This window comes from Podarcis gaigeae (assembly GCF_964106915.1).
Source record: "Podarcis gaigeae genome assembly, chromosome: Z".
Classification (NCBI taxonomy): domain Eukaryota; kingdom Metazoa; phylum Chordata; class Lepidosauria; order Squamata; family Lacertidae; genus Podarcis; species Podarcis gaigeae.
In genome coordinates this window covers 22,998,247-23,070,335 of record NC_139691.1, presented here as the reverse complement: position 1 = coordinate 23,070,335, position 72,089 = coordinate 22,998,247, and the positions used below count along the sequence as shown (strand labels likewise).

The 72,089-nt window shown below is 42.9% G+C and overlaps 2 protein-coding genes across 5 annotated transcripts in view; one reads left to right on the top strand and one right to left on the bottom strand.

Moving 5' to 3' along the window:
* The window catches only part of LOC310836727 (ras-like protein family member 11A-like), a 16,669-nt gene extending 10,372 nt beyond the window's left edge, over positions 1-6,297 (bottom strand). Inside the window, exons 1-2 of the mRNA XM_083722483.1 lie at positions 5,863-6,297; positions 7-63 (exon numbers count right to left, since the gene is read on the bottom strand). Coding sequence (XP_083578609.1) covers positions 7-63; positions 5,863-6,259 — 454 coding nt within the window. The 5' untranslated portion in view covers positions 6,260-6,297. The remainder of the gene's footprint in view (positions 1-6; positions 64-5,862) is intronic.
* A 6,928-nt stretch (positions 6,298-13,225) lies between these two features.
* On the top strand, positions 13,226-65,832 carry LOC310836711 (ubiquitin carboxyl-terminal hydrolase 12-like). 4 transcript variants are annotated; one of them, XM_083722436.1, is made up of 9 exons: positions 13,226-13,538; positions 29,539-29,619; positions 41,579-41,792; positions 43,401-43,615; positions 48,089-48,165; positions 50,904-50,987; positions 52,515-52,712; positions 56,338-56,416; positions 63,471-65,832. In XM_083722436.1, the coding sequence occupies exons 1-9, from the start codon at positions 13,536-13,538 to the stop codon at positions 63,570-63,572; spliced, it is 1,053 nt and encodes a 350-aa protein (XP_083578562.1). In that variant the 5' UTR covers positions 13,226-13,535; the 3' UTR covers positions 63,573-65,832. The 4 variants fall into 4 exon arrangements, with proteins under 4 accessions (XP_083578562.1, XP_083578565.1, XP_083578563.1 ...); XM_083722439.1 differs by lacking the exon at positions 41,579-41,792; XM_083722437.1 differs by lacking the exon at positions 56,338-56,416.
* Positions 65,833-72,089: the final 6,257 nt, after the last annotated feature.

Genomic DNA, 72,089 nt, shown 5'->3' with positions numbered 1-72,089 from the left:
ACGTACCGGTATTGGCCTCATAGTCTCCAATAAATCTCTTGGTGAGGAAGCGTACAATTAGGGCTGCAAAACAAGGGGAAAAATGCCGCTTTTTAGTCAGAGTTAGAAAATGTCAGAAACTGCAGCCGCAGGCTCAGAGTGGTAATTAAACACCTGCTTTCATTCCATGTGCTACACACATTTCATTGACAATAGTGCTAGATGGGAACATGTTTAGCAACGAAAGACCATTGCTCCAGACATGTGCAATGCAGACAAGAACCACTCCTCAGTATGCACCAAGGTTTTGTGACCACAACAGGCATCACATTTGTATTTATTTATTTATTAAGATTACTGCAATGTGTTATACGTAGGGCTACCTCTGAAGCTAGAGCAAAATTCAGCAGCCAGATTGCTCACCTGGGCAAGATGGTTTGAAAATATTACACTGATCCTAATCCAATTCCACCGGCTACCAATTAATTTCTGGGCCCAATTCAAAGTACTGGTTTTGACCTATAAAGCCTTAAATGGCTCAGTACCTCAAGGACTGCCTGCAAACATCATCATCATCATCACCAGTGCTTTCTTCCCCTGGTGCTACAAAAGGGTATGCATACCCCTAAACATTTTGTGAATCTTTGTACTTTTGTCCATTTACTGTATTTATTTTTTCCAATATGAACTATTAAATGGTGGTTTTCTTGAGTCAAATTGAGAGTACCCCTAAACGTTTTTTAAAGAAAAAGGCAATAATAATAATAATAATAATAATAATAATAATAATAATAATACCCCGCCCATCTGGCTGGGTTTCCCCAGCCACTCTGGGCGGCTCACACAGGAATATTAAACAGAACAAAACTTCAAACATTAACAGCTTCCCTAAACAGGGCTGCCTTCAGATGTCATCTAAAAGTCAGAAAGTTGTTTATTTCCTTGACATCTGGTGGGAGGGCGTTACACAGGGTGCGTGCCACCACCAAGAAGGCCCTCTGAGTCTCTTCTTCATGTGCCACCTTCACAAGAGGTCTGGAGAATGGCAACATGAGAATGGGCCTTTTCAGTAGTGGCTCCTCATTTGTAGAAGGCTCTCCCCAGGGAGGTTCAGCTGTGGTTTCAATACACACTTTTAGGTGCCAGGCAAAAAAGCATTCCTCTTCATCCAGGGCTTTGGCTGATTGACATCCGATGCTGTGGTGGTGGTGTGATTATTGGGTTGTTTTTTTGGTTTTTATTACTTAATATTGTGTTTTTTATATTGTGATTTTATGTTGTGAACTGCTCTGAGATCTACCAGTATAGGGTGGTATACAAATTTAATAAATAATTTTGTTGTTGTTTAGTCGTTTAGTCGTGTCCGACTCTTCGTGACCCCATGGACCAGAGAACGCCAGGCACCTCTGTCCTCCACTGCCTCCCGCAATTTGGTCAAACTCATGCTGGTAACCTCGAAAACACTATCCAACCATCTCGTCCTCTGCCGTCCCCTTCTCCTTGTGCCCTCCATCTTTCCCAACATCAGGGTCTTCTCCAGGGAGTCTTCTCTTCTCATGAGGTGGCCAAAGTACTGGAGCCTCAGCTTCACAATCTGTCCTTCCAGTGAGCACTCAGGGTTGATTTCCTTCAGTATGGAGAGGTTTGATCTTCTTGCAGTCCATGGGACTCTCAAGAGTCTCCTCCAGCACCATAATTCAAAAGCATCAATTCTTCGGCGATCAGCCTTCTTTATGGTCCAGCTCTCACTTCCATACATCACTACTGGGAAAACCATAGCTTTAACTATACGAACCTTTGTTGGCAAGGTGATGTCTCTACTTCTCAAGATGCTGTCTAGGCCTGTCATTGCCCTTCTCCCAAGAAGCAGGCGTCTTTTAATTTCGTGGCTGCTGTCACCATCTGCAGTGATCATTGAGCCCAAGAAAGTAAAATCTCTCACTACCTCTACTAATAAATAATTTAATAGTCTCATTCTCAAAGTGTCTGCCCCAAAACAAAACTGCATTGGGTCTCCCAGGGCCATTTCATGCATTACACAGCAGCAAACCTTGGTTTCCCAACAGGTTTGCAATCAAATGGGAATACCACTCAGACACACCTATGTATGTTTTTGAGTAACATTTGCATTTGCGAATGTCTTGGTCATGTTCAGGGAAGAGATGTAGTTCTGCTTCCCATGCAAAAGGTTCAAACTCTAGCATCTCCAGGTAGGAAAGACGCCTGCCTGAAACCTTAGAGGCAATTTAGACAGTACTGAGCTAGATAAGCCAATATTCTGACCTAGTATAAGAAAAGCTTCCTTTGTTGGGAAGGCCATAGTTTAACGGTAGAGCACATGTTTTGCACGCAAAAGGTCCCAGAAAGAGCATGCTGGCAACTCTCTGTTTGTGTAGAGGGTGACTTCCAGGTCATTAAGCGCATCAGCGGTTGCATATAAGCCTGCCCTGCCCTGCCCTGCCCTGCCCCTGAAACCCAAAGCAACCCACGTGTTGGCAGCCATGCATCAATCGAACGTACACAAAATGGTCACTGCCTATATTCAGGAACTGCTGTGAGAGGCCCCCGAGACTTTCTGAAACCTTGGAGAATCACCGCCAGCCAGTGTAGGTGATATTGAGCTTGATGGTCTCACTCAGGATAACAATTATGCTTTCAAGGGTAACCCCTAAAAATGCTTAATGTGTGAAGTGGCCTTCAAAAATATTTGACATGACTCTTTAAAAATCGCAGTATTTGTCTATGGTTTTCTTATCACTTGCTGCAAACACATTTTCTAAGATGCTGCCAATATCATGAGAGCTAGAAACTTGAAAAGTAATACTCCAAACTCTTCAGGGTTCCATATATTGTCACAGAAAAATGACTCTTAGGCCATCATCTCCTGCCCCCATTAGTACAATTTCCATGTAGCACATGTAATAAATTATTTGTGGCTAACAATTTGGCTTGGCCTGGTGACTGCACTACAGGTATGCAGCAGATTAAGCCATTCACGACTGAGGGGAATTGTTCATGTAGTATTAGTCCCTCTTTCTGATTCCCCCCTCTCCCCCGTGAAGTTCTTCTAGAGAGACAGCCTAAGTCCCTAAGTGTATTTACAGAGTGTAGCATGGAAATGGATATATTAACCCAGACGAAAAGTCACAAAATTAATCTACAAAGGAAGCAGCAATCACAGCGTGAACTTTCAGATTTAAGCTTAACTGTATTCAAAACAGAGCACATTCTTACAAAACTAACCCATATGCATTGTAATGCAAACCCACTCATAAGTTCAACGGGAGTTACTTTCATAGACATGTAAACAGGCTGGCAGCCAAGGACATCATTCTGCTAGCTGCTTTTAAGGCTATATGTCTGCTATAAAACTCCCATCTATTTGTTTTCACATTCACATTTATCATCTTTTTCATGGCTTTCTCACGTTCCTGCATTTGGGAATCTGGGACACTAAGTTTTCCACCACTGTCTCCCTTATGTTAAGTGGAATTCCCATAGCGCCTTTCAACCCAACTTATTATTATGAGGAAATGAACCATGTGACATGCACACACACTTCACATCTATTGCTTACCACAGGACGGAAAAGCAACAGCAGATACCCACTGTTTTTATGCAAACTTTTTTGATGCAATGAGCTAGCTAAAGGTGGAACTACTCAATGCTGCCACCCAAACACAGCGCTCCCTAACACTGTCTTTTGTTTTGTACACCAATTCCGTATCAGCCAGAATTGGAAAGCAAACCTCAAGAAGGAACCAGGCTGGTGAAGACGGAATTTTGCAAACAACAGGCATGCTCCGTAGGGTGAATGGGAGTTGCAGCCCAAAACTTCTGAAGGACACCAAGTTGGCAATGTCATGGTCAATGTAGGTTTGGGAGCTCACCTTTGCTAGGGTAAAGTGTAATTCCATCTTCAGTGGTTTTCAGGCAGAAGATGAGGCCCAATGACCTGTGCAGCAACAACCTAGGGTGTCTCCCTGAATTGTCTGCAATGAGTAAGGGTCCTGTGGCAGACCTGAAGAGCATCCCTCCACCACATGGGAGAATCCATGGATATGAAATATTATTGTAATATGACTGCTATACCATAAGGACATAAGAGCCCTGCAGAATTGCTCCAGCCATAATAATTTTTGTTTGCTCTTTTCATGCCTCCCCTACTGTCTTCCCTGGCAACCCACTCTCTGAAAAGTGTTTCATGCATCTCCTGTTGGATTTGAGAGCAGATTCCCAATAGCTCCTTGTCTTCCACCAACAGAACATCATTCCCCAATGCCCGGCTCATGAGCCTCTGGAGGGTGTCCATCCTGCACTCTCTTTCCTGTTTTGCGGGGCAGGGTCCAAAGCACAGTTTAATAACGGAGGCACTTGGCACCCAGTTCTGCTTTCAGATAGCCAATCAGATAGCATTCCAAATTCATGGGAGCAGCGGGGTAGAGGGGGGGGGGGGGCTTTTCCTGCTTTCACTTCTCTGTACAGAAATCCCAGCGTATTGCAGAGCATTTCAGGGCCTATTCAAGGGTGGGTGGCTTATTGGTGGTAGGTAGGGATGGTCAGGTAAGTCCATTTCAGATTTTCTCATTTTTCCCATTCTTACAGTTCCACACCATGTTCTGGTTTTAAGTCACATTTGTTTGTTGCTTTTTAATGTGAATCTCTCCTAACAGACACACTTGTATCTGTCTATTACACATTTCCCCAATAAATTTTCCTTAATATATTTTTGTATGATTTTTTTTTACTAATAAATGCATTTTTATGCATGCTTTACCCAACTATATGCATTTTTGTACCCACTGCTTGGATGGAGAACCGCACTGTAAAATTTAGAGAAGAGCGAATTTTGAAGGGGTGGCTGTGTTTAAGGTCTCTTGTTCCAGAAAGCGCAAATTAGGTAGGTTCACCTTTAAATGTGAAGTGAATCCAATTTCTGCCGATCCCCAGCGGTGGGTAAGTGCCTTTACTTGTGGAGCAAAAGATCGCTAATTCTCACTCTGAGCAAGGGGGCCATATATTCAACTAGGAATGCAGTGCAACAGTAGAGCACATGCTAAAGGGTCACAGGTTCAAGTCCTGACATCTCCTCTTTAAAGCAGGTGATGGAGAAAACCTTCCACCAGGTGACACCCTTGAGAGCTGCTGACAGTACTGGGCTAGATGGGCAACTAGTCTGACCCAGTATAAGACAGCTTCCTCTCCCTCTTCCATACATTCATTTCATGCAAAACACTGGAAGAGCCAGACCAGCTGCATCTGACTTGGGGCTGGTATCACAAGTCAGCACAGTTGGGCATCTGCACTCTGCAGGAAGGGGGCCCTCTAACACTGCTACAGTGAAGGAATGGTGTCATGAAGGAGAGGGGCCCCTGGAAGAGGTCTTGCCCAAGGACCCTCGCAGCTGACCCTAGGCTCACCATGTGAACTGACAGAGTAATCTAGAACACCCCAAACTCCATGCTGCAGGGAAAGCCTGGCAGCAGTAGCCCAGCCCTCTTTCAAGAAAGTTTCTCTACCATGGTGGATCCTCTCATTGATGAAACCTTGATAAGCTTCCGGTGAAACCCCGTGCAACATAATACAAAATTTGCTAGTGTAGGCCAGTGCCAACGAACCTTGACCTCCACCCCTCCCTCAATTCATCTGCTTGAAAATCTCCAGGCATTATATTTCATAGCGGCATGGGGGTGGGGGTGGGAATCTGATCTGGTTAACCTTTACATTTTGCAAGATAAACATGGGCTCAGATCATTATTTCCATCAAATATTAACATAAAATCAGATGGCAGATGTGGAGAGAGGAGAGGGAGGGAGGGAGGGGGAGGAGGGGGGGAGAAAGAAAAGACAAGGCTGCCTCCGCAGCAACTTCTGAAGACTTACCCGTTTTGCCAACGCCGCTGCCACCCAACACAACGAGCTTGATGACTTTGTTGGCCCCGCAGTCCTGGACAGGATGTTCAGGGATGGGAAGTAATAGGAAATTTGTGGAGTAATGTGACATAGTATTCCTAGGTAGGAAGGGCATGCCAGTGGAGGAGACCTGATGAGCTCTGCTGATGGGGTAGGAAGAGAACGGAGCAAAAAAGCACAATTCCCCCTTGCCTCTCTCTTCTCTTGTGCCACCCTGACAATGGAATCTCCCGGCAGTTTCATTGAAGCAGCATTTTGGAGGAAGAAAAATAGAGCAGCCGCCAGTCCCCTCTCCCCGCAAAAGATTGTGCTCCGACAGGCAGAGGGGAACGTTTTGATCATCCCCAGTGAAAACTGACTCCTGCATTCCTCAGCCAATCAGAAGTCAAAACATGACATTCCATTACTTGGGACATAAAGTCCGGGCCTCACAGTAAACTGCACTCATTTTCTGCCATTTTCACTCATTCTTTTTCTTCGCTGACCATTTTACGGGTTTAAACTTGGAACTAAGCAGGAGGAGATTATATCAGGAATAACATTTTGGGTGGGGTGGGGATAGGGAGAAGAAAATAAAATTCGCTTTGATGTCTTGCCACTGGGTTCTGAGGGGCTTCGTTTTGTGCTGCAGAAACTTTTGTTAAATAAGCAAAACCACAAACACTGAGGGAGGGAGCTCTGGAACAATGCTTCCAAGTTGGATGGAGGCACCTACTGAAGCTACAAATTTTAATGGGTTCATCAGCACGATTAGTAATCGGAAATAGATATTGGCCATGAGTGGACTCTGAAATAGGTCTGGTCCCCTTAAGGGACTGTAGGTAGCAAGGGATGGGTGAATTTGTCATTTTAAATTTCTTATTTTTCCCAATCTTGAGTTCAGTTTTGCACATTTACACATCATTTTAAAAATAAATACAAAACCCCCTCATGAAAATTCATAGCTTTTTAGTACAATTTTCTCCAAAAAGATATACAATTTCGTATGCAGTTTTGTCGCAGCGCGATTTCTGACAGGAGTGAGACCTTGTCAGTATGTAACAGCTGTGTTGAGAGACCTGCGATGCTTGCCAATCTGCCACCAGACCAAGTTCAAGGTGTTACTATTAGTAGAGAAAAAGTGTAACAACTTGGGACCAGTTTACTATGAGATCGCCTTACCCCATATGTGCCCACTTGACTGCTTCAATCTGCATAATTGGCACTACTACAGGTGCCACATAATACCTGCGCAGCATTTTAAAAACTCAATTTTTTACTGTGGCAGCAACGGCACTTTGTGACTTCCTGCCTATGGATAGCAGGCAGTCACTGTTATTATATTCTTTTCCATGCCTGCTGAAGTCATTCTTATTTAGACAAGCCTGTACAGGTGGTTAGAAGGTTTGTATAATTTATTTTAGTCTGTTCTATTGTGGTAGTAGCTTTCTGTATGTTTTAAGTTATGGTTGTAAACAATTTTTCAGCAATGATTTTATTATTTTATCTGTTTTGTAAACCAGGCTGGCACTGCAAATAAATCAATAAATCAATAAAAAATATACACATTTTTGCAAAGCTATTTTGTTTAACATGCTACATTTTTTATATGTTATTTTGAACGATGCATGTATTTCTATATATTCTCTGACCTAATACGTGTGTTGTTCTACACATTACTGGGCTGGAGCATTGCATTTCAAAATACAGTGTGCATTATTGAAGGACAGCTGCACATGGGTTTGTATTTTGTTTCAGCAAGTGTGAATTAGACAGGTTCAGTTTAAATGTGAACTGAGATTCTCTCCTGTGCTTAGCTGTATCGAGTGTTAGTCATAACCAGAGTCAAGCCACTGAAATTAATGAACACAACTGACTTAATTTTCTTAGATCTACTCTCAGTTAAGACTCAGTTGGCTACAATTTTGCTTCCCCAGTTACCAACCCAGAAGCTAGAGCAGGGGTAGGCAATGAGGTGCCCTCTAGATGTTATTTGGCTGCATCTCCTATCATCCCTGACCATTGGGCATGCTGGCTAGGACTGATAGGAGTTGGAATCAAACAATATTTGGGGGGAATGTACTACATTGACTATCCCTGGGCAGTAGGAAAGTATAGCGGGAGTTGCACTTGTAGCAAAAAGGTCTGCAAGTAGCCTCTTTTGAGAAGAGCTAGTGAATGCTTGGTTCATGAGCCTTCACACATACACACCCCAAGGGCAGAGTGCAGCTTCAGTAACACAGCTGCTGGCCGAGGAGGGATAAAGTATCAGTACTGATCCCATTGCCCCATATAATTTTTGATATCTGTGATATTCAGGGGTTTTGTTTGTTTGTTTATAAACTGGACTTGTTTTTATGTATTTTAATTCTCATATCTGTAAACAGCTTTGAGATTACGTTGCTAATGGCAAGTGATACATAAATATTATTAAATACAAAGTAAATCAAATTGAATCGAATTGTCTAAGGCTTCAGCCACAGAGTGAAAACCAAAAAAAGAACATTCCCTGATTAAGTGGTAGGATTGTAAACAAGTAACAAGTTTGGAATGTTTGAAAGAACATAGGAAATACCCTGATGGAAGGGAGTTTTTTAGTCATTAGTATTAGCACTAGATTTCAATTCAATTCAATTATGAATTGCTTCTCATAAAACACCCTGAAGTGATTTTTACAATAAAATCACACGTTAAACAATTTCTAGTAGCAACACATTGGGATAAAAATATTCCCTTAAAAGTCTTTTTGGAAAATTGAAGGTTCAAAGGTTATTTAACCAAAGGTTATTAAACTTGTGAGACTGGTAGCCTCTGTGCTTGCAGAAAACTCAAAAACACAACGAAGAGTCTTGTGGCACATTAAGAACTAGCACATTTTATTATGGCTGTGGACTAAAACTCGTGTTGCGCTATGATCTGCAGTTTTCTGATATATTATGCCCACATGAATGTAGGGTTAGGGGGGATGTAGACAATGGAGTTAAATGGCAATAAAATTGGAAATATCACAGTCTCACAATTCAGTTAGAGCTTAGATGAACTTTCCTCAACCCAGTACCATTCAAATGCTGTTGGATTGCAACTCCTATCACCTCCGATTGTTGCATGCTGGCTAGGGCTGATGGGAGTTAGAGTCCAACAGCATAAACTAGAGGGCATCAGGCTGGAGTAGGCTGGCTTAAATGTATGGTGCCACTTTTATTCAGCAATGCTAAAACGATTGCGATATCATGAATTATTGCCACTGTGGTCATTTTGCGTGCATCTAATAAAATTTCCACAGAAGTGACCTGCTTCACTGCAGCAGGTCAAGGGACTTATTGTTAGTGGGCCCCCTGCTGAGGAGCAACCATCCACAGATGCCCAACTATGCTCGCTTGTGGTACCAACTCCAATTTCCATTTAATTCCAGTCTTATATCCCCCACCTTCAAATGTATTTGCTCAGTGGGCAGGACCTACACATGCATGAATGGTGGGGGTGGTGTCTGCCTCCATTTCCCTGACACACATTATTTAAGCAGAGTTATAATGCCCAGATAGGGCTACAATATAGAACTGAAGGGTGTCCCAAGTGTTAATGAGTAGAAGAAACCAGAAGCCTTTCTCCTGGGTGTGGTAAGCCACATGGTGTCAAAGAAGGATAGAACTTTTTTTATGTATGCCACTACAGCAGCAAGGATCCTCATCGCAAAGTGTTGGAAGACACCAGATCAACCCACTCTGGAAGAATGGCAGATGAAGATGACAGAATATATGGGACTGGCAGAGATGACGGGCAGAATCCGAGATCAGGACAAAGAGACAGTGGAAGAAGATTGGAAGAAGTTTAAAGACTATCTTAATAAATATTATAAAATTAACGAAGGCTAAAAAGATATGGGTTTAAAAATTAGTGGTTTACAGGGGAATTGATTTAAGGAAAAAGAAGAGAATTAATAAAAACTATGGGAAATGTGGGAATGGATTTGCTGATAAGATAAATGAGATTAGAATACAGAAGGGGGAGGTGTGAGGAGGTCGATGAAATTAGGATTAGAAATTATGGTTTGAACTTATACCTGTTTTTGATTTGTTTGTTTGTTTGTTTATGTTTTTACTGTTTTTTTTGTGTCTATGTGTGTTTTTTTTAAAAACTTCAATAAATATCATTAAAAAAAAACAAGTGTTAATGAGTAGAAAAGCAGATTGCCTGTGGCTGGAATACGAAGACGAACTTATCCACATTTACCTTTTGCCTCACTCTTACCACACTTTAATCCTCTGTGCTCAAATGTGGGTTCCTCTCCAACTTTCCCTGTGGAAATATACACTTTAAACTGAAGTGAAACCAAACAGCAATTTGGGTTTTCCATGGACTGCTGTTTGCTCCAATTGAGCTTTTAAGAGCAGCTTTTTGTGGGGAAAGCTGTGGGGTAAACAAAACAATACAAAAACAAAAGCACTCAGACATGGAGCTTTTAAATGTGGACCATGCCTAGAAAGAGCAGAGGAAAGGTAAGTGTGGATAGGCCTGAGAGATTAACATTTCCGCTCCTAGTTCTTGCTGACATGATTAACAGAAATCCCTTTAGCCTCTCTGTTCTCCTGCTTGTGCCTCTGTGCAGCTCTGTTCTGCAAATACAATAGTCTTGTTCCAGTGCAATTTAATTGCAATTGTTAAAAATACACTGAGAGCCTCAAGTGTAAAGCAGTATAAAATGTTATTTTTGGAGTTCTATTGTTGCTTGAGGCTGCCTGGGTGCCAAGCAAAATATAACTAAAAACACATTTTTAAATCCACAGCCAAAAGCAACACAGACTCTAATGATGATGAAATGCTCTGCAAACACAACTAGAAAAACTTCTCCCACAGCTGCCACCCCCTTCCACCAATGCAGATATTTAAAGAAAGGCTGCAATTCTATTAGGAACCCTGGCCCACTGCAATCAATGAGACTCTCTGAAGAACATGAGCAGCCCCCTGTTGGATCATGTCCATGTCCCATCTAGTCCAGCAACCTGTTCTCATAGTGGCCAACCAGGTGCCCATGGGAAACACTCAAGCAGGACCAGAGCATAACATCACACTCCGCACCTGTGATTCCCCAGCAACTGGTAGTCGGAAGTATATGGAGGTACACCATACCCATTGTGGCTAGTAGCCATTGATCATCATATCCTCCATTTTGAAGCCATCTAAGTTGATCTTCCATTTCAACGTGGCTAGGATTAGGCGTCAAAGAGAAAGTGGGGGATATCTAGTGCTGTGTCTGTTAAAAACTCAGTAGGGCCTGCCACCTCTGCTCACGTTGCTCACCAACCCTGCCTTCCTGCCACACCTCCCAAGCTCCATAACCTTTGCTAACCCCCTCCCTGTACACCTCGCCCCAAAGCCCTTCCCTTACAGCTTACCCCCGAAACCCTCCCCTCCCTCCTAGATAAGAATATAAGAGCCTGCTGGATCAGGCCATTGGTCCATCTGGTCCAGAATCCTGTTCTCACAGTGGCCAACCATATACCCTAAGCAGGGCACAAGAGCACCCTCCCCTCCCGTGGTTTTTTGCAGCTGGTATTCAGAAGCATTACTGCATCCATCTGTGGAGTTCACACAGCCCATTCTCCCATCCCTCGCAGTTTCCACAACCTCACTCCCTGTCCCGTCATAGCTTGCTCCATCTATGCTCATTCCTGTTCATTCCCCACTCCCATCCCTGAGGCTTTCTCCTCTTGGCCGAGGTGGCGGCAGGATGAAGGGGAGAAACACTTTGTCGTCATCACCCCTGTTATATTCTGGTGGACCAGAACATAACAGGATTTGCAGATACCCTCACTTCACCTTGCTGTTGCATATCCCTGAGATACTGGTGGCCTTGTAGTGGTTGGAGATAGTTCCTTCTTGCTGATTTTGCAGCTGGCACTGACATGGAGGAAATAGGAGGCAGAGAGAAGGGGAAGCTGACTGAGAAAGGGGAGAATCTGTGAGGAGAGGCAGAGCTTAATCTGAATCTGGCCTTTTCCCAGTTACTCCTTCTCTCACCACCACCACCACCACCACCACCACGTGTTCTTTGTACCTTCTCACTTTGTGTCTCTATCTCCATGTAAGCTCCCTGGAAAATGGGATGGTGGCCATGGAGTCTCGGCTCCTCTCAACACTACTTAAGTGTATGTAAAAACAGTTTGAATTTGGGCAGAAAGGTCTTGCCACTCCCCTTGAAGCTCACCTTACCCACAGATTCACCTCAACTTCTCTTTGCCTGGGGCAGAGAAGAGCAAATGTACCCGCTTTCACCAAGTTTGGAGAGAGGGAGGTGTTCTGGCAGCGGTAAAAGTGTGTGTGTGGGGGCATGGTGGCGGGGGTAGTATATTCCCATTTCGGCTCATTTCCATTTTGGCCAACAGTGTCTCTGAGATTTGTTTCTGAGTAGACACTCATAAGGGGATTGTCTCATGAAAATGTGATCCCTGCAGAAATGAAAGTGACCCACTTCCAAAACAACGCGGAAATGTATCGTGTGCACAGTTGCAACCCCAATTTTATATACTTCAGACTAATATGCCCCATTATACTGTAGGGCTTTTTGCAATCTTATTTGGGAGTAAGTTCCACTGAACAAGGATTTACTTCTGAGTAAGCCAGCAGAGGAATGTCCATGGCGCTTACCTCTGAGCAGATGCACACACATTTGAACTCCTAGGCTACAATGCAATTCCTTAGCAAACTTAGATGGACAGATTGATTTCAGTGCAGCCGAAGAAACTTGTTGAGCATGGAGGTGAAGGTGGGGGATGAATGCTGATTATGTCCTCAGGTAATAGGGTGGGGGAAGCCCAGATTGAATTGGGGGGCTAAGAGGAAAGGAGCTAGTGGCCTAAGTAGAACAACCTAAATACCTGTAAAGCCATGTACGCTTAAATATAAGAGAAAACCTTCATACATAAATGATCCACTGCAAAAGTTCCTTCAGTTTTTTTTATTCTTCTCTCATTCCTCCAAGGGGTTGAAGATAAAGTTAATAATAATAACAAATTATTTTATTATTTATACATCGCCCATTTGGCTGGGTATATAAGTGGGTTTCTTTAACCCCCCCCCCCACAAAAACAAACAACCAGCCTGTAAAGGGAAGGCAAAGAAAGACTGAATGGCCACGGTCACCCAGTGAGCTTCGTGGCTGCACTGGGAAATCGAATACATCGCTTCCTTTAAAAACCGCGAGGACCTAGCACGAGGAGGGAACCTGTGGCCCGCCATGTGCCGATGGATTTCAGCTCCCACCAGCCCAAGTCTGCAAGGCCAGTGGTCGTGGTTGATGGGAGTGGTTGGAAACAACATAAAACACATAAAAACAAACAAACAAACAAACATAGGACCATGGCTTAGGCTTAATAGTTAATCAGTCCGCCTGTAAACGGAGGCGCGAGTGGAAATGGAAAGGCGTAATACAAGCAGCGAAGTAGGTGCAGGATGAGTTTCTCCTGTTCCCACAAGGAGGTGCGGGGAGGTGGGAACGGGACGCCGGAACTTACGGTATATTTCGGACTTGTGGAAGGGACGCCGGAGCCATTTGGGCGAAGAACGCGTGGCTGCCCGGAGCGCTTCAGCGGGTGCTCTAGTGACGGCGGGAACCACCATGGCGGGTGGATGGTAATGCCGGTGACGGTCCGAAAACTCGCCTTACCATGGTAAGGGGTGGAGAATGGGCTCCAATCCCCCCTCTGTCTCACAGGGGGATTCTACCCCATAGGAGCTCCCCTTCTCCTCCCCGCCCCCTGTCAGCACCCTTCTCCCTCCCTCTCCAAGCATGGCTCCCCTTCTTAAATTGGCCGGGATAGAAACTGGAGAGGGCAATAAGTAGGTGGGTAAACAAATAAAATAAATGAAAGCCCTGCCCTGTAGGACTACGGCGACCAACTTTTAAACACTCCGCGTCCTCCGAATTCTGTTGTCCCGCGTGTGTTTTGAGCACATGCAGAGTTCTTCTCCACTTCCTCCCGACACCCGCTAAAGGGAAGCATCAGCTTTTTCTTTTTTAAAAGAAACGACTGTGCATCCAACTAAGTTGGGTGGGTATTAAGTAGACCCATTGAAATCATAGTCATGTCTGAATCTCAGTGGGTACGTTTTGAGTGGAACTTAGTTGGGTGCAGCCCAAAGTGTGTAGCTCTTAGCACATGTGCATAGTTGTTCCTCCACTTCCTGGCACACCTGTCCCACACTGCCTCATGAAGGACAGCATCCATTTCAAAAGGATGAAGTTGATTTTTTTTTTAAAAAAAAATGTTTAAACGGTCTCCCTTCCCAAGAGTGACACATTTGAAAATAGGAGGGAAGATTAGCAAACATGTTTTTTTGTGTGCATCTCTGTGTTTGTTTTCTGGCTTTACATCCTCCCATTTTTTGCAGCTGAGAATAAAATTCTACCTACTTCTTCCTAGCAATACCACCCGTCTGCACCTTTCATATCAAACTGGCTTGCCAAGATTTTACCTCTGAAAGTTTGCTTCAAGAAGATATCTCTCACCTTTTTGCCCTAGCTCTTGTAAACCTTCCTTCCCCCCATAGTTAATATCACCCCTTATCCCAAGGCTATTTCATGTACAAAACATTTATGTGTAGGAAATGGTGTGAAACAAGTCTGTGCATTTGTCATCTATGGGGATCATGCATTTATTCATTGAATTAGCTTTATGCGTGGAGCGCAGCTGCAATGGGAGTTTGCAGCCTGGATGTGGAGGTTCAGTGAATTATAAATAACTGACAAAAGGGTTTCTAACATACTTTTCTCCACTTAATTGTTTTCTGGGTAGGACTTGCTGGATATGTGAAGCAGGAAGCTGAAAGTAGAGGTCTAATTTCTGGAAAGAGTGGAAGAGATTGCATTTTTTTTCTTTTTCCTCATCTTCCTATCTTTTGCTGAAAGCTGTGTTTTTTTTTTGTGTTTTTTTTTTTGCCAAATCAGAACTCACTGGTTCCTTCTTTCCCTTTCTCAGTGCAATCCGTAATGGATATTGTACCTTTAGGTTGCATCAATATCCCTTTTCCAACCTTTGTTTTGTATAGCATCCTCCTTTCTCCTAGATACTTTCCACGCCAAACTTTCTCCAGTAAATATCAGAAGTTCCTACTTGGTGTTTTTGTTCTCTTCTTTTTAGGTACCTGTCTTAATCTTATTTATTGCATTTATATCCCAATTTGCTTCCATTGTGGAACTCGGGGCAGTGTTGTGCGTTATGTTTCTAGGGAATCCAAGCATTGACCAGCAAGGCTGCCGTATCCTGCATCTTCAGTCCATGCATCATTATTCAATGTGTACCCATTCTCCTGGACTCTTTCCACACTGCTTTTGTTTTTTCATGTGTTTCTTACCTACATTTGCCTCTGGAACCCTGTTGGGGATGAAACAGGTATGGGAAAAGTCAGGGAAAGAGAAGGCTTAAAGAACTGCTGTTCTCTATTGCAAAGTTTCTCCTGTTTCATCTTTCTTTTTTGCAATGGTGTAGGGGGGCCCATCGCCTGCCAACCTAGCAGTTCGAAAACACCTCCGGGTGCAAGTAGACAAATAGGGACCGCTTACCAGCGGGAAGGTAAACGGCATTTCCGTGTGCGGCTCTGGCTCTGGCCAGAGCAGCAATGTCACACTGGCCACGTGACCCGGAAGTGTCTCCAGACAGCGCTGGCCCCTGGCCTCTTGAGTGAGATGGGCGCACAACCCCAGAGTCTGTCAAGAGTGGCCCGTACGGGCAGGGGTACCTTTACCTTTAGGGGGGCCCATCATCAGAGTAATGCAGCTTAACATATAATTAGGCCCTCACGATACTTCCCGGAAACTTTATTGCACCTGCCTTTTGTAGTCATACCCTGGAACACGTAGGAAACCTGTGGCCATTCATATGTTGCTGGATTACATCCCCAGTCATCCCTGACCACTGGCCATGCTGGCTGGGGCTGTTGGGAGCTGGAGTCCAGCAAAAGCTGGGTTTCTCATCAATTCCCTTGAAAGTTCTCCTTCCAGGTTCTCTTTCGAGCTGGTGTCATCTTCTGTTATTCCAGATCTTTCTCCTCCTGTGAGGTGGCTTTTCATAGCTGATGTGGTCTGACCAAGGCAGAATAAAGTGGTACTATTACTTCTCTTCATCAAGACACTAGACTTCTGTTGATGCAGTCTAGAATAGCATTAGCTTTTTTTGCTGCTGCATCACACTGTAGACTCATGTTAAACATGTGGTCTACTAAGACCTCCAGATCCTTTTCACATGTACTACTGGCAAGCCAGGTGTCCTCCATCTTATCTTTGTGCAGCTGGTTATTCCTGTCTAAGTGCAGAAGATGACGTATGTCCCTACTGAAATTTATTTTGTTCATTTTAGCCCAGTTCTCCAATCTGTTAAGGTCATATTGCATCCTGTTTCTTTCTTCAGCTGCATTAGCTACCCCTCCCAGTTTAGTGTCATCTGCAATTTGGATCAGCATCGCCTCAGTTCTTTCACCCAACTCATTTAGCTAGACATTGAACAAAAACGGACCCAGGACAGAATCCTACAATACTCAACTTGTCCCTGTTTTCCAGGATAACAACGAATAACTAGTAAGCACTCTTTGGATTCAGACACTCAGCTAGCTACAAATTCACCTAAAAGTTACCTTGTCCAGTCTATATTTTAGCAGTTTCTCCACAAGAATATCATGGGGGACTTTGTCAAGAGCCTTACTGAAATCAAGATACGCCACATTCACAGCTTGTAACTCTATCAAATAAAGAAATGATATTTGTCAGGCCTGACTTGTTTTTGAGAAACCCATGCTGGGTTTTAATAATCACATCATCCTTTTCTAAGTGCTCACAGATCAATTATTTAATAAGCTGTTCTAGGACCTTTCCTTCTATCAATAAGCTCACTAGTTGGTAGTTATCTGGGACTTCTTCCTCTCCCTTTTGAAGATGGGGACAACTTTTTGCCCACCTCTTGCCTGCAGGAACCTCATCTTTTCTAGAATTCTCAAAGGTTATAGACCAGAGGTTCCGAGATTACATGTGGAAGCACCTTTAGTACCCTTGGATGCATCTCATCAGGTCCTGGAGATTTAAATTCATATAAGGCAGCTAGATGTTTCCTTACCACCTTTTTTCCTGCCTTGGGCTGCAGCCCCCACCTTGCATCGTTTATTCTATTATTGCCAGGTTGGGCACTGCCTTCATTTTGGGTGGAGACAGAAGCAAAGTAGCTGTTGAGTTGAGCAGTTCTGCCTTCTGACACCCAATAGCTTTTCTCCATCTTCAGCATGCAGAGGGAGATTATGAGGGGAGTGATCGTTGCTTGTTAAAAATATGTACATCTGTTAAAATGCTTTGGAGTGCATAATGCTGCTGTGGCATTTGTCTAATGATGTCTTGAGATGATGGGTTTATAGTTGGGAACTATGGAGGAAAAAGAGAAATGTGAATTTAAAAATATACAATAAGCATCCTGTGTGGGAGATCAAGCCCTTGCTTGGCAATGGAAAACTATGAAGGTGATCCATTCTAACGAAGTGGAACCTGATTAACATCAAGGGAAAAGGCATGGTTGAAAGGATGCTTATCAGGTCTGGGTTTGGTCTGTGCCAGGATGGGAGAACACCCAGGAACACCATGTAAACCATCTTTATCTCCATTGTGGAATAGAAATGTGATAAATATAATAATAATAATAATAATAATAATAATAATAATAATAATAGTAATAATAATAATAATACTTGACATTAAGTTGCCTTAAATATAAATGACCAGAGCACTTGCATGCACTGCCACAATTAAGCATAGCAGATGGAGGGCTGAGAGAACAGTAAATCTGAAGTATTGGTACAGATGGGACAAAGGTGGCATGCTCATATCTCCATACTCCCTCCCCAAGGAGTCATGCTCTACCCATCTTCTCCCATTTCCATCCATGCTTTGAACATTCTCCAGCTCCAGTGTAATTAATTATGTGCTCTTGAAGCCCACTTTGCTTCCAAAGCAAAGTACTTTCTATCTGTAGCTCTTGGCTGCATGTGTTCTTGCAATAGCCTGACAACCTTCCCCAGCCTAGTGCCCTCCAGATGTTTTGGGCTGCAATTCCTGTCGGCTCCAGCCAACTGAGATGGAGAGTTGCAGTCTAAAAGTTTCCATATTTGTGAAATAGTCCACTAAAGGGGGAAATGCCTAGCTCCATGTTGCCCTTGATTAATTGTCAACTGGGTCACTTGCCAGAAGACTTATCCACCATGCATGAATTCTTGAATGTGGGGTGGAATGTTTAATTTCTTCTTAATTTTGAGATATAAATATGGATATGCTGTTGTTGGGACGTCTAATAAGTCACATGAATTAATTTTGCTGGACATAACTTTTCAGTGATTTTGCCATATTTTTATTATTATTTTTGGTCCCAGATGGATATTTTGCTTAAGAGAATGTAGTTATCTTTGTTTTATAAATACACACCCCCTCAATCAATATCCTTTTGAATTTTACCAGAAAAGTGAATAACTGCAATGGCTATACATTTTATAATGAAAGACATTATTGATGATTATTTTACTTGCTGTATTTATGGACCATCCTTCCACCATAACTGCCCCAATGTGGTTTTACAAAAAAGAAAAAGAGATTTCAAAACAGTTCACGCAATTACAGTCTTAAAAATAAATCTAGCAATCATTTGGCAAAAATAGCAGCAGTCAAATAGGAATAACAGCAGGAGAGTCAAAACAGAGTGTCAGAACAAGTAACAGTACAATAATAACTATTAATTTCATTTCTGAAGGCAAAAAAATAGAGAAGAGAATTGTAGTTGCATGTCACAGAATGCCCCATTTATTGCTTAGGTAGGCAGCCTGTTGTTCCTAATTTCTAAAGCCTTCAGCAAGCAGTCAGTTCAGATCTCTTGCAAGAGTAATCTGCCCCATGTCCAATATCTTGCACGGTGTGAAGGCTTAGGTGGGGGAGAGAGATAGCGAAGTGTCAGAAAAAGAGAAAAGGGATTGGGTGGGAGAAAGAAAGAAAGAGGGGCAGACACATACTTTGCATGGTGTTCTAGACCACTGCTTGCTTTGGTCCTACCCAGTATGTAGCCCTTGACAGATTACCTCGAGCCCTGGTTTCTTGGAAATGAGCAGCATGTTGTGCACACTGCCCGGTTGCTCTTGCTTCATTTCTCCCTTGGCACAAGCACAAAAAACAATCATGACAAACAAGCATGACTCCCTACCACATCTGAGCCAAGGATTGTGGTGTCTTCAATATAAGTGAGTATTCATAAGCCAATAACAAGCCATTTTTAAAGCTGGCTAGTGCTCATAGCTTTTAAAGGAGAAAGACCTGTGATTCAGATGTTTTGAGAAGTGAAGCTTAATTGCAGTGTCCTAGTCTCTTCTTCCACTGACTATGTGATAGGAATGAAGGAGGAATGATCAGGTAAAGAGCAGGAGTTGATTAAGAACCTAAGAACAGTCCTGCAGGATCTGGCCAAGCTGTCATTCTAGTCCAGCATCCTGTTCTTACAGTAACCAGCTAGATGCTTGTGGGAAACCAGCAAGCACAAGAGCCCTCTCCCTTCCTGTGGTTTCCAACAACTTCTATTCATGAGCATTGCTGCCTCCAGCAATGGAGGGAGAACGTAGCCATCATGACAGTTCTTGATGCTCAGAAGATTGCTTCACAGGAGGACAAGCATGATCCAGTCTATGCTCTGTGTACAGGAGTGGAATGCCTGCAGTTCTTCACATGTGGGAGATAACGGTTCAGTGGCTGGGCAAATTGGCTCACAGAGCTACATTCCAGGGTTTGACTTTAGTGAAAAACTATTGACCTTTATTGAACAATGATAATACAGTGGTGCCTTGCAAGACAAAAAGAATCCGTTCCGCGAGTCTCTTCGTCTTGCGGTTTTTTCGTCTTGCAAAGCAAGCCCATTAGCGGATTAGCGCTATTAGCGGCTTAGCGGGCTTAGCGGATCAGCTGATTAGCGGCTTAGCGGATCAGCTGATTAGCGGCTTAGCGGCTTGGGAAAAGGGGGGGGGAACCCCACAGGAACTCGCAAGACATTTTCGTCTTGCGAAGCCAGCCCATAGGAAATTGGTTTTGCAAAGCAACCTTCAAAATGGAAAACCCATTCGTCTAGCGGGTTTTCCATCTTGCGAGGCATTCGTCTTGCGGGGCACCACTGTAAATTATTTACATTGATTTTGTCACAAAGATTTTAAAAGTTTTTTAAAAAATTCATTCATCATGATCAATGTGGCTATTGGCCAAGAGACGTCACCTGGAACACATTATGTATTTTGGAATATCTGAATTGCCACAGTGAGAAGCAAGCTGCTTTGATATTTTGGAATGCAGGAAAAGCCTTTGACAATGTGAATTGGGTATTCTTGTTTAGAGTATAGCAAAAAATGAACTTGGGAGATAACTTTATTAAATGGATAATACCTATTTATACATCACAGAAGGCCCAGATAATTGTTAATGGAGAACTAATAAAACCATGCAAAATATAGAAGGGGACAAGGTAAGGGTGTCCGTGGTTCCCACTGCTTTTCATTTTGGTCATGGAAGTCTTGCTAAGAGACATTACACAATATGAGAGAATGATGAGAGTAAAGATCCAAAAAGAAACTTATAAGTAACAGGCATTTGATGGAAACTTGATGTTAGTTCTGGAAAATCTGCTACAGGGAGTAGAAATTCTTACGGATAAACTAATTTTGATATGTTACCAGGCTTTAAGGTTAATCACCAGAAAATGAAAATGTTAATAAAGAATATGACAACAGAAGATCAGAAGGTTTTGTTGAAGAAACCAGGGCTCCAAATTGGGAAAAAGTAAAATATTTGGATGTTGTTATGTCAAATGTCAAATTGTATGTTGTTTCAAAATAATTATATTAAGACATGGGCTGAAATTTTGAAAAATATGTCAAGGCGGGAAGCTAAAAATGGTTAGAATCTCAGTGATAAAGATGAATGTTCATCGGGGGCCGCATCAGCAGTTTGGTCACCCTCAAAGGGCCGGTTGTATCTGTAGGACTATGTGTCCACTCTTTATTATCATAAAATTTTAAGCAGAATAATAAGCAGACCCCCCTAATAAGCAGACCCCCCTCCCCCCCATACATCATATGTACTTACAGTACAGGTGAGAAGGGTTCAGGCAGCCATTGGATCTGTCACATCACAGGATGGCATGTGCTCAATATAAAAACAAGTGGAGGTTTCCTGAATGCATGTAAAGTGGAGGTTTCCTGTGTAGAACGGCCGGCGCCGCTAGAGGGCAGACGTTCTCTGGCTTGTAGGCTGCCGCGCATGCACTAAAGAGGAGGCTTTCTTGTGTCAAAAAAAAAGCGAGAATAAAAGCTGAAGGCTGGTGGCCGGCAGCGGCTAAACGGGCCACATGACGAGGTCTGGCGGGCCGGATTCGGCCCGCGGGCCTTGTGTTTGACACCTGTGGCCTAGAATGATGCCTTTATTTCAAACAATACCTATTTTGACTAATGATTTCTGTTTAAACAATGACAGAAAGATTAATCTAAGTTTTTATTTCAGGAGAAAAAACCACGAGTTAAAATCAAAGTATTGCAAGATGCAAAGGATTGGGTTTACCTGATTTGAAATTGTACTTTGCAGCTTGTTGCTTAGGGTGGAAGAAGGAATGGCTGACATTGAGAAATAAGAGATTTTTGGAACTAGAAGGATGTGAGTTGAGGTTTGGATGCCATGGATATTTGTGGTACGTTAAAGTTAAAAGTTAATGTGGATTTCAAAAATCCACATTAGATGTGCCTTATTAAGAATCTGGAATAGAAATAAACCTAGGTTATGTACAAAGACATTGTTATGGATTTCACCACAAGAAGCCTTTATAGAAAAGAGGTGACAGGCAAAGAGAAATGGTTAACCTATCAAGACTTCTTAAGAGTGGAACCAAGGAGATGGTAAAATTAAAACAAGGGAACTTTTAGCACTGGAAGGTGATAGCTTCCAGTGGTTTTCTCATCTACAACTAACGGAGAATCAAGCTGGATAAAAAGACTTTGGTGTAGAACAAAAAAACATTTTGAAATACAGTTGTGTACAAATGATGAACATGTTGTTGCAAAAATGTATAAACTTTGGTTGAAATTGAAATCTAATCTAACACTTGATTAAATGTGGAATTTTTTTGGTTGTAATAGATGGAACATATGTGGATGAAAGTGCTAAGATTTACATTGTATTATGGTCTTAAAGATTTTTTAAATATAATGATGTATCAATGGTATACAGTCCTACCTTGATTTTCTAACAGGATGCGTTCCGGAAATCTGTCCAACTTCCGAAACATTTGGAAACCAAGGCACGGCTTCTGATTGGCCACAGGAGTGTCCTGCAGTCAATTGGAAGCTGCGCCGGACGTTCAGCTTCCGAGGCAAAGTTCGCAAACTGGAACACCTACTTCTAGGTTTGTGATGTTTGAGTTCCGAGTTGTTTGTGAACTAAGTTGTTTGAAAACCAAGGTACAGTGGTACCTCGATTTATGAACTTAATCCATTCTGGAAGTCAATTCTTAAACCAAAACCGTTCTTAAACCGAGGCGCACTTTCCCTAATGAGGCCTCCTGCCGTTGGTGCCCTTCCACCATTCAGATTCCATTCTTAGACCGAGGTAAAATTCTCAAACCAAGACACTATTTCCGGTTTTGCAGAGTTTGTAAACCAAATCGTTAAACCGGACTGTTCTTAAACTGAGGTACCACTGTACGACTCTATAACTCTGGCAGTTATTCGGAATGTATAAAGATGTTCCAAATGTTTGCTGAAAGTGTGAAAAATATGAAGGGACATATTATCATGCTTGGTGTACTTGTAAAAAAGCTAAGAAATATTGGATACAAATTTAGAGGTTTTTAAAGGTTAAAATTCAATTGAAGCCAGAATTTTTCCTGCTAAGAATAATGGAAATACAATTAGAAAAGGACCGTGAAACATTATTTCAATATATGATTACAGCAATGAGATATTCACAAAGATTCATCACTACCTACTATGGAGGAATAGTTGTTAAAATTATTGGACTTAGTTCAGATGGTGAAGTTGATGTGTTTAATTAGAGAAAAATCATTGTTGAAATTTACTAAAGATTGTTATAGATTTTTGGCGTGAAAAGAAAATGAGCATGTGATATCTGGGTTTGAGGATTGAAGAAATTAGTGGTCTACAGGAAGTGGAATAATTGGGTGGATCCACTTGGAGTGGATGTTTTGATTAATTCTCTCTATAGCTGACAGGCAAAAATGGGAAATTATTCTTTTTTCTTTGTGTTTTTATTTAGATTAGTTTTTTATCTTTAAAATTCTAAAAAGATATTGGATATGCGGTATTAATTTTTGTATATCTTTTTTCAAACTTCAATAAAACCTCTTGGGGAAAATAACATGTTAGCAGTCTTTATTCTAGATTTACATCTGTGCTGAAAGAGAGGAGAAGCCAGAATATTTAGGATGGTTATCACCTAATTAAACGGAGAAGTGACTTATCCCATGAGTTTTAGTTGAGTAATTATTAAATTTCCATATGGAAGAAAACAATATTTTGGAAAGAGAATAGGGAAATTGTTCTTGAACAGTAGGCTTCAAGCTTTTCAGACCTAGGACCCACTTTTAACCCAAGCATGCATTTGAGGACCCATTTATTAATCTTTAACCATATATTTGTATGCTGGTAGTGCTCCTGTTGCAACCCTTCTTGGATCAGGCCCACCAGTTGAATATCAGTGTTCTAGATGATGCATGAAGCATTGCATCCTGCATGGGAGATAAAGGAGGCGTTCTCCTTAAGATGGTACATGCCCTCTTCGGTGTTTGTAATTATACAAGCAATAGAAATTAAAGGTAACATGTTTTAAAAAACCATTTTGGGGCATTTTTTCATCAGTCATAAGTTTTAAATTGCTTTGTCTTAACATACTAAGGCTGCAATGCTATATACTCACTTTCCTTACTTCTTCCCAGACATACAAATAATTAAGCTGTGAATTTTGCTGCTGTAATTAGCTGCTTTGTTTTAAACTATGCATTTCTTTTTGAAGACTTTTGTCTGTAAATACCTTCTGGGACTCTTTAAATCGTTGAAGTGAAAATAGACTGACAAAACCCAACATTTTACTCAAGGCCATGTTCACACATAGAATCATAGCACTATGCCATAAAGGAGGTGTAAGGAACCTCAAGCTCGGGGGCTAAATGTGGCTCCTCGGTCTTCTCTGTCTGGTCCTCAGCAGTTTCCTCAGGCCACACTCCTTCCCTGGCCATACCCCTCACTGGTCTGCTCCATGCTCTTGAGGGTTTTGCCTGTCTGGAATATGTCCTAGAACTCTGACCATACCTCTTCCTTTCCTGGATAGAAACTAGTCCCCTGTACAAAAGTAACATTTACATTTGTTGTTCTGGCCCTGCTCACTAGTGATTGTTGTTGGGGGCGAAACAAACCCTGATCCCAGGTTCTGATATCTATATCATTTGTGGTTCATTTACCCGCTTGCGCAAAGAGGGGAGTGAAGCGGGAGCACATGGGCAGTTCACGGTGTGACTTACTAAACATTATGATTTATTGTTACCTGCAAACATAGCCAAGAAGTGGCAATTTATATATTTTACTCAGAGCAGTGTCTTAAAAAAGAAAAGAAAAAAGAGCAAGGCTTCTGCATCCTTGAACCACAAACAGAGGATGTGCCTTCAGAATCTTTACAGTAAGGTTTTATATGTGCCAAGGATAATAAATCAGTTCTAACTTTGCCCATGAATGGATTTCATTGCACTGTAAAATGAACTGTTGTAGCAAAGCAATTACTCTGTGAAAGATGGGAGAGAACAAGAAGTTCTTCAGCAAATAAAGTAGGAAAGGAGGCTTTAAATAACTGGATGAAGTTTTGTTGCATCTCATAGTAGTAAAGTAACATGGCAAATGTGTGCTTTGTATTAAGAACCTGGGTCTGGTTTAGATCCAGCCTTTTTGAGCTTTAAGTGCAGCTATGAGTCACTTGCTTCTGATAAGACTCCTCCAGGGCCTGTGAAGCTGGTTTCATGTGGACATTCTATAGACAATTTTTACGACCTGTATATAGTGTTATTCTTAAATCCCCCTCTTCGGGAGTACTAACATACTTGTCAAATAAACCAGTATCCTGCATTCTTCCATGTCTGGCTAAAGATGGTTGTTGCTGGTTTTCTTAACTGCTTGCTGGCTTGGGCTAGACTCTGTCACTGAATTGCTTTTTGAAGTAGTTTGTGCTTGTAGAATTCAAACTGGAAAATACAGCAGTCTATATATGGACTCTGCATCGTGTGCTGTTGTTTTGACTTCTCAGCCCTGCGGGTTTTCTGGTAGTCTTTGGCCTTGGCCTTTTCTCTTTAGGGTCTGTTGGATTTCATACCTGATCCTTCTGCCCCAAGGATTTGTATGACGAAAGCTGCGTGGGAAATGCATGTTTGTTCTCCTGAGCAAGAGACTGTGTTTTGGTTCTGCGGCAGGCTGCCTCCCACAGTCACATTCTTATCATGGGTGTATGAATGAAGTTGGAAAACACTACGAAACAATGTGAACACCCAGTTACCTGCTCAATTTTCAGGGCTTTGGAATGTCTCCCCTAGGAGCTGCTTCTTAAGCAAAATGTAATATCTATTTAAGTGTGTATCTCAAAATACGGTGTGTAAATGAAACAAATAATCATAAAACATTTTGTATTAAAGACTTGCCCTAAATTGGCTGAAGCTCCTGGTGTGTATGAAGTTTAGTAGCAAAGGTGGTTGGTTTCACCTTTATAAGTAGAATGGCCCTCAAGTACAGCATTCAAAATCCTCCTGACGCCAGGCACATTTTGCAACTGGAATGTTCTGTCATGGTCATGTGGGCCCTCATCTGTAGTCACATGTGGTATAAGCAAGACTTAACTTGGCCACCTCATTGCTGTCTGTGAGAACTGAGTAGTTGTGGGTTGTTGTCTTCCTTTGTGGTTGGGGTAAAGTTGATTGTGTTATGTTTTACTGGACTATTGATTTTTGTATTTATTCGGATGCTGTTTTTGATGACTTAGGCATTACCTGGAAAAGCAGATTAGAAATATTTTTCAAAATAGAAATAAACGCACACAAAACCTGGGTCCTCCTTCCCCTGCCTCTAGATTCAAGTGGTACAGCCCAGATATAGGAAGGTCAGCCACTTCAGGAAGAGCTAGGCCTTGCAGGAACTTGCACTAGATACCAGCTGGCTCCAAGCCCCGAAACCCCCTGGCCTTAAATAACCATTTTCTAATCCAAAGGTCCTGTAGCACATTATGTTTTGTGGCCAGCCTGTGTAATCCTTCAGATGCTTTCTGAAACATTTAGCTAACCGCTGCCCTGTCATTTTCCTAGGAAACCATCATGTTCCCCGTAAAGGTCACTTCTGCTTGGTCCTTGCCTCCTGTTGGTTATTAATTTTATTAAATGCATGTTGCCCACAGCTTGTTCTTCAAATAAAATACCACTTTAAAAAGGTGCATTTAAAATAGAAGTGAAAGAAAGTTGCGCCTGTCACTTAGGGTGAACAATTGGCCTTGGATTCTGAAATGATTGGAGTGCATTAATACTAGCTGCTGGAGCAGCAGCAGCAGGCTTCTTCAAAATAGCAAAGCTTTCTGGTTGTGGTGGTTGGTTTTTAATGGAAATAAAGCCTATCTATAGACACCTGTTGCACTGAAACCAGTGTTCGAAATTAGCCAGGCATCAGGCGCATTTAGCACCTGACTATCGGCCACTTGTGACCAAGTGAAGATGCCTAGGCACCAGGATGGCAGCTGACATCTCCACCATCAAGAGGTGCATGCCTGGGGATTCTTGGATTGTGACTGTTTTCACACACTAATCCTGTAGAATTCTATCAGTTATATTTTAGCTGCACAATCAGTATGAATTTCAGGAACCTAAATGGAGCGAACAATGTTATAGTTAATTGTTGTAGCTTGTCATCACTTACCCCACCCCACTGCCCAGCTTACAGTTGTGAAGAGGGCACATGGGTAAGAGCACCAGAGATGCTAGTATGTGTTAGTTGCCCCACATTTCTTCAAGCTTTGAATATATACTGTTTGGACAGGTGTGTAGTACCATCTGTGGATCATTTTCAAAGTGTTATCCTTAATAATTGCTGATACAGTTTAAATGGTTTAATGAATAAAATTGCATTCTATAATGCTTTATCAATTTGCTCTCTCAAAACTGTCTACCACACGGCACGTAAATTTGCAACAGAAGTGAACATCTCTCCTTGGAGCATTGTATACAGATGACTGGCATCTTATGCTTTGGGATGAAATCACGTATAGTCAAAACAACCTTTTAAAAACTGGAAAACGGCGTGTAAAAAGCACAGTATAGCACTTACTGGTGTATGATCACTGTTTTTAAGCTCCCAAACTTACTGAAGAAAACCTGGTGCAGAAAGAGCTTTTAAGATCTCTGCTGTCTGTGCATTTAATTTGTTTGATTTCAACTAGCCACGCTTCAACTGCATAAAGTTGAAATCACATAGTCTTATCTGTGCACAAGCTGCAAGTCACCTCTATATCCTTGATATTTTACTCTTAAGGCAGGCATTTAAACTTAGGCATAGTAAATTTTGTTGACAGTTTTTGATGTATAAGAGGTGATCAGTTGTAATAAAAATCTTTACATGAGACCAGCTTGTGTGAATAATCTAGAAAGTGGCCTTTACTGTAGGACTGAACAAAGGATGTTAATGCAAGGTCAGAAAGAGCGATGAAGTGGGGAGAACAAAGACTCTTCCTTTGCTTCTTGTTCTTCAAATTGGAGATACTGAGTAGAAGTTCAAAGTTTGCAACCTTGAGTCGCTGAAGTTGAGCAGATAGGTGAATTCCAAAGTCAAGGTCCTCTGATACAGTTGTTTTAACTTCTTGCAAAAATGATTTGAAGGCAGTTAGTTAGATTTCTTAAATGTTTTAAATATTAAACCAGCTCTTCTGAGAAGCCCTTAAGTTGCTGGAAATACTATGCTGCAAATTCCTTTTATATCAATGTCACAAGGCTTTCTCTCTATGGCTTTCTTGGTTTCCTGCCTTGGCAGTCATATTGGAGGCCTTGTTTGGTCACAGTAGCAGTCTTCCAAGTGGGACAAGTACCTGAACAATAAGTTGTGAGGAGTTTCTTGCATGTGAGCAGTAGCCCCCAAGGTAGTCCCAACAAAGGATGTGAAATGTTTGGTGACTCTGGTTGTTTTAGCAAGGTTAGGGGAGCTACATTTGTGGTGAGGGTCAGAGCATGCTTCCATTTAGCTCATGAGACGTCACTCCCTCTTCCTTAGGTTCAATTCCTGACATCTCCAAATAGGAGATTCCTGTCTGAAATCTTGAAGAGCTCCCCCCAATCAGTGTAGAGCAGACTTCCCTAACCTTGTGTCCTCCAAATGTCTTAGACTGAAAGTCCCAACTGCCCCAGTCAGCATGGTCAATAATTAGGGGTGATGGGAATTGTAGGCCCAAATATCTTGAAGGCACCAGATTGGGGAAGCTTGATGGAGACAGTGTTCTAACTAGATATTAGGCAGCTTCTTATTTTCCTATATAAGAGTGCATCCTTCCCCCTTTATCCCACTTGGAAAAAAATGTGTGTGAAGTGTCTCTCCATGACCTAAATTGCTTTACAGACAATTTCATTAAATTGGCGGGGTTTGGGGGCACTTTATGTAATGACACAGTCTTCCATTAGCTTTTGGGGTTACAGGAAAGCCTTCTTCTTTCAGTACCTCTTGGGGAAAAGTGCTCATGTTGGTGCAAAGTTCTTGTTGAGCTAGGGCTGGGGAGACCAAGCTAAGATCTCCACTTAACCCTGAGAGGGCCTTCTCAATGTTTGCTCCCAGACTTTGGAACTTCCTTTCTAGAGAAGGTAGACTGCCTCCCTCCTTGGTGTCCCTCCACTGGCAGGTGAAGACCGTTTTATTCTGATTGGTGTTTTGGAGCTGACTGATTTTTAAGGAAAGGACTCTCTGTTGTGCTTTTTTATTATTTGTATGTTAACAGATCTTTTTTTTTAATACTGTTTTAACTCTAGTGGAGTTTACTGACTTCCTGATGATTCTGTTTATTGGATTCTCTTTTAGCTTTTTGTATTTTATCTGTGTTTTTTAAATTTATGTAAGCTTCCTTGAGACCCAGTCTGCGGAAAAGGTGAGATGATGATGATGATGATGGTATTCCTCTGTGGATCATCTTGAGCCAGTCACTATTTGTCAGCCTTTCCTACCTCACAGGGTTATTGTGTGGGAGTGAAGAGAGAATCATGTATGCTGCCTTGAGATCCTTGTGGAAAGGTTGCAATATACATGCATACATTCATAAGGACATATATGTTGCTTTGACTTTGCATCTGTGATGCCATATACCTGCCCTGTTCAGTAGATCTTAAGGGCATTTTAATCAGAGTTTAGCACATGGTATAAGAACATCTGATGTCTGCAGCATTTGCAGAACTAGAAAGCTGTAGACAAGACCAACCTATTTGAGAGACTACTGGGAACCCTATATAACAACAGAATATTCTATATCTCTGTGTGTATTCATTAATAATTTCTCCTTGCTTAGAGATGCAAATGATGTAAGCCTTTTCCCCCCTACTCCTTTCCTTTGTCTTCCAGGGCTCCAGTGCGTCTGCTGTGGAGAAAGAGATTGGTGTAGAACAGATTCCTGGGGATGAAAATTACTTTGGCTTGGTCAATGTGAGTAGCTTTTCTGTGTCTGGGTTTGTATTTAATAATACCTTCTTACTTCCACCTTTTGGGTTCTAAAATGAAAAGTATTTGTTCCTGAGCAGCTTCAGTCCGTGGGTGCTGCTACTGATACAAAATTGAAAGAGGCTTAAATTAGCACCCTGTGTTGGGCAAGCTCCATCTTTTTATCTATATTTATTTGATGAGCTTAAAAAAAAGCAAACTAAAGAGAGTTGGTTTTTAAATATCTGTTGCTTTCCTTTTGGGGCAAATGCTAAGTATTTACAAAGACATGCTAGAGTAGAGATTACATTTCAGTGAAACTTTTTACCGCTGATGTATTGTAATTATTATTTATTAAATTTATAGACCACCCTTCATCCAAAGATCACAGGGTGGTTCACCACTTAAAAATACAAAATGAGAACACAAAATACACAATAAAACAAAAACAAAGCAAAACACCCCCCAAATGGCTGTAGAATGTTGAATCAGTCAGAGGCCAGACTGAGCAGGATTTAACCACTCACCTGTCAACTGTTAAGTGGGGATTAAGTCCTGCTGGGAAAAGGCAACCACAACAATGCAAAATTCAGAACCACTCTCCTGCCCATCAGCTGATGTGATGTTATTTGATTGGCAGGTGGGCACGGTTGAAGAAATTGTCCAAATTGGACCTCTTATTGAGATAGTCTTGACCTATGGCTGCCTCCCAAGTAGTTTTATGTATTTAAACGTATTTTTTCAACTGTTTAATATTTAATAATCTCTAAGTTGTATCCAAATGTATAAAACATAAAAACAGTAAGACAGTATCAATAAAACAGATATGTGACATAGAAACCATTAAAGCAATATTGTACAGATAAAAACAGAATTTCAATAATAGCAGGATCTAACCTTATGGGTCAGTGGAAACCTGGGCAGAAGGCTACATCTTTGCAAGAAGTCAGAAGCAACTCATGGATGTAGTTTTGGCATGGGAGAGGAAAGAGCATTTCATGCAAGGATAACTTGATTGAGTATTCCCTCAAAGGCGCAGTGTAGACTTCAAAACTTTTGTTCAGTTGTCATGTCAAATTGATGAAACTGGTGGCATGTTTTGTGACAACAATTTAAGGTGTGAAACAACTTTACAAGCTGGCTTGTCCTCCCTCGGGGTAGTCAACAGCCATTCTAGAACTTTGACATTGGGGGAGATGGAAGGCAAGCTTTGGTTACAATACAAATAGCAGGATAGCAGGAAGAGGATCCCAAAAAATGCTTCTTACCACCCGCAGTATTCACATGGACAAATAAAATTCCTTCCAGTAGCACCTTAAAGACCAACTAAGTTAGTTCTTGGTATGAGCTTTCGTGTACATGCACACTTCTTCAGATACCAACACGGCAGACCAACACGGCTACCTATCTGTAACTGGAACACATGGACAAATGTTTGACATAATATTTCCTGCAGTGGTTTTTTTGCTCCTCCTCCTGCCTTTTTTGGTCAGAAGGAGCTGCTTCTTCAGTCCTACTGTTTTATTATCCTTACAGGTCCTCCGTCATGTTTTGTAATGATTTGAAAGGCAGCATTACTTCCTGGATGTGTGCCAAGTTTTAAAGGCTGCATTTCCACTTGTTATCTTCGTAGACGCATATGGGATGGCTGCGAGAGCCCATCACCGTGACGACTTGCTTCCTTTACAGCCAGGTTTTAAGCTCCAGGGCTAAAGCCTTCTTGCAGGTCTCTCAAGTGCTTTAGAGCAAGCTGAGGTTTTTGTCTGCTTCTTTGTTGCCTGTTTGGCTGATTCTGAGATGTGACATGGGAGATATCATCATGAATCTGTAGGATTTAAGCAAATGCTAAACATTCAACTTTGAAGCAGGTGCAGAGCACTCCAGTTTTGATCAGTGCATTAGTATTAGAGGAGGTATTTAACCTTTTCCGACTTTGATGTTATCCTAATTTAAATTGCCTCTCTGAAGCCGTGAGCCCTGTAGCAGAGAAATAAAGAGGTAAGACATATAATAGAATCATAGAACTGTAGGTTTAGAAGCAATGTTCAAAACTCCCATTGTTCTAGGCGCATTTTGTGACATGGAATTTCATTAGCGTGAGCAGTTTCTGAGCTCTGGGTCTGGGCACAATACTGCGCCTAAGATTTCAGATTAAAATTGCAGAGTGGAAGGAAAGGAGAACCTTTTTCTGCCTCCCCACTTCCAGCTACTTTCTGAAGACTGGAGAAGAGACCCCCTTAAGAATATTAGGGGGTGGGCAGGGGAAGGACTAGACCATGTGAAAAATTAACATAATATTTTAGTTGCAGTTCGTTCATTTTCAGCTTTGTTTCCTTGTTATAAAAAAGCACACCTAGACATTCCATTGTTGTGCCCATAACCTACGTTTAAGGTGCCATTTAGGTCCTAGCTTTCATATCTCAGTTTCTACCACTGGTTGGAAGGGATCCTGAGGATCATTCAGTCCATGTACCTGTGTATTTTCTCCTTTTGGGTAGGAGGTCGGTTTTGTGCTGAACTAGATAGGCTTCTGGTCTGATCTAGCAGGCAGGAGGTGATCCACACTGCTCCAGGCAATTTATCTGTGTCTAGATTTCAAGACTGAAACTCATTCAACAATACATGACTAGGCAATGCTCTGAGCACATTCATTGGCAACTCTGCAAACAGTGCTATCCAAGTCACTGTGGATGTGAATGATTCTGACTTCAAATTGCCTAACAAATAAGAAATAATGGACCTCTATGGAATTTTCAACACCGACTTGCAGGCTTCCTTTTGGAAGCACCTATTGAGAAGGTATGGTCATATGGATCACATCTTGCCAGATCAAAAGAACTGCTCTGGCTGCAGGCCCATTTCTAAACTCATTCTAATGTACTGCTACTTTTGTAAGACCCTAAATATGTTGAAAAGGGACGCGGGTGGCGCTGTGGGTTAAACCACAGAACCTAGGACTTGCTGATCAGAAGGTCGGTGGTTCGAATCCCCGCGACGGGGTGAGCTCGCCACAGTGCAAGTAGATAAATAGGTACAGCTCCGGCGGGAAGGTAAACGGCGTTTCCATGTGCTACTCTGGTTCGTAAGGAGCGGCTTAGTCATGCTGGCCACATCAACAACAACAACAACAAATTCGTTTATTGTGAGGACCATGCCTGTGCACAAAAATCAACACTACAGTAGTTAAAAATTGTTAAAATTCATTACATACTATGCCGACAAAACCTTCTTCCCACAAAATAGAAAAGGAGGGAAAACGAGCAGCGAGTCAAACAGACGATGGAGGGGTCTTTACATTGTCGTTCATAAACCTTTCCCTGGCTTTCATGGCCTTCATCACAAAGACCGCTACCACATGGGTAATGCGTGGGTTTGCATCAACTAACAAAAATTTTACTCTATCTTCAGGACTGGTTATACAGTTGGGTATAATTTGCAGCAATGCATCTCTAAAGCCCGAATAAATGGGGCAATAGAGGAAATAATGTGTAAGGTCCTCTTTAATTCTCATAAGGCAAGGACATAAACGATGTTCTACTGGGGTTTTTGTGTATCTACCGGTCAGGTAGGCAGTTGGCAATGTTTGAAACCGTGCCATAGTAAAAGCTCTCCGAAGGGTGGGGTCAGTGATCTCGACCAAGTAGTTGGCACAGATTTTGACTGCTTTTACTTGGGGGAGCCAGTAGGAAAACCCAGAGTTCTTTATCTTGGTGGAGTCCATAAAGGCGTCTTTTTCAAAGATCCATTCCCGAACTTTATCAGCGCTCCACAATTTGAGAGTATTTAACTCAGGTAGGTTGTATCTGGATAGAATGTCTGATAGACTTTTATGCCAAGTAACACTACTTGGCATGCTGGCCACATCACCCGGAAGCTGTACGCCGGCTCCCTCGGCCAATAAAGCGAGATGAGCGCCGCAATCCCAGAGTCGGCCACGACTGGACCTAATGGTCAGGGGTCCCTTTACCTTTAAATATGTTGAAACTAGTGTACATACATCTAGGCAGGTTCTCTTGCGTGAACCTGCCTAGATATATTATGCCTAGAATGAATGAATCTATATCTATATCTATATCTATATCTATATCTATATCTATATCTATCTATACAGTGGTGCCCCGCAAGACGAACGCCTCACAAAACGAAAAACTCGCAAGACGAAAGAGTTTTCCGTTTTTGAGTCGTTCCGCAAGACGAATTTCCCTATGGGCTTGCTTCGCAAGAAGAAAGCCCATAGGGAAATCTCAGGGGACCTCTTTTAAATGCTGGCGGTGGGGAGCAAAGCCTTTCGCCCCCCCTCCGGCCTTCAGAAGAGGTCCAGGAAGGCCGGCGGGGGGCCGAAAGGCTTTGCTCCCCACCGCCAGCATTTTAAAAGCGGTCCGGGATAGCAGGGAATTGCGCTGCGCTTTCCCGCTATCCCGGACCGCTTTTAAAATGCTGGCCGTCGGGAGCAAAGACTTTCGCCCACCGCCAGCCTTCAGAAGAGGTCCTGGACAGGGGGCGAAAGTCTTTGCTTCCCCCCCCACCTGCCTTCCCGGGATAGTGGAGAAGCGCAGCGCGTTTCTCCGCTATCCCGACGGCTTTTGAAGGCAGGCGGGGGGAGGCGGAGGAAAGACTGGACCTCTTCTAAAGGCCGGCGGGGGGCGAAAGTCTTTGCTCCCCCCCGCCTGCCTTCCCGGGACAGTGGAGACTTCTCCGCTGTCCCGGGCGATCTTAAAATGCTGGCGGGGGGCAGTGAACCCTTCGCTGCCGTCCCCCAGCATTTTAAAAGCCCCCGGGACAGTGGAGACTTCTCCGCTGTCCCGGGGCGATCTTAAAATGCTGGCGGGGGGGAGCAAAGACTTTTGCCCCCCGCCGGCCTTCAGAAGAGGTCCAGGACCTCTTCTGAAGGCCGGCGGAGGGCGAAAGTCTTTGCTCCCCCCCCCGCCTGCCTTCAAAAGCCGTCCGGATAGCGGAGAAACGGCAGAGAAGTCTCCGCTGTCCCGGGGACTTTTAAAATGCTGGGGGTTGGCAGCGAACGTTTCGCTGCCGCCCGCCAGCATTTTAAGATCGCCCCGGGACAGCGGAGGCTTCGCTGCCGCCTGCCAGCATTTTAAAATCCGCTGTCCCGGGGGCTTTTAAAATGCTGGCGGTCGATAGCAAAGCCCTCCTGTCCCCGGAGCTTGCGGGGCGGGAGTTGGGGAGAAGGGCTTTTCTTCCCACCGCCAGCCTTCAGAACAGCCTTCTGAAGGCTGGCGGTGGGAAAAAAAGCCCTTGTGTCCCCCCCCCCCAGCCTTCAGAAGAGGTCAGGGGACAGACTGTCCCCGGACCTGGTCTGAAGGCAGTTTCCACAGGAACGCATTGATTGATTTTCAATGCATTCCTATGGGAAACCGTGCTTCGCAAGACGAAAAACTCGCAAGACGAAAAAACTTGCGGAACGAATTAATTTCGTCTTGCGAGGCACCACTGTATCTATATCTATATCTATATACCGTACAATGGTACCTTGGGTTACATACGCTTCAGGTTACATACGTTTCAGGTTACTGATTCTGCTAACCCAGAAATAGTGCTCCAGGTTAAGAACTTTGCTTCAGGATGAGAACAGAAATGGTGCTCCAGCGGCGTGGCAGCAGCAGGAGGCCCCATTAGCTAAAGTGGTGCTTCAGGTTAAGAACAGTTTCATGTTAAGTATGGACCTCTGGCATGAATTAAGTACTTAACCTGAGGTACCACTGTACTTTTCCGTGTATGATGAGTTTTTTTTACTCAAAATTAATGTTAAAAATGGGTGGTCGTCTTATACATGGATAGTGCGGGGGGGGGGGGGGATTGGTTGCAGCCACGAGCAAGAGTTTGTTAGCAGCGATTGGGTGGGTGAATAGTGTCTGCTGCAAGGGCTGCTTTGGATTAGCTGTTGCTGTGTAAATCGGATGGATTATGTTTGTTTGCATCAAGGGCTGCTGTGGATTGGCTACCGCTGTGGCAAGTGGGTGTGCGGTTGCTGGCTTCTGGTGGCGAGCCGGCATACACTTTGTGTGCTCTGTGGCTCATGCGATTGGTAGTGTTTGTCAGTTGGGTGAGTGATTATCGGCATATCCCCCCCCCCCCCAGCTCAATAACTTCATCCCCAAAAGAAGCTCAACAACTCTGAGCCATCTCCCCCCATTTTCTTAAATTGTAGTCCCCCCAAATAGTCTTATACACAGGGTCTTATACACACACCTACGTATTATTATCACCCTTGGTGTTGACCTTCAGAGTTGAACCATGACAGGGCCTTATGAGTTGTGATTCCCCAGTCTTGGAATCAGGAAGGCTTGCCTGGCAACAGGACTGATGTCTTTTCTGCGTCAAGTGAAAACCTGTTTATGACCTTTTAGATATTTATGTTCTTTAGTTTGCTTGATGCTATAGAACATTAGGTGCTGTACTTTTATTGTTGTCTTTGTGTGCTTTTGAATTACTGCTCGCTGTTTGGAAAGCCTTCAGACGTGAAAAACAAGAAAAGAAAGTTTCTAAATAAGTTAACTAGCCTGCAAACACTTTTAATGGCGTTAAAATATTTGTATTACACGTTAATATTTGTATTACACTGACAGTCTGAAAGAACCAGCTCCTTATTTTTGTCAATTTACAAAAACTTCTTCATTGCTAGAAATGACTGGGCAAGTGTAGATTTTTTCCCCCTTTCCCCAAGTTTGAGGGGCTTTATTGGACCTGTGCACTCTATGTATGGCCCCTGTACAAATATCTAGTGTTCGGCAGGGAAGATATGTTGGCCTAGCACTGGGTAGCATGAATCTTCCATTGGGGCTGCATGCTTTTATATCTCTAGGACTCTTATTGGAAGTTGAAAACTCAGATGCCACAACTAGAAAATCATGCACCAGCAAGATCACTCCAGGGAGAAATAAATAATTAAATAAATGAAATACATTTTGCACAAATTATTTGGCTGCATGATCTAGTAAAAAAAAAAAAAAAAAAAATTCCTTCCAGTAGATACTGTGTATCTGAAGAAGTGTGCATGCACACGAAAGCTCATACCAAGAACTAACTTAGTTGGTCTTTAAGGTGCTACTGGAAGGAAAAAAATTTTTTGTTTTGACTATGGCAGACCAACACGGCTACCTATCTGTAACATGATCTAGTAAGTTAGAGTTTTTCATTTGCAAGTGCAGAAATGCTGCAGTTTTCACTTTTTTCCAGGGTGCCCTAATTATAAAACAACAGATTGGTAGGGAAGCAGTAACAGGATTCACAGAGCACCATAAGCATAGCCAGGATTTTTGTTCGGAAGGGGCAGGACTTTCGTTAGCGTGGGGCAGAACCAACGTGATTGTTCAGTTAAGTATTTCTATTTTCACTTGATTGGGGGGGGGCGCACGCTCAACTGCCCGCCCCGCTTGGCTATGTCCATTCAGAGCACTTATTACCAGCAGGGACAATGGAGGGGAGTTTCGGTGGTATGTTGTTGTTTTTGCATATCACCTTTCTTCCAAGGCAACTAAGGCAGTTCACAACATTAAAATACTAAAACAAATACATTGTATAAAACAAAGACCCACAGAGGCCTCTCACGCCAACTGGGAGCTGGTGATATGTGTACTCCCTGACCACAGGCTGATATGTGTGCTCCCTGGCCTTCATTTCTGTTGGAGCATGCAGGTCTTCAGCAGCTGTAGGGTAGGAACTGCCACAACATTTCTCTAAGGCAGCTGATGGTTCTGTGATGAGCTGTTGGTCTTGGACCTTTTCTTTTGCAGGGATGGTGGCAAACATTATTTTTCCACCACTGTTGTGACCTTGGAGTGTTGTCCAGTGGGGTTTTTCCAGTTGGGGCCTCCTTCAGCTTGGCCCAGCAGATGATGTGAAGGAACCATCATGCTGTGACAGGTTTGGCAGTGTCTTTGGGGGAGGGATGAAAGTGCCATATGCAGAGTTCTTACAACTAGCAGGCTGACTTCTGTTGATGTAGAAAGGGATCTAATTCTTCAGTGGCTTGAGGGTCAAGCACTCCAGGATGCATCCTTCCTTGCTAGATTCTGTATCTCATCAGCCCCTATCCTCCTTTTTTCCATGAAATGAGACAGCCTTCAAATGTGACAGATGCAAAACAGCTGCTTCTAGCTATCTCCGGCACATTGCCAATATATCCTTGTAAACAGGAAATGTGAACTGGATGTCTCATTTTGCCCCCAAAGGCATCTTTCCCTGTCAAACACCAGCAACTTTGAATTGTTTCCCACCCACCTATCCCCACTATAAGCTGGCCCAGAGGGAAAACCTCAGCCTGCTTGATTATTTGGAGCAATCATATCAGCTTCATGTTTCGGGGCGAGAGGTGGGTATTCTCAGTGGTACCACTGTGTGTCAGAAACCACAATCTTTGCCCTCCCCACAAGCCAGCTAGCTGCTTACTAGTCTTAACCCACGGCAAGAGCATTGCGTCTGCTCCCTCTTGAGCGGCATCTAGCAGGACAATTGTTTTTTCCCCTTCTCTGCCAAACCACATCACAAGGCTTTATAAGGGGGGGGGGGGTCCTTCACCCAAGCCTTTATAAGTTACGCTAGAATTCCTCGTTTTAAATCTTATAAGTGTATCAGGATGAGGTTGAGGAAGGCTGACCAAAACGGGAAACACAACTTGTTTAACAGAGCTAGCAATTTTAAATGTTGCACCAATGGCTTTGTTTCCACAGTACGTGCTATTTATTTATGAATTCTCCTCCTCCTCTGAGAGTGTGCATATGAGACTGAATTATACAGTCAAGCCATAAGTCCATTTAGCCAGCAGTTGCTTCTACACTGGCTAGCAGGGCTCTCTTTTTTCCCTGCCCCTTCAGCGGATTTGACTAGTTGACCTTGGGTTCCCATCCAGTTCTGTGTTTCTGTTATTCTACCTCCTTCAGCTGGTGGGAGAGAAGAGATTGTGACTTTCTGCCCACAAACCAGGTGCTTTGCCACTATCTGTGTAATCAGGTTAGCCTTTCCAATGCTAGCAAAAATGTTTATTCCCCACTTGCTCAGCTGTTATGGAACTATTTTCAAGATCACAGGATATCTAATTTTAGACCTGAGCCAAAAGTTCTCTTGAGAATTCTTGGTTTGAAATTGTGGAGGGGGTTGAAGCTACACACACAGCTGCACCCTTTACCTTTTCTATCGTTGCTGGTTTCATTATGGGAGCTACTACCTACACTTAACCCCCCCATTCCCCCCCCCAGAATATTGTTGCGCAATCATGTTGCATTGTTCCAAGGGGCATTCAGGGAGGGGAATAATAGGTAGCAAGAACATTTGCTGCCAAAACAAAGCTGCCTTTCCTCTCCAATCCCCCTCCCCGTTTTTTGAAATATATTTTTATTGAATTTTAATAATGAATCGGTTTCAGGGGGTGGGGATAAAGAAAAAACTGTTTTTTAAAAGTAAGTTGTCACAATTTCCAGGAAAAAACCATAGGATACAGTTATGTGATTTACTAAGTGAGTACCAAGAGGAGGAGGACACATTGTCTGTCATTGCTAAGGGATCCATGGCCTAAATAAAAAAATAACATTTTTTTATTTCTAAAAACGAAGATTGATTGAATGAATGAATAAACTTTATTACAGTCACAGGCCAGTATAAGAGAAACATATGAATAAAATAGTTCATGAATAAGAATTGTTAATTAAAACAGATACAAACTAAAAGACATGCAGTTAAAACAACTATAAGGGTGGAGCTTAGGGGAATATCGGTCTTGCAATATGGGCCTTCAGTTTAGGACTGGTTTCTAGCACAAACCATCCTTGGGCGAATATCCATCATGGCAGTGCAAAATCTAGCAACTGAGTATGTAACATCTGGGTTTTCATCCTGGAGTAGTAGGGAGATGTTGAGTTGTTCTGTGCGTCCTGGGAATTTGTGCAGGATAGGCAGGATAAACCTGGCTCATATGTCTACATAGTACCAGCATTGGAAAAGGGCATGTTCTGTTGTTTCCTGCTGCCCGGAGCCCCATGGGCATTTCCTCTCCTCATATGGTGTCTTCCTATAACGGCCTTCCTGAATGGCTGAGGGGAGGGCCTGACAACAGGCCAGAGTGAAAGCCCTTCACTGTTTTGAGATTTCAAGGTTGGTTTTATATAGTGGACGCGGGGCGCAGGTTGCGATTCTGCGCAGGCACAACCGCCGAAACTCGGAAGTAACCTGTTCTGGTACTTCCGGGTTTTGGCGGTCCGCAACCCGAAAAAACGCAACCTGAAGCAGCTGTAACCCGAGGTATGACTGTATGGCATTTGGGAGGTGAGGTATCTTCTGGTTTCACTGATTAGAAATTTTGGGGACTTGGCTAGGCCAGCTTGGCGTTCTGTGTCTTCCACACGCTGTTTAATGTTTCTTCTTGCCCCGTGTCAAGTTGTTCATGCCCCGTGTCAAGTAAAATCTCTGTGTTGAAGCCTAGAGTAGTTATTATATTTTTCACAGCTCGTTTCCATGTTGATTGGAAATCATCCTTAATAGTCAGGGGAGCAAGGCCACTCAGGAAGAAGGATAGTCCCAACCAGTAATTAAGAGTGGCACACCACACTCTGGCCTCAATTCTTATGGATCCAGTTTCAAGACGTATGGTAGCATTGGAGACATGTTTAGGCACTTGTAGAAGACCATATAACAGCTGTGCAATCAATTTAGCCTCAAACAATTTGAGGGCTGCAGGTATATCCTGTCCACCTGAGGTACCTGAGGATAGCATTTGTGCTTCTGTGGGCATTCCCTGCAATGTAGTCGCCGTGGGCTTTTCTGCTTCCCGAGGAATGTGGGGCTAGACCCAGGTATTTGAAGCAGGTGACCTGCTCGATCTTGTGACCATTGATGAACCATGCACGTGGTTTGGGCCTCTTGGCAAAAACAACAATTTTGGTTTTCTGGTAATTGAGCTCCAATTGACCCTCCTTGCAATATGCTGCCAGTGTTCTCGAGAGGCTTGTTGCGTCATCTGGGTAAAGTAGCACTGGAATATGCTTTCCTGTGAGTTTTGGAGGGTGGAAATTCATATTGTGGAGGTGGGGAATCATATCATTTATATAAAAATTGAATAAAGATAGGGCCAATATGCATCCTTGCTTGACTCCCTTCTCGGTCTCTATTGCGTTGGATAGATGTCCCTGGAGGGAACATGGCACTTTCAGCAAGGTCCCTTCATGTAGTGTGCGAATTAAATATAGCAAGCGTCTGTCAAGTGTGGAGATCTCCACTTTTCCCCATAGCTTTATTCTGGAGATGGAGTCGAAGGCTGCTCTGAAGTCGATGAAGGCCACTTAGAGAGAGACAATGTTACTAGATGAGTACTTCTCTATTAGGTGTTGGAGAACTAAGCCTTATATATAATTATAATAATGGTTATAATACCATATTGGTCCGAATATAAATCATACCTGCAAATAAGCTGCACCTTTAAAATTTGTGGGTGTGGCCCACCTCCTGGCACTACTGCGCTGAATGGGGGGTGGCCGGCCTTGGCGACCTGCTCCCCACACCGGTGCCAGTGTTCGATTCCGCGCACGCTGCATGCCTGACTTCCAGCACTACCAACTCCTGGTGCTACCTCCCCAAGCCGGCGCCAGTCCCGGCTGCCCCACCCCCACCCCCCATTCAGGGGAGTAGTGCCAGAAGCTGGGAGCGCAGCGCTCGGTTCTGAATATAAGCCACACTTTAACTTTTCACAGTCAGAATTTGGGGGGCAAGTGCGGCTTATTTTCGGGGCAATCCGGTAAACAGATAATTTAAAGCTAGCCTCCATCCCATTTCATGAAATCACATGCATTGTGCAGTCAGCCTCCATCATACTCTGCTTATTTCCCTCATGCCCTTTCACTGCAGCTAGTTCAGGTACTTTTTGCCTCTCCCCCCCCCCCCATTTTAGTAGACCTTGAATAAAAATTCTTCTTTTTTTGCTCTCTTTCTCTCCCCCCGCCCCCGGCTTTCTTTCATTTAGTTTGGCAATACCTGCTATTGCAACTCTGTTCTGCAGGCACTTTACTTTTGTCGTCCGTTTCGGGAAAAGGTTTTGGCTTACAAGGTCCAGCCGCAGAAAAAGGAAACCCTTTTGACATGCCTCTCAGAGCTTTTCAATGACATCGCCACACAAAAGATGAAGGTGGGGGCCATCCCTCCCAAGAAATTTATTTCCCAGCTGCGGAAAGACAACGGTAACTAGACTTCTTAAATCTCCATGTCCACTTCAGTGTTATGCATCCTTGGGGGCCTTTCAGGAGTTACTTTAGTGGCTTAGGAGCTGCTTCCTAGAGGAACATGGAGATGGGAGGGGGGGCGTGCAGAGAGGGTAATGTATTGGTTTGAGTGTTGAACTGGAATCTGGGAGACCAGAGGTCAAATCCTTATTTGACCATGAAGCTCACCTTGGGCCAGTCACTGCCTCTCAGCCAAACTTACCTCTTAGGGTTGTTGTGGCGATTAAACAAGGAGGAGAGAGCCACAAACAAACAAACAAACAAACAAGTTCTTGTTGTTGTTAAGTACCCGCCCTTCACCCTATTGTCCCAGAGCAGGTTACAGTATTAAAGCACAACTGTAAGAACAGTTTAAAACAATTTACAATAACAAAAAGAAATCTGTAAGAAAGAATGGGTCATGTATGGGACAGAAAAGGCCAAAAACAGCAGAGTGATGTGAGGTTTGTTGGGGCCCTAATCCTATTGCAGGAGAGAAGAAGCCACTCGCCAGTTCACTCCAGTGTGCTTTGTTATTTACCCCTCCCAATGCACACCCACAATAAAACATAAGTTAGAACTGTTTATAACTATTTATAATTTAGATCCTGCTGAGATCAATGGGACAAGATGGCCATGGCTTAGTCCCTCGTTGAAATAAATGGGACTTTAGTGCAGCTGCTTTAGCCTGGATCCTGCCCATTACCTGGATATTTGAGATGGGAAATTAGCTGCTGATATGGCACTTGTTGACAAGTGCTGAAATTTATGATCCTGAAGGGATGGCATGAATGTACATATCCAGTGTTGAAAGAGTGGTTAATGGAAGTCTGGAAAATTAAAATGATGCCAAAATTAACTACATTAAGAGATAACAGCCAACAGATAGCAACTTCTAATACTTTGTTCCCTTTTACTAATTTTGTGAACAATAGCGTACAGCCTGGATTTTGAATGCTGAAACAGGGGAGTGTGTTTTCAAGAGGCATTTAAAAGTAACTACTGTGTCCACCACCTTCTGCCCTTGGGAGGGTGTCCAGAAGGTTGGTGCCCGTACTAAGAAGACCCACTCCCTAGGTGTCATAGGGCAGCATCCCAGAGGCTTCAGTATAGCCAGCAAGGCTTTGTCTGAAGATCTTATCCATTGGCCAGGAATGTCTGAGGGGAAGTGGTATGCTAGGTATCCTGCTTCTAAGTTCTTTAAGACTTTATATGCCTTAGTACTGGGAATCTCCATAGTGGATCTGCACTTTCTCTGCTAGATCTAATATATGCGTATAAAAATACATGCAGCAATCAATCCAGCTTAGTTTAAAAGCGCTCTGTGCCTCAGTCAGTCAGCCAGCTGTGTCTTACCTAAGCCTTGTGTCCATTGTCAGTCTCTAAATAACTCTCCAGACTTAATGAGGCAGAGTGGAGCACCAATATCATGTGGCACGATTAAGAGGAACAGTATTACGCAGTGCATTTCACCTCCTTCTGCCCCACCATACTTCATCTTGGAAGTAACTGAAACTGTACGCTGCGAGTGACCTAACAGCATTTTAATCGCCCTTCTTTGTTTGTCTTGCACATCTTCATTGCCAGAACTCTTCAACAACACCATGCAACAGGACGCACATGAATTACTGAACTACCTGCTGAACAGGATTGCTGACTTACTACGAGATGAGAAGAAGCAGGAAAAGCAAAATGGCAAGCTGCGGAATAGAAGCAAAGGGGAGAAGGTGGACCGCACTTGGGTCCATGAAATCTTCCAGGGGACACTAACCAATGAAACCAGATGTCTTACCTGTGAATCTGTATGTTGTTGTTCTTTAAATCCCCCAAAGCTCTTCCTTATCCAACAATAAGCCATTAGAGTATGTTGGTCCATTGATTTCAGTGGGCCTACTCAGAGTATGACTTCTTTTCTTTTTGTTCATTTCTGTCCTGCCTTTCCTTCAATGAGCTCAAGGTGGTATACGTGGTTCCCCTTCCCAGTTTTATCCTCACAACAACCCTGGTAGGTTAGGCTGAGAGACTATAACTGGACTAAAGTCACCCAGTGACCACTCTCCCTTGGTGAGGTGTATTCAGACTTATGCTACCACCTCCTGTGCATGCCTGTTTTTCACTTCTTGGTTCCTCACGATCACAGAGGAGGGGTTTTTATTGTGTGTTGTTTGCAATAATTTACTCTGTTATGGGATACCAGACAGAAGGGGCACAAGGTCCCACAATGATGTAGGAAAGCAGTTTTGCAAGAAGTGTGATGTATCAGTATTGGATCAGAGGTGAAGAACCTCATCAGGGGAGTGGGGGCAAATCTGGCCCTCCAGGCTTCTCCATCTGGTCCTTAGAACTCTTCCTAGAGTCTTCCATTACCAGACTTGCTTCTCACCATCCTTGAGTGTTTTTGCTTTGCTAGAATGTGTCCTAGCATGCTTGCCTGATGAATGCTAGAAATTCACATCTGCCTTCTTCACCTCTGGCACCACCTACCAGTGCCGTGTGGCCCCCAGAAGGTTGCCCAAATAGAATATGGCCCTCAGGCTGAAAAACATTCTCCATCCTTGTGGTAAATGCTGGGGAGTCTAGTATGGTGATAACTTTGGTATTACCTGTTTTATTACATTTTAAGTGTGCTCTTCATTCATTCTGGATCCCATAATGGGATACAAATAATATTTAAACAAAACAATTGCTACATCTAACCAATAAAACACAGTTTAAATAAAACAAGGAACACAGCAGCCGCCAAAAAAATTAAAAGAAAAGTGTCAAGCAAACTTTCTTTGCAATGGCCATTAACTACACAGAGACCTTGAACAATCAGATAACTCCAAAAGCTTGGGAGGATGAGTGTTTTTTTAAAAAGCAGGTTCCAGAAGCCCAGCAACACCAAGACCATCAAGCTAGGTGATTGGTGGCATGTCTCAGGTATTCCAGCAAAGGCCTTGTATATTTAGCTTCATGGCTAGTATGCTAAAAAAATGAAAAAATGAGTCAAATAAGAAGGTATGAATATGTTGACTACTTTTGGGGGGGGGGGAATCTAAGGTAATCCACACCATACATTTAAAGCACATTTCATGCGTATGACTCCCCGTGAAGAAGCTTGGAAAATGCCATTTGTTAATGGTGCTTTGTATTTCAGATCTGTTAAGAGTAAACCACAGCTCCCAGGATTCTGGGAACTGAGAGCCATGTGCTTTAATGTGTGGTGTGGATGTCACCTGTCTAAGATAACCAGGGGAGATTTAAGGTGAGTTCCCCGTAGACTGAAGGAGTAGAGCAGCCTTCACCACAGCCTGATACCTTGTTGATGTTTTGGATTGCAGCTCCTATCAGCTGCAGCCGATACCCTGATGGGAATTGTAGTTCAAAATATCTGGGGGGCACCAGGCGGGCAAAGGCTGGAGTAGACAAATGGCTGTAAGCCATGGCAGCTATATGGAACAGTCAGTGTTATCAGTTTTGCTGGTTTTTGCCATCGTACTTTAGACTTTGTTGATACATCTGCCTTATCACTCTTGGAAACTGGTTTGAAGTTAAAATCTACTTCACTTGATCCAGCAGGGCTCTTCTTAAGATGCATTTCAGTCTGAAGAAGATTGAAATAGGAACCAGTTAAGTCAGCCAGCCATTAATTTGCATCGTTTCCTGGAACAAATCCAGTCAATCAGCATGTCCTGCATCCAAGGAACTACATGACTTGCTTTGGATGTGTTTCTCAAAGAGTCCCTTCTGCTATATGGTGAATTGCCTTTGAAAACAAGAGATGAGCTTCCAAAGCAGTGTGTGTGTGCCCGCGCGCGCATGCGCACGTGTGTGGGGCTCTTAAAATAGCTCTCTAGATCCTGACCTATTTCGGAAAAGTAAAGTCCTAAGCAGAGGGGGGAATCTCGAGTGGGCTTTTAAACTTAATGTGCTTTAAAAATAGCATTGGTTTTGATACCTGCTCCATTCTAAAGGGATCTTCTCAGCCGACATGGCGCAGGTTGTGAAAATTTGGTTCTGCGGCAATTGCCTGTCGCCAATGCAAGGCTTTCCAAAGGCCAAACTAAATATAACCCCACCCACACAATTAACAGTTTTGTGAATGGTTTGTTTTTAAAAATATAAATAGCAATCACAGGTGAGCTGAATTCAGAGCCAATCAAGGGAGTAGTGGGGAGGGGTTTAAACCTGAACATGCCCAGTTGCAGTCCCTGTCTGGATTGGATGGGGGAAGTTGCACATGCCTTTGCACTGGAAAGAAGGCTTCTATTTGCACCACTGGAATTGCTGATTGGACAAATAGTGTTCTGCTTAGTTTGTCATTTTATATGGGGAGGTGTTCTGAGTGGATGAAACTACATGTAGCCTGCAACTGCCCCTTATTTTGAGAAGAGGCTGAGCAGCTATCTGGAAGATTTGGGACACATAAAAGGAAGTATTCCTATGCAGTGCATAGTTAAACTATGGAACTCACTCACACAGGAGGCGGTGATCATCACCAGCCTGGATGAGTTTAAAAGAGGAATAGACAGTTTCATGGAGGAGAGGCCTATTGATGGCTATTAGCCATGATGGCTGTGCTCTACTTTCACAGTTAAAGGTAGCAATGCTTCTGAATACCAGCTGCTGGAAGACACAGGAGGCGACTGTGCTCTTGTGCTTAGATCCTGCCTGCTGGTTTCTCACAAGAATCTTGTCTGGCCACTGTGAGAATAGGAAGCTGGACTAGATGGGTTCTTGGCCTGATCCAGCAAGCTCCTCTTAAGGTCTTATCTTCAGCAGTCTTCAACCTTTTCAGACCTGAAACCTTTAACTCCAACCAGCAATGTGAACCTTAGACTGGAACCCATTTGCAGCTTCCTATTGTGGCTACACAGATTCCTCTAGGAAGCCCACATCAGGCCGTGAGGGCAATAGCCCGCCTCCTGGTTGGTTTGTTTGTTTGTTTGTTTGTTTGAGCACCAGATTTAAAATACAATAGCTTCTGAACATGGAAGTTTTATTACAGCAGGGGAGGGGAACTAGTCAGGGATGAAGGGAGTTGACGTCCAGCAGTTGATCCAACATGTCCCCCAGTATATGAAGAGAGGCAATAAGAGGCAGCATGGGGCTCAGCATTGATTCTTTAGCATCATTTAATTATTCCTTGTCTTTATTTCTCACTGCAGACATACCAGTTTGACAGTCATTCCTTCTCTGCAGGAAAACCCTAGGAATTGTAGTGTGAGGGCAGGGGAGCAAACTACAATCCCTGGAGTTTGCAGGGGACAGGGGGAGTTATGTCACATAATTTTGTTGTCTGTTTCTTCCTTGCCTTCCATTCTTCCCTGCATTTCTGTTTATCTCTTTAAAAAAATAAGGATGAAAAAATTAATAAAAAAACAAATGTTAGTGGAACTGGTATGCCCCTACTGAGGTCAGGTCATGACTAATTTGGGGGGTTGCAACCCATTAATAGAAAGCCAGTGGTCCATAGCTGCCTTCCTCAGTCTAATGTCCTCCAGATGTTTGAGATTACAACTTCCGTCAGCCCCAGTCAGTATCTGGAGGCTGTCAAGTTGGGGAAAGCTGATCTATAGCATATGAATCTGTATTATAAGCTGTGGTATTGATTTATGAGTGCGAGAGGATGCTGCGTGTCAAATGATGCTTGACTGCATGAGATCAAAGAGCCGTGTCCATCATTCTCTGCAGTATTGCCAAGGATTCTTGGGTACTCCTGTTTGGTTCTCCCCTTCCTACCACTTTTCATTGCTTCTGTGGCCATCCCTACTCATACTTCCATTTGAGTACAAGCAATCCTGTGCAATTCTGCGTGCATTGGCGGAGCTTGCATAAGCCTGCTTGCCCCCGCTCTGTCCCTTTGCATGATGTTTTTGTGGTGTTTGGGGGCTACCTCCAGGTTTGGCAGTGTGCAATTGGTTTGGCGGTGTGCGTGATTGCACATTATTCCGACATGCCTAAACCGGAAGTTGCCTGTATTAAAGATGTCTTCTTTCTTAAACTTGAAACATGACTACTAACCATGGTGGCTGTGCTGTGCCTCCACAATCAGAAGCAGTGATGCTTTTGAATAGCAGTTGCCGGAAACTGCAAGAGGGGAGTGCGCTTTTGTGCTCACATCCTGTTTGTAGATTTCCCACAGACACTTGGTTTGCCATTGTGAGAACAGGATGCTGGACTAGATGGACCAGTGGTCTGATCCAGTAGACTTTTCTTACGTTTTAGCATTTCTAAACTTGCTTATTTTTATTCCATTTACCCTGCCTCTTTTTTTCTTTTTTCTTTTCAAGGTTAGCAGCAAAGATGAGGACTTTCTGGACCTTTCAATTGATGTGGAACAAAATACATCAATAACACACTGTTTGAGGTATTTTTTTTTAAAAAAAACCCAAACACCTCAAGAGCTTCCCAGATAAGCACTTGTGTAATGCTGTCAATATATGACACTTTACAGGAGCCTTTTGCTAACCTCCGGATCATAGAATCCTAGAATTGAAGAGTTAGAAGGGACCCCAAGGGTCTAAGCCAATCCCTTGCAGTGCAGGATTTACAGCTTAAAAATCCCTGGCAGGTGACAATCCAACCGCTGTTTAGAAACCACCAGTGATGTTTTGGCGATGGTTGTGCTCGCTGGAGTTGATGGGAGTCATAGTCCAAAATGTTTGGAGGTCACCATGAATACTGTTTTACTGAGAGATGTCATTAAAAAGTTGTATCCTTCCCCAAGGAACATATCCTCTAAATTTTGACAGATGGGTGGAGTGGGGAGAAAAGCCAGAGTCCGCATAGCAAGCATGTTGGTGACTTGTGCAAGTCAGTTATTATTCTTATTGCATTAATTTAATTTCTATACTTCCCTATATCTGAAGGTCTCAGGGTGGTTCACATAAAATATCAAATACATAAAATCAAAACAAAACCAACAACCCAATAAAAAAACAAAAGCCCCAAAGAGCCAGCATTTTTAAAAAGGGTATAGGATGTAGATCAAGTCAGACAAAGGCCTGGTTGAAAAGGAACATTTTTGCCTGGCCCCTAAAGGTGTATAGTGAAGGCACCAGGCGAACTTCCCTGCGGAGAGCATTCCATAGACGGGGAGCCACTGCAGAGAAGGCTCATTCTCATGTTGCCACCCTCCTTACCTCGCGGAGGAGGCACTTGAAGAAGGACCTCAGTGGATGATCTCAGGGTCCGGGTAGGTTCATATGGGAAGAGGCAGTCCTTGAGGTAGTTTGGTAGTTCACCATACCTCAGCCAGTGTGATGTATCAGCAGAGCATACAGAGCCCCAGCAGAATCTTCGGAGATTTCCTGCTCCCAGCAGAACAGCTTCCAGAGTCCCCAGGTACAAAGCAAAGTGAAACAGTACTATCTTCTAAATAAAGTTCTTCTGGGCTTTGAAGTAAAGATAACGTGTACAGATAAATCCGCTAGCACTACCACCATGTAAAAACCACAGCCTCTTTTCTTGACTCTCACAGATTCAGAGTTGGATCCTGACAGCATCAGGACAGAACATGGACCTCAGGACATACACAAGACATACTGAAAGCTAGAGATTATTATACCCATCTCTGCACCTACCGATGGGAGGGTGAATGACTCAGCACCCTTATCTCAGAGCATCCAGACTTAGGGGATGTGCTTCCTCCAGACATGAGCCCAAGCACTGTCATTTAACCCATTGTTCACATCACACCAATGAAGGGATGAAAACGAGCAAGTTCACTTATGCTAGAAATGGGAAGCCTTGAGAACATAGGAAGTCACCTGGGGCTCCTTTGGAAGGAAGGGCAGGATATCAGTTCAGTCAATCAGGTAATCATCTGCCTTCTACTGAGTTGAGTAACAGGGCTGGACATGAATGCGACAGCACTCTGTGGTTTCCAGCATTCCACCATTGATAGCATTACCCTCATCCAACACATTATCGCCTGTGCAGACTAGTAGTGGTTTTCCACAGATCTTATTTCTCAGCTCTCATTGGAGTTGCTGGGATTTGAGTTACAAGTTCCCTATCCCTGTGGTGCAGAAATGCGAGGAATGGAGCCTTAGGAACATGTGACAGAATAAATCATGTGACAGAGGAAGCTTCAGCCTCATCCTGCCGGCTCTCCAGTTTGTGGGCCGGATGGGATGTGAGTTTTCTCCCATGAACCTGAGTTTGCTATAGTATAAATAAAAAACAATTTTATTTATCTCATAAAATTTATACACTGCTTGATTGTAAAACAAAACAACGTGTTTTACAAAACAAAACAAAAAAATATGAAAAGGAATTAACAACAATAATTTAAAACTTTCAAAAAATTAAAATTATGAATAAATTCAAAACAAAACTTGCACCACCTTTCTAAATATCTAGGTAGGCTTGTCTAAATAAAAGTGTTTCTGGCAGGTGCCAAAAAGAGTACGGTGCAGGCGCCTGCCTGATATCAATAGGCAGGGAGTTCCAAAATGGAGATGCTGCCACATTAAAATATTTTAATGTATTTTTACTCTTTGTTGGAAGCTGCCCAGAGTGGCTGGGGAAACCCAGTCTGATGGTGGGGTATAAATAATAAATTATAATTATAATTATTATTATTATTATTATTAAGTGCTTACAAATGCGGAGCAGGTATTAATGTGGCACCTGAAACAGTGCCAGTTCCACCAATTGAAATGGTTGAGTGGGTGTAAATGGGGTAAGGCACTCTCATAGGTAAACTGCTCCCCAGTATGAGGTATGAGCAAACAGGAGTTCTTGGTTGGTGATGAAATGCCTGAATGTGCTAACTCAGTGGTTGCCAATTGGTGGTCCATGTAACCCACCCAGGGGGCCTGTGGCACATACCCGTCAGTTGTCCGGAACATCCTGTTTTGGGGGGCTGTGCTCTTGTGTGGGTAACATGACTTGCACAGGAGCAAGGTGCAGAAGACTCACATCCTGGTTTTGCACTGGGACTCATTGAGTGCTGTTCACATAACAAAAACTATGACAGAGATTTTCAAACATTTTCAAAAGTAGGGGATCCATGGCTTTGGCTTTTGAAAAATGGGATTCGCAGTACTTGGCTAATTGCCCTAACTGCCCTAACTCTGATTTAACTTCCCATTTTTACAGGAAATTCAGTAATTCTGAGACTCTGTGCAGTGATCAAAAATACTACTGTGAGCAGTGTCGCAGCAAACAGGAAGCGCAAAAGAGGTAAGCCTAAAAGCTATTGGTTGTTGCATTTTTATGTCACTTTCCCTCCAATCTGCTCAAGGCAGTAGGCATGGTTCTCCATCCCCTTTTGTTCTTACAATAGCCTTGTGTGGTAGATTAGGATAAGAAAAAGTGATAGAAAAGTCCATTCGGAATCTGAACCTGTGTCTTCCTTTGTCCAGCACTTTAATCATTAAACCACCCTGGTTCTCAATAAAAATAAGATAGGTTGGTTACAGTTCTCTTTTGTTTGAATTAGGGACAATACATTATTTAGAGAGCCAGGTGTGTCTGCTGAAATACTATGAGTACAGAAAAACACCAAACATGATTTTGCATGTTTACTGCTTTGGTGGTGGTGGCGGTGGCGGTGGTGGTGGTGGGAACTCTCCATGCTACAAAGCAGCACTTATTTCAAAGCAACTGCAGTTTGGAACAATTTGTATTCCCTAGACTTTCTGTCGCTGAACCCCCCCTTTTTTTGCTTGCTTGTGGGGTGCCCCACTTTTGTGATGGATGTCTTGAAACTATGCCTGCTGAAATCTCAGGTGGTGGAAGGATGACTAAACTAAGTTTCCAGTAGTCGGGCATTGGTTGAGGGTGCATTGAAGAAGCTCTGTGCATGACTTTCAGAATCTGAATCAATTGTTCAAACCTGTTTTATAAAAGGTGATGAATGATTTATGCAAAATAAGAGACTGAACTCAGCAAGTTGCAGAATTCAGCAGGCACAAAACTTCGTATTCTTGATGCAGATTGTTTGAAGGTTTACATGTGGAGGCTGCGACCCTGATAAGCTTCATCCTGTGTGACTTATGTAAAAGAAAGCTGTCATGTCTCAATACAAAGCAGGAACATATTTTGTGTTTTGAAGCAGAGCCAATCAAATATCTTCTGTTCAATATTTTCTCCTTTTGGAAAATGCCGACTGATAACCTGCAAAAACAAATTAAAGCCATCTGACTTGGATGGTTGGGTAAGAGTAAGTGTTACCACTTTTGCCTCCTACTTTTCTCACGGATACAGGAGAAAATCAATTGTTCTTATTTCTTAGTCAATAGCAGCCAGAGCCAAAAGGCAGAGTTCATTCTTTCTTCTGCTTTCCTTGTTGTGATGAGAGACGGATGCTTTTGGGCCATATAAGTAGTTGCTTTGAGTCCAGATGCTCCATAATGCTCTTTCTCAGCCTTCACCAACCTTGTGCCCTCTAGATATTTGCACTCCAGCTTCCATCAACCTCAGCCAGCACAAGAGGGCTTGTAGGCTGAGGCTGATGAGAGTTGTAGTTCAAAACATCTAGAGGGCAGCAGGTTGGCAAACAGCCGCACTGATTCTTCCCAATGTTGCACAAAAGAGGTACTGAGTAATGTTTCAGATTTGCTAATATTGAAAAAGCTATCCATTTATTTGAATAACTTACCATGTTTACTGTTTTAAACAAGCTTTCTTAGAATTCAGAGTGATTTCATAACATGGATTCCACCCTCCACCATCTCATTCTCTTTTGGTCTTATTTTGTGGACCTAGGATGCGAGTGAAAAAGTTGCCCATGATTCTTTCTCTGCACTTGAAAAGATTCAAATACATAGACCATCTGCATCGATATACCAAACTTTCCTACCGTGTAATCTTTCCTTTGGAGCTTCGACTCTTCAACACTTCAGGAGATGCTTCAAACCCAGATAGGATGTATGATCTTGTGGCTGTAGTTATTCATTGTGGCAGGTAAACTATGAGAGATCACATGCATACCATGTGATATAGCATTTGCTATGTATTTGGGGGAAATATTTGTCTGTTCTCTGTCTGTTTGGAGACGTTCTGCTTGTAGGCTTCCCATAAGCGTTTGCTTGGCCGCTGTAGGAACAGGTGCTGGACTGCATGAGTCTTTGGTCTGTTCAAGCTTTCTCTTACTTCAGGGGTGGGGAGAATGTGGCCCTCCATATGTTGCGGAACTACAGATTCAAGATAATTTGCCTGTGATAATTGGTTCCCTGATCATGTTGGCTGGGAGTTCTGGTCCAGCAATACCTGGAGGAACACAAGAGTGTCTTGCATGTTCTCTATTACAAGTCTTCTCTCAAAACATTTTAAAGGAAATCTTCCTACAGCTTTCACCTTTCTTCTCTTGTGCAAAGTAGTCCCCCTCTTGTTCATTCTGCTTCTGCTCTTTGGTACCTGTCTTCACCAGCTGATGGCACTTCCCATAGGATGGTCTACCCTCAGAATTATGGAGTCTGGTGGATTCCTGAATGCTCTGGGGGATTTCCCAGCTGACATGTTGAGACTCTCATCACACTGTGGAATGGTGATGTATGTGGAGCATCAGCATGATCTCTCCTGGGTGTACTCACCATTGCTGTGGAGCACATAGGTTGTCTTTGTACTCTAGTGACCTGCATGTCTGAGGATGAAGACCAGCTTGAAGAAGTGTGGTTGACCACCTACCCCCTTGACCATCTTGGCTTCTTAAAGTTGGCCATAGTAGATGGACTGGGTGGGTCAGTGCTTCATTTGAGGAGGGAGAGGTACCACCCACTCTGAACTTCCTTAGAACCTCCTTAGAACCTCCCTCTACCTGGAAGTGTTAAGCAACCATTAAAACGGTAAAGGACCCCTGACAGTTAAGTCCAGTTGCGTACTCTGGGGTTGTGGCGCTCATCTCGCTTTACTGGCTGAGGGAGCCAGCATTTGTCTGCAGACAGTTTTTCTGGGTCATGTGGCCAGCATGACTATGCCGCTTCTGGAAAAACCAGAACAGTGCATGGAAATGCTGTTTACCTTCCCGCTGGGGCGGTACTTGTTTACAAATATCACTTTTTGGGACAAGGGTACCTGAGAGGGTGGTGTTGGTCCAGCTTCAGGCATGCTTTGAGGAGACTGAATATCTGGATCCATTTCTGTCTTGCTCTGAAACTGCCTCAGTTGCCCTGTTTGGTGACATTGTTGATGGATTGGCTTAAAAAAGTGAGACTTGAGCACACTGTACTTCAATAGTTTTGCTCATATCTTCAGGGGCATTTCCACAAAGTAACTATGGGAAGCTACTGTTTGACACTGTGGGAGCTTTGCTGCGATATCTTGCAGGGTTCTTGCAGGGATATGTAGATGACACCCATCACTATCTGTCTCTCCCATCTGAGTCAGGAGAGGTGGCTGAGGTGCTATACTGGTGTTTGGAGGTACTGGTGGGTTGGATGTGGACCAAGAAATAGAAACTATCCTGAAAAGACAGAGATGTTATGTGTTCCAAGTTCTCAAGTCAAGGACGTGGGAAGATGGCATGCTCTTGACAGGGTTGCACTTCCGTGGAAGGAGCAGGTCTGTAGCTTGGGTGTACTGCTGGATTCAACATTATCACTTGAGGCTCAGATGGCCTCAGTGACTAGGAGTGTTTACTTCCAGCTGTGGCTGGTTTGCCAACTACAGCCCCTTCTAGACAGCGATGACTTAACCACTGTACTCCATGCTCTGGTAACTTCCAGATTGGATTATTCCAACATGCCCTTAAAGACAACTCAGAAACTTCATCTGGTTCACAATGCTCCAGCCAGATTACTGGCTGGGCTTCCCTATAGAACTCATATAGCCCCTGTTCTAACACAGCTGCATTGGCTGCAGGTTTATTTCTAGGCATAGTTCAATGGGCTCACACTAGTGTTTGAAATACTAATTGACTTAGGCACCAAATGACACCCTCCTTCCCTACAGACTCACTCCGGGCGTAAAATCAGCAGGATACTTGGTAGTTTGTCTTGGTAGTTCTACTGCCCTCAGAAGTTTGGGGTGGCGGTTGTATCCCTGCAGAGGGCATCACCTCTGGCAACCCCTAAGTTGTGGAATTTCAGATTTCAGGAAATGTGAAAGAGGCACCTCTTTGCTATGGCTTGAGAAGTATGTTTTCAGGGTGCACACTAATCCTGTGCTTGTAGTTTGTTTTAACTGTTTTAATACTGATTTTTAAAATTGTTGTCACCCACCCTGGGCCCTGCTAGTGAAGGGCAAGTAATAAATGTGGTTGTGATACTAGTAATAATAATAAGTCTGCATCTCAGAGGGTAGCTCACTAGGGAATAGCTGCTCATGACTGCAGGTGACAGATGACTGATAACTATTTTATATGTTACAGTAGCTTAATGTGTTCCATCTCATTTGTACAATCAAGGAAGAGTTCTCAAGTTGTTTTTAAAAAGCAAAAAACTATTGTTGGATTTCCCCCACTCCCTGCCGCCCCCTACAGTAATTTAAGACATTTGCTTGATGCGCGCACAAATTATACATGAATTAATGTTTTCGACTGATCATTTAGAAATGCTGAGTTATTTGTAGAAGCCAGGTGTAGGCTGCTCCCATCTTCTCTGAAAAGGAAATTGAAATAAAATCTATTATTGGAACAATGAAATTATTTAAAGCAGTATAGTTTGACCAAATGTTTTTAAAGGTTTATATTTTCATGGAGTCAGCGCCACCTGGTGAGAATTCATCAGCACCGAGTTAACAAGGATAGCCAATTAAAAATGGCAAAAGGGAGCATTACCTGCACATAGGAGGCTACCTTAGACATAGTCAGACCGTTGGTCAGTCTAGCTCAGTAGTGGCTGCACTATCTGGCAGTGGCTCAGGAGTTCCTCTCAGCCCTGCCTGGAGATGCTGGGGGTTGAGTCATGGGCCAGCAGCATCCAAAGTGTGCTGCTGTTGAGTCACACAGCCCTTTCCCAAATAACAGTAAATGCCAATGAGAAGGGTTGCAGCCTAACCTCTACCCTGACTAGTTTGCCATGCACATGATATGTTTTCGTTTGGAGGGCTGTTCAGTCTTGTGAACCGCCATCTGCTTGAAGTGGTAGAGCACAGACACAGATTCCCAGGTTGCTAAGAATTAGGCCTACATTGCTGTGTGGATCCTGTATTCGCACACACTTTTTAAAAAACCTGTAGGTTTCAGTGACAACCATTAATTTATGATATTAATATACCACCTGTCTGACTGGGTTGCCCTAGCCACTCTGGGCGACATCCAACAAATTAAAACATCACAGTAAAACATAAAACATTAAAAACTTCCCTATACAGGGCTGCCTTCAGATGTCTTCTAGAAGTTGTATAGTTGTTTATTTATTTGACATCTGATGGGAGGGCCTTCCACAGGGCGGGTGCCACTGCTGAGAAGGCCCTCTACCTGGTTCCCCATAACCTCACTTCTCACAGGGAGGGAACCGTCAGAAGGCCCTCAGAGCTGGTCCTCAGTGTCCAATGGAGGTGGAAATGTTCCTTCAGGACACTGAGGTATACACGGTTAAAGGTGTTCAGGGCTTTAAAGATCAGCACCAACATTTTCGTTTTGTTCCAGTGGTCCAAACCGTGGACATTACATCACCATTGTGAAGAGTCATGGTTTTTGGTTGCTGTTTGACGATGATATTGTAGAGGTAGGTCTATATATTATGCCAACTTCTCACACTCTGGTGATAACTCTCACGGTGTCTTGGATGTAAGTCATTGTCACAACACATTATTTAGGTGTTTAACCTTGACTGGTGAAAAGTGAGCTGCTTTTACCAGTCCCGTAAACACTTTTGGTGGTTGGTTATTTTGCTGTTGTTTTCTCATTCTTTGCCACTGATGTTCACAGAAGATTAAGGGTTCAAAGGGGGGGGGGGGAGAGAGTCTTAAGAGATCTGCCACCAGGTGCTTTTGCATAGCAACAAGTGCAGAAGTCCTGGATGGGCTTCATAAGTAAGCAAAGAGCAGGATGGGGAAGGGAAGGAGAAGGGAGGCAAAAATTAATAAAGTTCCATCTTGAAGGTTGGGGTTCAGTGCAGGTCCTGGAACAACTGAAGTCAACTGATATAGGTGCCCTGACTTGAAGGTGGTTGATATTGAAAAGTGATTAAATTATTACACTCTGTTGGTTGCCTTGTTAAAGGCAACAGCATAATTTCGTCTCTTCTAACCATGGTGTGCAAACCCACTTCAAAGCATGTGTTCAATCTCTCATTTACAAAGGAATTGTGACTTGCATTTAAAATGGTTTACATAGATGCACAGGTAGTGCAAAATCCCGGTTAAATATCCAGAATAAAAGAGGATGATCACCCTGGAGTGGGGGAAAGGGAGGGACTGCTTCGTTCCTGTCCAGTTCCAGATTTGCCAACCAGAGTACCCATGTTACATCTGCACTGGACAAAATTGATCCCATTTACTGTCCACTGTCTAGATCAGCGGTTCTCAACCTGTGGGTCCCCAGATGTTGTTGTACTACAACTCTCATCATCCCTGACGACTGGTCATGCTGGCTAGGAATGATGAGAGTTGTAGTCCAACAACATCTGGGGACCCACAGGTTGAGAAACACTGGTCTAGATCATGTTTTCTCTTCCCTGTTTGATTGGAGCAACATCTGTTGATGTCTAGACATAGCAGTCAATGGGTCAGAGTGCTGTCACTATTCACTGCTTTCCACCGGAGAGACAAGGGAGGCCATTTAGAAAAGACACTCTGAGTCAACACCGAACTTGTACTTCTAAGTTTCAAGGCTATGAAGATGTAACTTTTCCAAAAATACAGTATTGATCCTGCAGTATTCTTGATATTAGGGCAAGGAACATAAGGGTGTTGGTTGCCATGAGACTGATGTGTTTTCACTTCCAGAAGCCAATAGTTTCCCCAGCAGCGTCAAAGTGTTTATCAGATTGTGAAAAATAGCTGCGGAAACGGGAAGAAGTTGTTTTCATGCCCTGGCTATTTTTTCTTAAGAAATGTTGTTGAAAGGACTGACAATGAAAATTGGAACCCATTTCCTTTTCTGTTCTTAGTCTGAAAGATTTTTTCATGTGTGGAGAAAGTTCTGTTTGTTTAAAGGAAAAGATATTGCAACCAAGCTGTGTGGTTAATTAAGTGGCTTATTGTTGGGTGGGGAGGGGAGCCCTCCATAATTTAGCCACTGGTCAAGGTTATGAGACCCTCAGGTTTCTCCTATCAGTTCTTCATTTTTATTACAGAATTGGTAATCAGCTGGTTGGTTGATGGGTTGTAGAAAGGTCTTCTCCCAGGGACCACAGTGTATTCTAGATCTGATGCCTATAACCCCATAGAGACAGAGCTTAGCCTCCTTTCTTTTCTCTTATATGGGTCTGGCTCCATTATCGTTCCAGGACCGCATCTTCCACATCTTCCATCAAGCCATAAATACAGTGTGTACCCTTCCCTTTGCCGTGGCACCTGCCTACCTATCTTGGGTTCCGCATTGACATTTGTGGCATGGGTTGCTGCCAGTCTAGTGTCCTGGGGCTAGGTTGGTTTCTGAGGTTTCCACTGGGGTGAGTCATCAGATCACTCTGGAGGACAGCTGTTCTTGCTCTTTTTTCTTTTAGAAATGGAATTCTGTGTCTACAGGTATTCTTTGTCAGTGTTATAGTTTTTGTTAGGGTGTCGTTGGCAAGCCTTGGTGCTCTAGGGTCACCATCTGGATCCTGCTCCACATTGAAAGTGGCAAATGCCTGGATGGGTTGGAAGAATCCTCCCACCACTGCCTGTATGAGTCCTCAGAATCCCAGTTTCTTTCCCCAGATTTATGTGTCACCAAATCAGTAACTGCAGCTGCTGTTTTATTGATGGCTACATATCCATCCAGGATCTGAGTTGGTCTCTGCTGGATTGCATTGAAATAGCTTGTATCCAGCTCCCCCAGTATTACTATAGCTGGGCTCCTGAACCACTTTTCATAGGAATCCTTACCTTCGTATCAAACAGGTAGGGGTTCAATGGATCTCTTGAACCATTAGCCTCTGCTAGTGCATTTAAAGTCCCAGGAGACCTACCATGACTTTTCCACAGCCTCACTGCCCATGTGAGCCAGAAGACTGTTCATTTTGTCAGTGGCTCTATTTCCCTGGTTAGGGCCTGGATCTGAGTAGCTGTCATTGGCTTAATTCGAGTAATAACTTCTTGTTGCTGTATTATGAGCCCTGTGTTGGCTCATCTTTTCCCAGCTGCCTTTTCTGCTTTTCTTTGTGATGTTCTGTGAGTGCTCTCAATTTTTATTTAATCATCTTCTCCCTTTTTCTCCCTAGTAACTTGCCTCCCAGCACCTGCTAGTATCTCCTGACGTGACTTGTCTGATTCCTCCTGAATTTGTTGGATGGCTTATATCATATCCTCTGCTACCCAGTTGATTCTGTTAAATCAGACATTGGTATCAGTTGCCTGCCTTCCACCATTACTCAGGACATTGAGAGCCTGGTTATGCCTTCTGCTGTTTTTGTCCAGTTTTTGACTTGTTTTTGCTTTGGCTCAACAGGAGGTTGGCAAGGATCTGAATCACAGGTCTGCTCCTGTGGTGTAGTCATTGCAAGTCCCAAATGCCCATATCCCTTTTCACCTTCATATACAAACATTTCAAAGAATCATAGCAGTGTCACCTAGTACAACCCCTGCAATGCAGGAATCACAGCTACAGTATCCCTAGCAGAATGGCCATCCAACATTTATTTAAAAACCTCCATGGAAGGAGAACCCATCACCTTCCGAGGGAGTCTGAACAGCTCTTAATGTTAGAAAGTTCTTCATAAGGTTTAGTCAGAATCTCATTCCGTGTTAATTTTAATCTATTGGTTTGGGTCCTACCCTCTGGAGCAGCAGAAAACCAGCTCATTCCATCTTCCACATTACAACCCTTCAGATATTTGAAGACTGCTATCATACCCTCTCTCAATCTCCTCTCCTGCCGGCTAAACATACACAACTCCCTCAACCGTTCCTCATAAGGCTTGGTTTCCAGACCTTTTGTTATCTTGGTTGCCTCCTCTGCACACCTTCCAGCTTGTCAATATCCTCCTTATACGGTGGTGCCCAGAACTGGTTGGTGAGATCCGACTGTGCCTTTGGGTCCTAATATGTCTAATAAAGAATAGTGTTGGCTATGAGAAACAGTGCTCCCAAGTTTATTTAACACATCTTTTAAGAATATAAAACCTCAATATTGGTGGTACTTATTAATACAACATAGATTTGGACAGAAATGGAAACCCCAGTTTGGCAGCCATGGGGCTTGATGAAAAGATGGGGCCACCATCACATCCATAGGTCTGCCTCTTGTGCTAGGGCAGAAGGCAGGGAACGGGGCAGGCAGACAAAATGCTGTGAACCTGAAGCTGGCACGGTTTTTTAGTCCCAGATGAGTCTTGATTGTATCATGTGCTGCTCTGGGTCCTGTGCATCCCAGGCTAACTCAGGCCATTCACACACCTTGTTTCTGGGGTTTCCAGCCATCCATTTGCCCAATCCAGCCCACCCCAGTGCAAAAAAGGGGGGCTGTTGGATTGTATCCATCAAACCCAAAATCTACTTTTGCACTGTAGATCAATACTAACAGTTTTCTTTATATTTTTGGGTTTTTGCCAATAATTGCCAGTTTCTGAAGAACTGTGCTAGCTATGATAAATTAAATGTCTGCTTATTTTTTACCTATACATCCAAATGTTACCTTCCATTTGTATGGGCCTTATCAATGAAATGGATTTAGCACTGGTGATAAATCCTCCTGTGGCGAAGTCTCCTCCTCCAGACTCCCCTCTTCTACCGCCACAGGCAGCTGTCTCACCGGTTCCACAGAACCACACAAATCACTGGCCCTCCCCTTAGATTATACTTCCCACCTACCTCCTCTGCCCACACATGCCCCCACTCCTCGGGCTCCTGCCCATCGCTGACATGGATAATCTAAAGGAATGCATTTCCTTTAACATTTTCAAATATTTTTAAATTAAATTGTAATAACAAGCAGGTTACAGGAAAAAACATATGAAAGTAAAATCAGTTTTTTTGTTTGTTTTTTAAAAAAGAAAAGATAAGCTGTCACAATGCCAGTAAGTAACTACAGGGTAGAATTAATGCAATTTACTGTTGATAACACTGGGCAACAATTTTTTACTTTTTGAATGTTGTCTAGATTTCTACAACTGATTTAGGATATTTTTGCACTGCTGAATTTCTCTCCATCAGGTCAGGTTTTCTGTAAACTGAATGGTGGGCATTGATGAAGGTAAGTACACGTAAATTGCATGTTGCTTCACCATTTTTCAAACTTCAGGGCTTGAACTTCTGTTTCTTGGAACCCCTGGAATGCTCAGCGGCACGGAGGTCTCTCTTCAGAGTCCAACAGTAGTCAGCCATCATGACTGTGTCCCAGCGACCCTGATACCTGGTCTCCATCTCTTTCATGTCCTGATGGAATCTCTCCCCCTGCTCGTCACTCATTGAACCCAGGTTCTCAGGGAACCGGTCCATATGTGAAAATAGGTAGTGCATCTTGACGCTCATGTTGCAGCCCAGGTTTCTGAAAGCAGCCAGCATGTTGTTGACAAGTTCTGCGTAGTTTCTGGCCTTATTGTTGCCAAGAAAGTTCTTCACTACCAGAACAAATGCCTTCCACGCTTCCAGTTCCACTTCGTTCATTGAGTTTCCGAACTCTGGATCTCTGACGGATCTGAAGACTGTCAAAGATGCCAGCTTTCAACTTCTCCATGGTCAATCCTGGAAAAGCCTGGCACAAGTAAATGAAGCAGTCACCATCCTTGTCCAGAGCCTTGGTGAGCTGCTTGATTAAGCCGAGCTTGATGTGCAGCGGTGGGAAGAGTATTCTGTCTCTGTCCACCAGAAGGTCGTTGATGATGTTCCCTTCTTTGCAAGGCACCAATTCCTCCCGCACAGGCCAGTCCTTCTTCATGTAATGCTGAGCACGGTCCCTACTGTCCCACATGCACAGAAAACATGGGTACTTGATGAAGCCAGACTGTTGTCCCAACAAAAAGTTCACCATCTTCAGGTCAACACAAATAAACAACTTATGCTGATCATAACCAATTTTCTCCAGCATGTACTTCACCACTTCATAGTTCTCCTTCAGTGTACGCGAGTGAGCCAGGGGTATAGAGGCAAACTGGTTGCCGTTGTGTAGCAGAACACATTTCAGTGATCGCTTGCTGCTGTCAATGAACAGTTTCCAATCTTTGGGTTTGTACTGTGGCACTCCAAGCTTGAGCAGAAGCTGTGCAATATCTGCACAGTACACCAAGTCCTTCACTTCCGAGAAAAAACGGAGGTACTCTTGATGCCTGTTGCGGAAGAAGCTGATGCGAGCACTGTCAGAGAGGAGGTTTTTTCCCTTCAATCTGGATGCCAACAGTTCGGCAGAGTCCTTTGACAAGCTGAGGTCGTGAACTAGATCATTCAACTCCTTTTGGGAAAATGGATGTGGAGCATCATCTTCAAGAACCACTTCTTCATGTCCTTCAACACTGGAGGCATCTTCGTCACTAATGTCAGGAAGTTCTCCGAAGATAGGCACTGGAATTTCATCACAATAAGCTACAGGATGACGTGCTGATTGAAGATCAGGATACTTTGTGGGGCGACTGCCCCATTAACTTAGTTTTGATCCCCCAACTTTATGCTTTGCTGGACCGTTTTATGGAAGATTTCGAGGTTTTATGACTTCAAACTGATCCCTTTTCGACATAATCACCCAGAACTATCGGACCTGAATACTTCTTGTCATTAAAATAATCATTTCCAATCAAAACAATTATTTGACAAGGCTTTTTACCCCCACCAACTTCTTCTAAAATGCTCCACACAAGCGTACATGTGAACAAAATGTAAAAAAAGACATGTGGCCATAGCTCAAAAACTTGACCTGATTGAGCAAAACCAATGTGATTTTTGGATTCAGCGCATCAGATTCATCCTAAATCAGCTGAAAAAACGCAGACAACAATTTTGTTGTTGACCAGTGTAATAGACCATCTTAAGAGGGAAAGAATGCATGGTCTTTAATTACAAAGCGTTCCATAGCCTAAAGCAAAATACAGTGGTAACTTGGGTTACATATGCTTCAGGTTATAGACGCTTCAGGTTACAGACTCCGCTAACCCAGAAATAGTACCTTGGGTTAAGAACTTTGCTTCAGGATGAGAACAGAAATTGTGCGGCAGCAGCGGGAGGCCCCATTAGCTAAAGTGGTACCTCAGGTTAAGAATAGTTTCAGGTTAAGAACAGACCTCCGAAACGAATTAAGTTCTTAACGCGAGGTACCACTGTAGCTTTTCTAAGATGATTTTCTAAGTTTCTATAGAAATTGAAAGCTTTTATATTTTAAAATGAGCCCCCTTTTAAATTAAAGTCCTGCTTGATTAATCAGTGGTACCTTTTTAGGCTAGGAAATATTTGTTTTTGAACAATTTTTGTCCTTCTGTAGTATACTTAGAGGTAATGTGTGGCTAATAATCCAAATTAAATAGCTGGTTGCATAATCCAAGTGAATTTTCCAAGTCTTTTAATTCTGATGCAGTCTCTCTGTGACCACCACACCACCTCCCAGAAATATTTTGCTGAATTTAAAGGGGGGGGGGGACACTAAGTGAGATTCAGCAGGTAGTGATGTTATTTCCCCCTCCTTAATCTTCTTGTTGTCTTAAATTGCAGAAAATTGATGCTAAAGCAATTGAAGAATTCTATGGATTAACATCAGACGGTTCCAAAAACTCAGAATCTGCATATATCCTCTTCTATGAATCAAGGCACTAAGGCAGTGCACCCTGAAGCATCTTGCATGTTTTCAGAAAAGGAATCAAGCCCCTGCTCAGATAGGACATTGTAGCAATAGTAAAATCAATACCTCATCATTGCCATAGGACCACAGGACGTCACCAGGACATAAACTGGGACATTTTCTCAAGGACGACAGCTGCCATTAGCAAGAAGGCATCTTGCTTTGGATTTCTTTCTGGGCTATTTTATACTTGTTGTCTTCCCAAATCTGTGTTACCTCTATTTGAAATATGCCTGCTTGAACATTCAAGAACCAAGGAAATATTTTCTTGCTTTTCAGTAGTATTATACAGTTAGTTCATCATTCAGGGTTGATGGCCTGAGACTGTCCCTTGGTTTCTATTTCTCCTTTTTTTTCTGTATTCTAGCAGAATGATTTCAGTCTTCAGTGTCAGCTCAAGACCTGTTTTAGGGTGTGAGTTGCAGAAAGTTGCTGACTGCTGTTGGTGGGCCAAAACAGGATTGCTGCCAGATTAAATTGTATTGGAAATACAGTATCATGCCTTTAATTCTGTGTGTGGCAAGAGAAAAAGAAAAAGTTGTTCCTATAGTGTTGTGAATTTCCTCAAAGGGTAGCATTTTGATTTCAGACAACACTATTCTTCTTCTTCATTTATCCCCACTTTGTTCCCCCCCCCCAATCTTATTGAAATGTTATTTTTATGTGCTTTATAATGTATTCTCTACTCAAAGCCACAATATTGCAGAATCTAAGGGAGCAAAAAGTAGATGGAAGTCTTTGAGGACCTGTAAGATGAATTGATTGTATTTCTTGGAGCTCTTATATAAGCCAAAAGTGCCCTCTACTGAAAATAGATATATTTGTTGTTTGTTTCACCGTATAACAAACTCTACAGACACAAACAAAAAGGCAGTTTTTGGAATGAATCTACATTCTATAAATACCTATTAAGAGGCAACACTAATTCTGAGAATTAATGAACAAATCATCCTTGTTTTGCAAACAGCGGGAGTTTACGAAGAAATAACTGAGGTCAACATGTACCGATGCCTTGAGAAGTATCCAATTTAAGCTGTGGGCCATGTATAATTGCCCAGTTCTCGATTGGCTGCTGCTTCAACAGAAAAACAAGGCTGTCTCATGAAGACTGAATTTCACTTAGTGTCTGTTTACCAGATCTGCTGCCCCTGTTTATCCTGCCACCTGAATTGGTCACCACTGTGCCTCCTGGGTGGGGTGGTCCAGGATCCAGTGACCAGTTTTGGCTATGGGGAGTCTTTGTTGTGCCTAAATTGACATTCCCACCTGAAATGGCTTCCCAGCATGTTCAAGTGCAGGGGAGACACTTTGAGCAGTCCTCTAAAAACATCAGGATTGCCTCCATTGTAGCAATGGGAAACATGCGCAGCAGCTCCTTGTAAGCGTTAGAGCACATGGAACTCTGTACTGGGACACATGAGTGGAAGTGGAGATTCAGCCTTCCATTTGGTTGTAACATTAAAGCCGCCTCTGCTTGTCCCAAAGCAGCCCTCCGTATCATGCTCACTGTCAAGGAGGAGGAGATCTACTTAATTGCAATTCCATAACTTGTGCTCTGGTTCTCCCCCCCCCCCCCAAAAAAATCCCCCAACAACAACCATTATGTACAAACATCACGTCACATTCTCTTAATGTCTTCTTACGCTGTTGTCTCCCCGGCAGAATTCTGCTAGCAACAAATTCTGCAATTAAAAACGGACAAACTGTCAGGTTTCAGCATTCACACTTCAACCACTTCAGGGAGAAAACTGATGTTGCCTAATATATTAATGCCAAAATATGCAAAAGTAATCTTTTCTTCAGAGGTTGTCATCACTAATAAAATAAGTCTTTGACAACTGGCTCTTGATAATGCACTACAAGTGAATGTTCTCTTGGCTAGAAATCCACCCGTAAAGACCCAAAATGGGGCCGTTAAGCAAAGCCTGTCATCTTGTAGGTCTTCAGAGGAAGGTCACAGGTATGAAGGCACTCACTAAACAGCAAATGGCAGAGTAATGTAGGAGAACATAAGGCAGAACATAGGACCACCCACTTCTATTTTGTATAATTGGTGATAAACCTTTTACAAATAAAATGCCTTGTAAGAAATAGAAAATATTAAGAGATATAGATACTATAGATTAAAAGTGCACTTTTGCTACAGTTACTATTGTGAAGAGAATGGTTTGATGCTACTTCTGTATAATTAAATGACTGCCGAAATGTTTCCAATAAAAGATTGAGTATGGTGAAGGTGAAATGCCTCAAATGTATGTGCGTTGTTGCTGTTTTTAAATTGAATTTAAATGCTAGACTAGGGGATATGTTTATTCCATTTCTATCCTCTGAAAGGTGGTATGTGTGGTCTCCCTGTGCTGAGATAAAGTGACTCATGCCAGTTATATATTTTTATTTATTTATTTAGCACAATGTGTGTATTGCTTACCTGTAAATAAAACTTGTAAGTGGTTGACAAAACGGCAAAACAAAAGTATAGATTAAAATTAGCAAAGGTGAAAGCCGTTTTTTAAAATTAGAAATTAAAGCTCATGACAGCTTTTACGTGTCTGGGTAGGTTTGCCCAAACAGAGATTTTAGTATGTGCCAAAACAGATATAACAAAGGTGCCTGACTGATGCCAGTACAAGATATATGTTACAGTTCGGAATATCTGGAGTGTTCCATGCTGATTACCCTTGTTTTTTATATGGTATGTTGGTAATATAGCCATATTGCATATGAGAGAGCTAGAAGTAAGATTTGACATGGAAACTTCCTGGTTCACAGCTCAGCCTCTTAGAAGGCATGTTCAGGCCTGGCATTAGCACATAATACTTCAGTAGGCAAGTGTAAGGGCAACTTGTAGTGCCCACTGCACTGATGCCTGGATTTGGTTTCTCCCCTTGGGGAGGTCTAGCCTGAAATGGCTCTCCCCACCTTTGAAAGCCACCATGGGTTGTCAAACAAAAAACTTTACATTGACCATTTATTTCTCCAAAACTTCATGCTGAATGTTGAATAGCCTTGGTGAGCAACTGTCCTTGTGACAACAGTCTCATCTCTGTGTGTCTGTAATAAGAGTTTTATGTTCAACCCGTTTCTTTGCACATAACTTCTATTAAGAGCACGGGTTTTGATTAAATTAATGATTTCCACACCTTTTTTTCTAGAATAGAAAGCAGAACTTCACCCACATGTTTGGAAGCTAATGCTTCTCTGGGGAGAAAGCAACTTTGTCAACACAAATTACACTATCCATTAAAAAACCCACATTTGGTGGTGGTTTTCTACAAATTTTTGGGCAGTATCGGGCAGTTCCCACTAGTTCTAAATGTATTGTACTCTGGTTTCTTGGGATTGCCAAGTGTTTAAACAGAATGTGGAATTTTTCATCCCTTTTAAACAGACTGGGTGAAGTACAGTGTAGGGAGGTCCTGGACTTAGTAGCCTCTACTGTCGTAAGACATGCCATTAAGGTAAAACATGTCAAATCACATGGCAAGTTCATACAGGGTAGGTGGGGCTATGCACAAACCGAGTGGCAAATACATACAGATATGAGACTGCCTCAAATCAGGACAAATATGTACTGCCTAGTATTTCACTCTTAAGAGGCAATTTCTTATGAGGCAGAGAGCTGGGCCTGGATAGCATGGTTGAGTATTTTTTTTGTCTATGTGTCTCGTATCTCCTGGGATTGTGAGTTAAGAGGCTGCAGTCGCCAATGCCATAAGAATCATTTCTTCCAGTTCTGGTGGCATGCTGTCTGGGGGCAGTGATTAAACTCCTTAGAGCTGAAGCACAACAAACAGAAATTTGAGGTTTCTGTGCATTGCTGTTTGTTCTGATTCAGCTTTAAAGAGCAGGTTTTCACAGGGAGAGCTCCAGAGCAAAAGTGTGGGTGGGGGCATTTGAACACAGAGCTTTAAATTGCCTGAAAAGTGCAGAGGAGAGATAAGTGTGGATAAGCTCTTAGTCTTGCCTGTGTAGCAAGTGCTAGCTGCCCTGCTGCGTTGATGGTCCATGGTTCACAAATAAATACAGCTTTTAAAGTTTTCCTGGTTCCAGCTGCTTACTGGTAGTTGTGCAGACCCATTGCAAGGTCTTTTCACATAGTGAGTACCTTTCCCAAATCCATGAGGTACTTCATTCAGCACATAAACTATGGACCTCACTTGCACAGGAAGCAGTGTTGGCCATCAAGTTGGTTGTCTTTAAAAGAGGACTGGCCATATTCATGGAGAAGAGGGCTATTGAAGGCTACTAGCCATGATGACTATATCCCACCTCCACAATCAGAAGCATATAACCAAGACATTTGCCTGTATAGTATTGTTACATACTCCTTTGGAAAAAGCTGTTCAGACAGCTCAGCCTGTCAGCCCTTTCCTTGCATTCCATCAACAGTGTGCATATATAGGGGGGCCGTGCAGGGAAGGACACTGGTGTAGAATAGAATGCCCCTATTTTCATCTGAGGAAAGTTGGAGGGTATGACACGCTGCAAACATTTTTCTGTGCCTTTTTCCTTCCCCTTCAAAAAATCTAGTTCTGACCACTTGCCACAGACTCCAGTAATTCCAAAGGATAGGTTGCACTTTTGTCAAGCTCTGGAACAAGTTCAGTTTTGGTCTTGCTAAACTAGCTGCTGTGATGGGCTTTGTCTTCCTAAGACAACAAGGATACTATAGCAGAGCACATCCTCTTCTCGAATATCACAGTGCAAGTCTCCAGCAGGTTGCTATTCAAAACTGGCTTTTGGAATTGAATAACCAGTAGTGTGTTGAGTTTGTTCCTTCCTGCTTTTACTGTTGCAGATTTAGTTGTCATGCCTAATGCTTTTAAAGGTTGCAGTGAGCCACCTGGAGGGTGAGTTGCCTCTTACAGATTTGATTTTGTGGTGAGATTATCAAGGTATTCTAAATGAGTTATCTGTGCTCAGATTAATGTGTAGAGTACCTACTCAGAATGATAAAATCATTGCAAACAACTAGTGTGCAGTCTTAGCAGATGTAAGAAATAATTGGAAATCACCTATAACCTCTGCCCTCTAGATGTTACTGAAATCCTAACTCCCATCAGCCCCAGCCAGTATGGCAGTAGGTTGGGAATGATGGGAGCTGGAGTTGAACAACAGCTGGGGGACCACAAGCTCCCCATCTCTGAACCAGGGAAACATTATTGTATATACATCATCCAGCAGAAAAGAAAGTCAAGCACGTAATTAAATCATACAAAACAAAAGAAAGAACAGCAAACCAGCTAAGTGTTATGCTTTGGATTGAATATCTCCAGGCAACCACCATTAGGACTTCTTATGACCTTACTACTGTTTCATTGCCTTATGCACAATAATATCCAGCCCTGCAAATCTCTCACATTATCTGCCTATCATATTTGATATAATTTTCTGTCCAGGGGCACATACCGTATTTCAGAAGCAGCGATCTTGCATAAATCCAAAGTATCTCAAATAAGCAAGGAGTTGGCGCAGTATTTGACAAAATGCCTCTTTGAAGGAAGACAGTCAGATTAACCAGCAGCATATCAGAGACATCTAAAAGAGCCAATGCAGTGATGGAGCTCAGTTTGAAAAATAAAGCCTCCATTAAGGGAATAAAACCTTCACAAATCGGCCTATTACTGCAGTTGGAGAACATTCAAGATCAGGATTGCCATCTAAATATTAGGGCTACGGGGTACCTAAAGAAAATTGGGGAGTATAGCCTGCAAGTTGCTTCCATTGCCTGGATAAATCGGTTATTCCTTGAGATAAACCTCTAGCCTGAAGAAATAGAATGGCTACAGAGAGATCTTTGTCTTAAACCAAAGAAGGGTAAAAGTGCCAGAAACGTTGTAAAGCACTTGTTTAAAAATGACTTGATGCAAAGGTTTAGCATGTTTTGGATAAAATCAGTGCTATTTTTCTAGAAAAAGAGGTGCCACAACCCACTGTAAAGGTAAAGGGACCCCTGACCATTAGGTCCAGTCATGTCCGACACTGGGCTTGCGGCGCTCATCTCGCTTTATTGGCTGAGGGAGCCGGCGTACAGCTTCCGGGTCATGTGGCCAGCATGACTAAGCCGCTTCTGGCAAACCAGAGCAGCGCACGGAAATGCCGTTTACCTTCCCGCCAGAGTGGTACCTATTTATCTACTTGCACTTTGACATGCTTTCGAACTGCTAGGTTGGCAGGAGCTGGGACCGAGCAACAGGAGCTCACCCCGTCGCGGGGATTTGGACCACTGACCTTCTGATCAGCACCTGCATCCCTCTTAGAACTCATCATGAACATCTTGTTATCTTAAAAAGCAATGGTGCCCATCTGAGAGGTGCTAGAACTGAGTTCCGGCAAGTGCCGGCTGAAAAAAAGACCCTGAATAAAATAGGATATGAAGTATCATAAATAGCATTTTTCAAGACTTATGTCAGGAATGCTCCAATGGAGGTGTGATGGAGGGGTTGTAATCTGAATTCCAGATAAATTATGTTTAGAAACAAAAGATACTATAAAGGCTCTTCGTCTTCTACTCTTGTCCTGCACCTAGAAAGCATGGGTCTGGGTGGTTTTATAGCATTTTGCTACAACCCTCAGTGAGCTCCTTATTTAATTTAGAAGCTCAAGACTTAAGGGAGGAAAAATATGTAATACTTCTCATATATATATATATATATATATATATTGCATTTTCTATTTTACACAAACAAATGAATTAAAAACATAAACATATAATCGCTTCTGACTCCCCCCCTTGTGGATCTTAATGTAATGATTTCCCCCTCTGCATCTCTATTATAACTATTTTTATAAATCCTTTCTCAATCCATACTTCAATTTTTTACTACAACTTTTCTTTCAATCCTACCAATATATGTAGTTGTTTACAATAGCTTTTCAAATAAATTATAAACTTTCCCCATGCTTTATTAAAGACCTCCTCTTCCTGACTTCGATTTCTTCCTGTGAGTTTTGCTATCTCGGCATAGTTCATCAATTTTGTCTGCCACTCTTCTTTGGTCAGAGTTGTACCATCTTTCCATTTCTGGGCTAAGTCCGCACAGCCGTGGTCACATACAAAAATAGTTTCGTCTGGTCCTTCAGGATCTCTGGTCCTATAAAAGTGTATTGGCCCAAATATAAGCTACACTTTTTTTTCCAAATTCTGACTGTGAAAAGTTAAAGTGCGGCTTAAATTCACGACCTTACAAAAATTGGCTTTTACAATATCGCTGCTGAAACAGACATACAGTAAAATGGAACAAAAACTGTTTTATTGCCGATTTGCAAGCTTGAGTGCCTGCGGAATTGTAGCGATTGAATAGCAATTTGTGAATTTACTGATTGTACAGTAAATTTTGCGGGCTTGCAAGTTCAAAGGCTTAAATTGGCTCAGAGTTACAATTCTACTAACCTCAGCAATTTTCAGCCTGTAACCCAATTTTAAGGGTGCGGCTTATATTCAGATATTCTCTCCCCTCCCCCCCCTTGAATTTTAAAGGTGCAGCTTATATTCAGGCCAATACGGTATCTAAAAGAAAAGCTTCTGGTTTCTTAGGAAAAGTTCTTTTCAACATTTTTTTCCAGTTCATTATATATCATTTCCCAGAAGTCTTTTATCATCTTACATGACCACCACATATGGTAAAAAGTACCCTCTTTTTCTTTCATTTCCAGCACATTTTAGACTTTCATTTGTACATCTTAGCTAATTTGCTGGCGATGCATCATTTTCATATAATTCTCCTTCAGCGTATAACATGCTGTAAATTTTAATTTTGTTATCCATAGTCTCTCCCACATGGCTGATTCAGTGCTATAACCAAAATCCTTGGCCCAGTGGATCATAACCAATTTAACCTGTTTGTCTTTTGTTTGCCACTCTAATAAAAGTTTATACATTTTAGAAATTAATTTTATTTTATTTTCTAACAAATCCCTTTTGAACTGGGAGGTTTTATTTGAAAAACCCTTCTTTTCAACACTTCATTAAGTTGATAATATTCCCTTATATCTTCAAACCTCCTTAGTTTTAAATCCTGATATAAAAATATACAATACTTCACGGGAATGGTCTTGGGACAAAATCTCCCCCCCCCCCCTTTCTCTCCTCATTACAATTAGTAAAAATCCTCTAAAAACACTCAACTGATGTATCCACTTTTGCTAAAGACTCTCCTCCCTGAAAGAGAGGGGAGTGGTTGTGGGCGGGAGCCCGAGCACCGCCCAGCAGGGGGCGTTGCCCCCTGCCTCCAGCTCACCTGGCTGGCGCTCACGCCCCCCCGGTGGCCACCCAACCAGGTGCCGCGGTGGGGGCGTGTTCAGCAGCCTTTTGCTGCAACGCCAGCCTTTCCCTGGCCTCATTCCTCATTCCTTGCTATGGACCTTAGGTTGGTCGCCCTGGTTGCCCGGGGGCCTGGTAGGAGTTTTTCCATTTGGCAATAGGCTTTTTGGTTTTTTCGCCTACCTCGTAGCAATCGTCACAACTTTTGTGGTATTGGTGGGTAGGTTAG

Coding starts and splice junctions, on each gene's coding strand:
- LOC310836711 (XM_083722436.1), top strand. Junction 52,713..56,337: donor GTAGTTATTCATTGTGGCAG/GTAAACTATGAG, acceptor GTTTTGTTCCAG/TGGTCCAAACCGTGGACATT. Junction 56,417..63,470: donor TTGACGATGATATTGTAGAG/GTAGGTCTATAT, acceptor CTTAAATTGCAG/AAAATTGATGCTAAAGCAAT.